This window comes from Lygodium microphyllum, chromosome 17, assembly GCF_053477565.2.
Source record: "Lygodium microphyllum isolate KBCC chromosome 17, Lygodium_microphyllum_v1.1.10, whole genome shotgun sequence".
Classification (NCBI taxonomy): Eukaryota; Viridiplantae; Streptophyta; class Polypodiopsida; order Schizaeales; family Lygodiaceae; genus Lygodium; species Lygodium microphyllum.
Window position 1 is genome coordinate 71,348,738 of NC_141151.1, and position 72,089 is coordinate 71,420,826.

The 72,089-nt window shown below is 40.8% G+C and overlaps 1 protein-coding gene across 8 annotated transcripts; it reads left to right on the forward strand.

Annotated features, from left to right (window-relative positions):
- Window positions 1–4,873: 4,873 nt before the first annotated feature.
- On the forward strand, window positions 4,874–32,020 carry LPXA (bacterial transferase hexapeptide repeat-containing protein). Of its 8 annotated transcripts, none has more exons than XM_087697619.1 (11): window positions 4,874–5,211; window positions 5,566–5,665; window positions 5,779–5,852; window positions 6,071–6,195; window positions 6,310–6,418; window positions 29,346–29,438; window positions 29,518–29,652; window positions 30,803–30,901; window positions 30,999–31,103; window positions 31,178–31,264; window positions 31,434–32,020. In XM_087697619.1, exons 1-11 carry the CDS (start codon window positions 5,143–5,145, stop codon window positions 31,491–31,493), a joined length of 1,056 nt encoding a protein of 351 aa, XP_087553745.1. In that variant the 5' UTR covers window positions 4,874–5,142; the 3' UTR covers window positions 31,494–32,020. The 8 variants fall into 8 exon arrangements, with proteins under 8 accessions (XP_087553745.1, XP_087553746.1, XP_087553741.1 ...); XM_087697615.1 differs by having other exon boundaries at window positions 4,876–5,211; window positions 31,354–32,016; XM_087697616.1 differs by having other exon boundaries at window positions 4,877–5,211; window positions 30,803–30,886; window positions 31,354–32,014.
- Window positions 32,021–72,089: the final 40,069 nt, after the last annotated feature.

Consider the following 72,089-nt stretch of genomic DNA (forward strand, 5'->3'; position numbering starts at 1 on the left):
TTCAATATCAAGACCTCCTTCCCTTATTCCACTCTTTCGTCTCTCAATTCACCAATTTCCTAGATCTTTCTTTCCTTACCAACATCAACCATATTTTCCTCCTCCTTTGTCTCAACACCCCTCCTACATCTTTTTACACAAGCTCCCTCGTCTTTTTTATGACATAAATGTTGATACAAACTATGTGGCTACACTTTGCGCCCTCCTTCTCCTTATGTATTGCCTTAAAGTTCTAGAGGACATGAATGACAACCCACTTCTCCACCTACTTTTGTCTATTCCTCCTTGGTGCACTTATTACTTACTGCCTCACCCTCTACAAGTGTCTCCTTGGCAACAAATTTCTCTTCACCTCTCTTAGACCATCCCTCTTCGCCAATCCCATGCCCCTTAAGCCTTGTTCTTGTACCTATAAATGACCAACATACTAAGAAACAATGACAATCAATATATGCTAAAAAGCAAATATCAAAATTAAAGAAATAAGGAAATGAGAGATAACGTGCACCCTTGTACAACACTCGCACTCATTGCACTAGGGGTCCTTGAGCTTAGGAATGCTCAATTGGCTTAATTGTGTCCTACCCCCTTAGTCCCTGCCCCAATCCCACTCAAGGGAAAGGCACTCCGGAGTTTTCTCGGTAACCTTGACTCCCATCGACTCGCTATTGCATAGCACCCTAACCAAATGCTAAGTGGTTCCTCGAGGGTGGGACATAGTTAGGGAGCTTCAACTCACCTACCATTAGACCCATTCCCCAATTGAACACCCCCCTCCCCCCTCGGTCAATCACTTGCTTAAGTAGGTAGATTCCTTAGGGAGAGCAACCTAGCCATTGAGCTCTTCCATCTACTATTTGTAAATTCCCATGGCAAACGCTAAAGGCCTAAGTGAATAGTGAGGCATTGCACTCAAATGGAGTGGGCCAAAAGGTTAAAATAGAGGGTTGAAACCCTAATAACTATTGCATATAAATTTAAATAGAGATAATGTAGGTTTAGTTTTGTGTGTGCTATCTTGCGCTTTCCATTCTCTTCATTTGTTTCTCTCATCTTTTTCACCATAGCTTGAGCTTGCATGTGGGGAGGGAGTGAGATCGCGAGGCTTCTTTCTCCCCTCTTAGTTGTGAGTGTCGTCCTCTTCTTTTGCTTGTTTGTGTGTGCAAGTGGAATGAATGGAAGGATATGCAGTGAAAGGAGTCATAGACCATGCAAGATTTACAAGAGGTTATCAAAACATCCTTCCACGACCATTCAAACTATAATGGCTAGAGTTGAAGCTTCAATGAGTACTTGCATAACTTTGTGGTCTCCATTTTGTTCTAGCTTTCATTATTGGGATATGGAACAACTTGATTGAATAGATGGTCTATTAAATATCCAATGTTGAGCTTGTTTACCTCAATGTTATTGGTAGGCAAGCAACTTCTTTTGATGAAAGCTATTATCAAACAATGAGTGGGTCACTAGGTGTAGATATTAAGAAAAAATTCATCAATCTCAAGCTCAAAACAAGGCAAAGAATTTGGCATGATTTTGAACTTTGAAGGGTTTATAGATGGTTATCCAAACAAATCACATAAAAATATATTTAGAACAAAATGTGCAACAAATACATCTATGTGATGACGTAATGCTTTGTAAGAGTAGTAATCTAATTTTATATTGAAAAGTGCAATAACTTGTCAGAATCCACACATCAAGAACAATTAAAAATGTTGAGTTAACACCATGCTTGCCATTGCCTATATTAGCAAGGTGGCCTTGAACATAGGAGGAACAACATCCAACTTAGTGTTGCATACATCATTAATAGCACAAACTCTAACTCCACAGGCATACTAGACATACTATCGCATGAATTACAAGAGCTCACAACTGATAATTGTCCACGAACACACCACTTGTGAGTGCCAAATTTTCTTAAAAGTCGTACTCCAATTCAAACATAACCACAATGACCCTTTTGTGCACTTAGACATAATTTTTTAAAGAGACTTCTATGTAGCTAGCTAGTAAAGTCCCATGGATCTTCAAAGTCTTCATTGCCTCCTCTCATTGATTAGCTATAACTACTTGCAAAAATTTAAAAAAGTAAATGCTACTAATCAAGGAAAGCCACGTCACAAGACAATGAATATTCCTTGACTATACTAAGCAAAGTATGCAAAGCTTAACATATAGATTAGATATTGAGTATTTGAATACACCTTAAGTCATATATACAGAGCTAGGGTATATAAATATATGCTAGCTTTTATACTTTTTGCACTTTTGCCTTTCCAAAACCCTCCTCTTTACGAAAATGAGAGTGATATCTATTGATCATTTTCTTGCTCGTGCAATTCTAGAGCTTGTGTGAGAGTGAGGGGTTGTGAGAGAGGCATGAGGTCTCTTCATCTTATTCTCTTGCTTAAAGAGAATATAGGAAGCTCACTTGCATTGGAAATAAACATTGGAGCAATGGATCAAAGGAGTTGAAGCTTTAATACCTTAGTACTTGAAGGCACGAACACTTTGAAGCACATCTTTGAGTTTGCATCGATTCCATGGAAAGGTAGGACAACTCATGGTGAGAGAATAGTTGGTCCATGGTGTTGATTTCCCACTTTTACTATCTAGAGGTTCATCTAGATAAGTCAACCAAAATTCCACATCCTATAAAGCTAGTGGATGACCTTATTGTGCTCGAGTCCACTTCACTCTCTATACTTTCCTCTTCCTTTGTGATTTAATGCATAGTACTCATGTTGTTTCTTCTTCCCCGTTCTTTGTGCTCAACTAACATATTGTAGCCTTGAACTCCTCTTCACCTATGAATGGTAGGTCTAACATCACTAGAATTTGCATCCATAAAACGCGCCCATATCCTTGCATAACAACACCCATGATTGAAAAAACAAACAAAAATAAAGCATATTTATATAAGAGGATGTAAAGTAAATGATGTATTACATCACACATTAAGCCTAGAATCTAGTATGTTGGTGGAGATATGCATAGCTAAACTTTATAGAGCACATACAACATACCACTGTAATATGTGGTTTGGGTTGCCAAGACATTAGAGCAAGAAGCAAACATCAAAATCAAATATATTGTCAGAAATGTGGATTGCACATGAACATCAACCTTGTAGAGACAAAGGAATTCCAAGTGGGGCAAAACCAAAACATCCTCTTTCATAGAAGTTGATTCCCTTCACAGATTGTAATAGCAAGCATAACATAGATAGCTAACCATGCAAGTGGTGTGCTTAGTCGTAGGCATACAACGTTTCATTGATTGGTGTATGTTGCATTATCTTAAGTCCAATGACCCATCCAAATTGTTAATGTTTGAGTAAATATAAAGCATACACATTAAACTTGATAATATCTGAATAACCATGAGAAATGGCACCAAAACAAATGAACGATTGCTTCATCCAACAAACATATTCCTTGTGATTACATCCTTAAGCATAACAAGCTTCAAGTGCACACATAAGATGTATGGACAAACCCAACCTTAATGAACTCATCAATCCTTTACTTGCTATGCTAATGTCACCCTAGATGGATTCTCTTATCATATGACATAAAACGGTCACGAGGCTCCAATAAAACCACATCTAGTTGGTTAATGGCTTAAAATGTGAAGTGACAAAAGCCAAAAATAAATAAATTTTGCACATCTCATGGCAACAACACTACCCTTTAAATTATTGGTGTATATTGGCTACCATCAGGACACTTTGAATCCACACTTGCCACCTTGGATGCATACCTAGGAGAAATACTTAAAGTACACACATAATAATCCTTGCAATTTTGAGCTGACACACTCAATTCCAACAATTGTGCAACCCATTTTAGGGATGACATTGCTATTTCCTCCACAAAACTGGCATTAAACACCATGGCAACAATTTACTATTTTGCACTTGACTATTTTCACACAATATCTCCTACTAGCTTTAGACTGCATTGGTCAGTTACAACTTAGTCACTTTCATTAGCTAGGAGGATCCCTTTGTCAAATGAATCACATAATTACAAAGGTGTCAATATATCAATGGACTTTGTAAAAAATTTCATGAACATTTGTGAAATATTTTTTACAAAATACTAACTATTCAGTACTTGCTTGTATCCATGCATTCATATATACATGTTTTAAGCACACATCTATATTTAACAAACCTTAGATGTACAGCTACAAATATAACACAAAAGTGCAAATATATGTACAATGCACATACATATAAACATAATTTGCATGCATTCATGGATACATATATAGATGTACAATAAGATACATGTATACATATATGTACATGCATACAAACATAAAGAACTATTATTTAAGACATTCATCTACACACACCACTTTGTCTGTATGCTCACATATCTAGCTCATCACTAAATCTCTATTTGCTTAGTCAAATTGATTCTAGCTATATAATCTAATAGGGCAAATGCTAAAGGGCCTAAAATATATGGATTATTTTGGCTAGATTCATTTTTGAAAATTTGTACCAAACCTTAAATTATTATTTCGTGCATAAGTACCCATTATGGTCAAAGAAAAAAGATCCATTTTATTGCTTCTCAGTTATCCTTGCTAAAACTATCCAACTGATTACATCACCTTGTTGATTAAGTTAACATTAAACCTCGATTCTTAAACATTGTTTAGGCCTCTTGAACCTCGATCTTTAGACATTGTTTAGGGCTCTGAGATCGTCACTCTCCTTTAGGCCGCTTAAGCTTCCGTTCTTAAACGTAGTTTTAGGTGTCTTAAACCTTCACTCTCCTCAAAGGCCTCTTAAAGTATAAACCATCACTCTCCTCGAGTCCTCTTAAACCTCAGTTCTTAAAACCTTAGACCTTCACTCTTCTTTAAACCTCTCCTTTAGTCAATAGGTAGGGGGGTCATGGCACCGTCGCTATTTCTCGGTGAATGTTCAGGTAAATACGCATTGAAAAGGCTTGCGAGGACGAATGCAGGTTTGGCTATGGCGCGTTTAGGGATTGCAGGCTGGAGCGAGCCCCTCTCTACCGAGGGCTTGTTTCAAAGGAGGATCAGTGCGGACATGCGGGCTTCATCGTCAGCTGCTGGTGACAAATATGCATGACAGCTTGAGGAGGAAGGGCAGCTATGCGTTTCCAACTGCGGCGTCTGGCTTCGAATGCTGCATCGGTGCTCTCTTGTCCTGCACGAGCTTTGGTATGGTTTCTTTCCCCCGAAACTACGTTGTGGCTAATTGTGTTACTCAGAAGAAATTTTACAAGAAGTACAAGCGCTCAACAGTCTAGCCGGAGCTGTCTGTAAACCAGAAATCACTCATATACACAAGCATTTCGAGCTTTGTTATGTAAAGGTTGCTGTATATCATCCCTGTTAGCACTTTATAACGTAGAAGTAGTTCTGCATTAGAAGAATTGTCAACAAAGGTTACTATGCAGTCAATTCTCTCGACCAGTCTAACAATGGATGTGAAAAATGCACTCACGCCATTTTTGAGTGGTTTTCTAGTTTTACCCATTTCACTGGCTGTGCGTCTTTTCTTGCTTCTGCTAGCATCATACCCCGATTTCTGGGATTTGTTGCACTGCTTTCTTACACAATGATGCAGCCGTGCATGCTAAACACATCAGTCATGGAAATGGCTTTGCAACAGGTGAGTTGGTAACGCCTTAAGAGTTTCATTTCACTATTGCATGCTGAAAATCAACTTTAAAGGCATGACGCTATTCAATATAAAGGCAGATGCTCATAAAATAGTGACTGCAGGTGCCTCCAGATCTGCATCTGCAAATTTCATTGACCCTATGGCAAGCGTTCATCCAAACTCCATGATTTCTGAGGTACTCTTGTCATTCGATGGATAATGAGTTGAAGGGCAAATGCCTACTTTTGCTGCTTAGTGTGAAACTTATGTAATGTCACACAAAATAGCAGAAATTTTATAGCAGTAGTGACAGTGATGCTTTCTCTTCTTCTTCACGGGACAACTGGAACTCTTAGTCTCTCAAGGATTCTCTCAGCATTGCCTATGAACTTGATGTGTGGTCTTGACATGTAGGGTGTAGAAATTGGACCTTTCTGTACAGTTGGACCTGGAGCCAAGCTGGGAAGGGGTTGCATTTTGCAGCCAAATAGCCATGTTTGTGGCGAAACAGAACTGGGTGAAGAGTGCATCCTTCATACGTAAGTTTTCGTGTCCAATTTCTATTGTTCTCAACTAAGCCTATTGAGCCGTTGTCAGACGTATTGTGTGCCTTTATCACGTAGCACCTTTTAGTATTCTATTTTGTTAGACAGTGGCGCGGTGGTAGGTGCTGATATCCCAGGGTACACTATAATTGGCAAGAAAAATTCAATTGGTCACTATGCTGTGGTTGGAGTTAAGTGTCAAGATATGAAATACAAGGTCTTATCTCTCTCCAGGTCTTTGCTTTCTCCAAGTTGTGATGATTAATTTTTCATGTTTATTTTGCATCACTTAATGTGGGTTCTCCTGGAAAACTTTGTCAGGATTTTGATCACAAAGTTAGTCCATTATACACAGGTTCATAATATCCATTAATTGTCTAGTTCAATACTCTTGTAAGGATGTCAAAATTTGATATAGAGTGATGTGCATATGCATAGGTTCAGCACCAAACTTTCTTGGAATTTTCCCTTGTGTGCTGACTTGCAGCCCTTTTAAAAGACACAGTAGGATATCAAATCCTTGACTCCTTCTATAGATCTTAGTAAGGAGGAGGAAGAGAGAAACTAACAAAAGAATAGGGTACTTCCACTTAGGTGCAATAAATAGAAAGATAACCGCCTTTTACTACTAGTTATTACCTCAAACCCAAGATGATTTGTGGCAGTAGTGGGAAACGATGGATGTTGGGGGCTTTCCTTTGGTATCCTCAATACCTATGTTGGTAGTAGGCTCTTGGACTATTGGTGGTGACTTCAAAAAATTGGAGAGTAGAGTAGGGTGAACATGGAGAGGAGAGAGAGAGAGAAAGAGATAGAAGAACAAGAAGATCTGCTGTATAAAGTATGCTGAATACAAAGGAATGCAGATATGTACACGGGCGCAGTCCGTATGTCCGTGTATCTCGACCTTGACAATGTCTCCCTGCTGGACACCTTGAAGTCTCTTGCAATTTGCCTGATTTCTGCCCTGAAATCTGCAACTGCAAGAATGAGAGTGTGCTAGTGTCATGCTATTTATAGCCTCCTGAAAATGCCAAGAAAAATCAGGTCGACTGCATTAAATGCAGCCAACTGTGCAGCAGTCCGGCTGGACTGCCACGTGGCAGTTTGAATGCATCCTGCATGGCTGCGGCTGACGTGGCATTGACAGACGAACAAACCTTCTCCGCACATCGAAACTCTCTCAAATGATTGCATGGCTGGAAAATTGCATATGTATACAGCCTATCTAAGAAAAATGCCTATCCAAGGGATGACAATCTCTAACATAGGGGGCATGGGAAAATTACTCCTTTTGTAGTTGATTTTTCCAGAGATTTTACCTTTTGTGAGAGGGAGGGATGCCTAGTGTTCTTGTGGGGCTATAGATGGTTGGGTGTTGCCTTGTTTGGGAGGGTGGATAGGTTCTATTTTGGTGAGTGGGATGCAAATGGGGTGGGCATATGGACCAATTAGCTGGGATTATTTTGTCATGACATGCTTTAGTCTTGGTATCACTAGGCACCTCTGCTTTTGCCTTAGACCCTTGGAGCTTGTTCTTATAAGACCTTTGATGTGATCAATGAGAGAAGAGGTGTGCAAATAGATGCAGGAGTTTTGGAGCTGGGATTGGGGGCAAGTATGACTTGTAGAGGAGCTAGCTTAGACCATTGATGTGAGTCTAGAAGGATCTAATAGAAGGGGGCTTTTCTAAAGAAATAATAGGGGTTGCAATTAGGCATCAATGCATGTAATTTAATGTTAATCTATGCCTTAATTTTGGTGGCTCACCACAGCTGTCATTGCTCCCCCCCCCCCCCCCCCCCCCCCCCCCTCTCTTTCCCCCCAAAAAAAACAACAAAACAAAAACCCCCAACACCCAAGTTAAAAAAAAAACCCAACAAAAATGTTGGAAAAGGGTCCTAAGAATAAGAAGAAGGAGAAACACACTTCACCTCGTTTTAACTTTAAATTAGTTTTGATAATGTAAAGCAATCCTTTATTCAATTATATGGCATGGGTGTTGATAACAAGGATCATCGGTAGCTAAGATGGAAGTAGAACACAGCCTACCATAACAATTTGAGAGAACTACCTTGAAAAGAAATTGTTGTACCATAGCTCAAAAACTTGAGAGGAGAACAAGAGTCAATGCGATAGATAGTTGAGTGTGCTCGAAACTCGACCATGGGAGAGAAGCCACTAGCTAGGTCTCCATATTAATAAGAATACGAAGGCATGCTTGATCTTGGGCCTTGGGAGAAAGGACCACTATCCTTGTCTCCATGTTGGATGACATGTGAAGGTGCAACCACCAAGGCATGGCTGAAAATCCAAGGCTTTGACCTAGATAAATGCAAATCTGTCCACATTTCATTAGATTGATTTGTTAGCATTCATGATTGTCACGATTTGTCATCTTCTACCTATGAGCCTTAGTTTGAGTCAGATGAGGACTTTATAAGTTTTGATATGTTTGTCCTATTTTTTACGGTGCCCATACTCCCTTCTTTACTCGAAGAAGATTGGCTTGATGGTTCCAACTACTTGCTTTGGTCATGTAAGGCGGAGTGTATCCTTGATACCTTCGATCTTTAGGAGTTTTTTACCATCCTTTTCCTCGTCCAATGGATGATCCTACCGTTGTATCATTCATGGATCGTGTGGCCTTATGGGACCGGCTCAACTCTAGAGCTTAATCTTTCCTCTTTGTGAGCTTACAGGATCCTATTGTAGTACATGTATGCAGGTTGTGGAAGGCAAAAGAAGTATGGACAAAGCTTGCTTCTTTGTACCATCAGAAGACATTTATCCATCAGATTATTCTCGAGAAGAAATTGTGGATGTTCACTATTGATGATTCTTCTTCCATGAAGGATCGTATCAATGAGTTGGAGGATATACTGGACGAGCTTGTATCCCTTGGTAGGATGATCTCTTTAGAGGATATGGCTATCATTCTTTTGACTCAGTTGCCATCTCCTTGGTTTGATGTCTTCTACACCAAGCTTCTTATATCGAGGACCCATGAGAAGCTTCTATGGAAGGAGCTTGCCTTGCTCGTTTTAGAATATGATGAGTGTACTATAGAGGTTACTAGTGGATCCACCTCCACCAAAGCTTTTGTTGCAAGTTCGAGAGGGGTGAAGAAGGAGAAAGGAAAGTCACAGGCTAAGAGACAAGAGAGTTCTGCAAGCTTTGACTCTGAATTAGAGAAGCCTAAATGCCCCCCCTTATCATGGGAAGAGGATATATTCAAAGGAGAAATGTTGGAAGAAATATCCTCACCTTCGTTCGAGAGCAAAGGATGGAGCTAAAACATTCAAGCCTTTGACCTCTACTCCAACGGTTACCGATGAGTTAGTGTTCCTTCGTATTGTTGAGTTGGATGAGCCTTTTTCAGTGATTGCCTTGTCTTCTAAGAGGCCTTGGCTGGTTGATAGTGAAGCTTCTAGTCATATGACTCCACAAGGTGATTTATTGAAGGATCTATGCCATTTTGAGGGTTTAGTCATTGTTGGTGACATTGTATCGGTGTCTATTTTTGGTGTCGACACTTCGCCTTTGTTTCTCGTCTGCATGTTGTTTATAGGCTCTTTATGTTTCGAACTCGGGCTTTTCACTCCTCTCAATTTATGGCCTTACTATATATCACGGGGATGTGAAATTTTGAGATGCTCTAATCTTGTCGGTAACATTTGATTAAGATATTAATAAAATGTGCAAGGTTGTTTAGTACATATGATGCACATGGTAGTTATTTCATGGTAACAGGCTAAGGACCTGGAGGATGCGGTGGATGTCAAAAGGCAAAAGTTGCAATAAGTTATGCATGATAGGTACTAAGTGGTACCCGGTGTTAGATTTTGGCCTAGATCAATTTATTGGCCACTAATGTTAGTGGTGACATTAGAAATTAGGCATTAGTTAATTAATTAATGCGGTCTAAGGGTCAATCATTGCTCAGGGATACTTGGAAGACAAATTGGCCTAGCCAACTTAATTATTGGTTGGTGGAATTAATTTTTTGAGCACTAAATATCTATAAGATTAAATTTCAAAAATAATTTTTAAAATTAATGTAATAAGCTGGATAATGCGAGAAAATGGAATTAGAAGGTTGCCACTTGGGCAAAACTTACCTATGCAAGTGGGAAAAACGTTTTTAGTGGCTGGTGGAGTGTATTTTAGTCGTTGTGAGAGAGAAGGAGATTGTTAGAGAGCAAGGAGAGGTTGCTGATGTGATTTGCAGCCACCATGGATTAGTCCTACAGTATGTGACAGTAGTTTGGAGCCCTCTAAGAGCAGGTGTAGCAGCCCAAGGTCCTTTGGTGCAGATGACAGTATACAAGAGGGGGTAGTAGTCTTTTTTGGTGGTTCCAAGCTGTAAGTGACAGATTTCATGGTTGTTTGAGCAAGGTAGTAGTAGCTTTTTAGCGCTTCTCGCGATTAAACTCTGAAATTTCTCTCTATAGCGTTCTCTCTCATCCCCTAGCCATTTCTCAAGTTATCTAAACATTTTCTAGTAGTTTGAGCCATCAGAGGAAGAGATTTTAGTCAATCTTTGCTATAAACCCTGATTTATAATCGCCTCGGGATACATGCTCAGAATTGAGAGCCTAGGACTTAAATTCTAATAGCTGGATTTGAGGAATTTCAGGGAGATTTAGGAGGCCAGCTAGCCAATATCAGATTTGGAGCTGAATTTGTCTTTCAAGGAGCAAGGTGAAGGCCAATCCCCAAGCAAACCAAGGGGCAAATTGGTTTGGAGACTTGTTGGTCAATGTTGACATTAAAAGACACTTGGATTAGCAGAGAAGATCAAAGGATCTCAGTTGTACTCCTTCCATTTGCAATATAAGATAAAGAAATACCGCAAGGGGTGTCAATTTTAGGGCCAACTGAGTATCCAATGTCCAAGATTAAAGTTGTAAAGTGTGCATTTTCAGTTTATGTGAATTTTATGCTTGTTGTAATTAGTACTTAATTAGGTTATTTACCACCCTATCCGAGGAGGAAGGCTAGTTTCACTACGCTTGGTATCTTGGATGTCTTTACCAAGTAGGCCGTTTGTATTGAGGATTTTTCTATAGGGGTTGTTATCACGGCAGGTTTGCAAGAGAGTTGTCTTTATTGACTTCATTTTCCTTCTCTTATTATTTCCCTTCTCTTATGCAGGGTTCTCTGATGCAGTTGTCTATTGCTACACCCGTTCTCGCTTGTGCAACATCTATTCCATAGGTTCCTTCACATCCCGCACCCTCTCCTTCCGTGGTTCCCTTGTATCCCCCATCTCTTTCAGTGGGGGATGATCTTGGTGTTTCATAGAGGGTTTCCTAGGATCGTAAGAAGCTTCTTCACATTGTCATTCCTCTTGTCACCCTAGGATTTGTTTCTCCCTTGGCCTTTTGCCACATTAGGATCTGAGAGGGGGTGTGAGCATTCATGATTGCCATGCTTTGTCATCTCCTGCCTATGATCATCGGTCTGAGTCAAACGAGGACTTTAGGAGCTTCGACCCTGTTTGCCACTTGTTTTGATGGAGGATGTAGCTCGGGTTATTGCCTTTGAGTCCATTTTCTCCTCTAGTGAAGAATTTATGTCAATTTCTTAAGCAGTTTTTGCATATTTTAGTCCGCCTCACCTGTTGGACATTGTCTATCTTTTCCAAGATTTTTCTGAGCACTTTTGACATTTTACGAGCATTAAATGTTGGTTGGTTGGTCGGCCATATTTTTGACTCGAGATTTCAGTCGGCCGATTTTTTATGGGTGTGCCTATATATTTGGCACTCGTCCCTCTTGGCAAATGCATTGTCCCACATCTTCCTTCGTCCTTGGCAGGTGCACACTCTGACTCTGTCATCTTCCTTTGTCTTTGGTGCTGTCATCATCATTAGCCTAATTTGGTGCCCTCACTAATGTTGTGGGCTGCGTGCAAGGACTGATTAGTCCTCCTTTTGTATTCAATATTTCTTCCTTGTTCAGTGCAGATTTCTTTCTTATTTTCTTGCAATCTCTCTTTGTTCCTTTGTCTTTGTATTCGTGTTCCCTAACGTTGTGCACTCTCACACGATCTTATTCAAATTGGGAAATTTATACAGATATTTAGAATGGTAGATCAATGTCAAAAAGGACGTGGATGGAGTCAACAACTCTCACCATGGTCTACAAATGTTTTTGACGGTGAGGAGAGAGTGTAATGGAATCCTTTGGTGTGAATGGTTGCAATGGATTGTGAGTCATGACACCCTTTGAATCTCCCCTTTGAAGAAAATAGGGAATCCAAGGACTCATGAATGAGACATCCAAAGAATGGAAAGAAGGCACGTTTCCCAAGAGTAGGAAAGAAAGTATTTGAGACTAGGGTAGATGTAAAGCAAGGAGCATGCAACATAACAAGTGGCCTTTCAAGGTTGGATAGTAGAGGGATGGTAGGTACTAGGGAGGGGTATCACAAGTGATTTCCTTGATGCTCATGGTGAAATGTGTCCATGGACTCATATGAGGGAGAACGGATGTGTAGCTTGTGTGGAGCCATGGGTAGCTGACAATCACTCTCTTGTGGGGAGTGGACATTGGAGATAAAGATGGTGAATGGCCAGCGTCTTTGGATGGAGTAGATTGCAAAGCCGAGGGTTGTGGGAGGAGTCATTGAAGATAGGTGGGGGAAACCTTGTTGTAGTCTCAAAGAGGACTTATTTGCTGAGGGGGTCTCTCGGCCTCTTAGTGCTCAAAAGGACTTGGCACATATTATAGGTGCTTTATTGCCTTGAGCAAAGAAAGAACCGGGAGAGGAAACATCCATGACAATTTGTGTTGCCTTGATTTGCTCGGAAGGGCTTAGCATCGTTGGTGTTTTATTACCTTGAGTATAAAGCTCAGATAGCTAATGCAAAATGCCCATAATAATTAGTTGGCACAAGGAGTGCCTTTGGAAAGACACATACTATGATGGTGTGGGGAGCAATGGTCAATGATGACAAGTTGAGGTGGAGTAACCTCTCTTGCTGCAATGGTGCGCCTAGTGGTCCATGTTGTAATCTAAGTAGAAAAGCCATAGCACTGGTGTGGCAAACTTGTAATGGGAGAGTGGGAGGGAGTAAAACATAGTCCTTAATGTTGCAATGGAATAGAGTGAAGGAAGTTGAGTAGACAATGGTCTTGTTGCTCCCTACAACTTGTTATCGTCATGGAGATTGAGGATCTTTAGCTCCAAGTGTACCTTTGCTTTGATAACCATATAAAAGACATCAAGCAAATGGCTTTGATACTAAAGAAACGAGAAGGATTGAAGTGGAGAAAATAGGAGTGTATGACAAACTCTACTGGTAAATGAACTTAGAAACACAGAGAAGGGAATAATGAATCATGATGAATGGAATCAAATGTTGATACAATGGCCTCAGGACTTTGTGTCTCTAGGATTGGGGTTGAGGAGAGTCGATTAATTGGTGATGAGAAAGTAGCTTGAGATGACTACACTGTCGTGGTTGATGAAGGGTGGCATCACTTGTGGAAGGAGTGAAGAGGGAGCGAAATACAATCCTTCGGAAAGTGCGATATTGAAGAAGACATGGATAGATGTGTGTAGTAGTGAAGAGAGTGAAACATAGCCCTTCAAAACAGAGTATGTATGAACATGACTAAAACACAATAACGCAGATAGTAATTTGATAAATGCAAACCCTAAATGCAAAATTCAAAAACTCAAAACACAAACACACAAACACAAATAGACAAGAAAGAGAATTCTAAGTGAATGAATCAATGCCATATATGAATGAGAGAATGTATAGAATGTTTGAGGGCAAAGCTGTCCAACAACCGGTGGCTCTCGTGGGAGTGGGTCGAGGGAGATGTCAATGTGCGTTGTCCATCAGAGATGGAGCCCGAGTGCAATAACCACTAGTCGGAGCAAAGGATGATGAAGAAAAGTGCTGAAAACACAAAAACGACCTCTTGAAGATGATGAGACAACCGATCATTGGCAACAATGGGACGCTAGGTGACAGTGTAGACCATGTAGCAACAGTTGTGGGGGGATAAATAGCTAGTGGAAGAGGGTTGATGGTTGAAACTTTAGAGTTGTGTTCTTTCTATCCATTCTTTTGTTTGTGTTTGAGTTTTGAGTTTTGCATTTAGGGTTTGAGTTTTACTTTCTATGTCTGTGTTTGTCTTCTTGTGCTTCTGTCACGACCATATACTGTGTTTCCTCAGTGTAAACCTTAGAAGCGACTCCATACTCTTCTTCACATGGTATCAGAGTTGGTGCTCTTATAAAGAGTATCCCTCTGATGTTGTGGGGTGCTAGTCCTTGCAGGAGGCACACAATACGACTCGTAATCGAATCACAATGTCACAAACACCTTCTTCTCGTGAGCCCATGATGTCTTATCACGCTTCTCCATCATTGGAGGCCTTGAGGAGGCGTTAAGGACCCGATGAGGAAGATGATACTCCACATTCACCCTCACCATCACCCTCTTATGTTTACTCCTATGCTAGATATTCCAAATTTCATTAACCTCACAGAGGAGTTTGAGGAGTACTTGTTGGGAATAAAGGCCCTTGTGCCTTTAAATATGCTCAGGGTGTGAACAGACCCTTAGCACTTGTACTTACACATATATATATCTATCTAAAAACCTAAAGGTACTCTCTCGTCATTGTACCAAAAATCGTGCACACTCTTTGCTCTGCTCTCTCTTCCTCTCTGTGTCTCTCCGCGCCTAAGAAACAACTGTCTCGATCTTCGTGTTTGACCCGTCACTACAAACTGGTATCAGAGCTGTGGTTGAGGTGTTCGTACCTCTTGGAGTTCAAGCAGGATAGGCGAGCATGTCGTGAGACGATTGATGGGAGTTGTAGCCTGAATAATGTGGCATTCCGTCATAGGCAACAGGTCGTGATCTGCAGAAGGCTCTAGCGTGGAGAGTGTACGCCTGGCCCCCAGCGTGGAGTGGCGGGAACTGTAGCCGTGGATCAGGCGACACTCTTTTGTGCAACGGAATTGGAGACGACGCCTGACGGACAACGCCTACGAAGCATTTGACTCGTGCAAGAAGCGTGATGGGGTAGTTGCAGCTAACAAGCTGCATGACGAAATCATTGGTGGCGGCCTCCACATGTGACTGATCAGCTGGCTAGATTGTCGACACGCGATGCGACAGCAGGTACCGGGCGGCGACTTGCACGACGAGTCCGTTGACCTGTCGTTCAACATTTTTTTCCTTCAAAATTCATTTTTTGAAGTTTCCCTACCAAGGTTCACGCGTGGAGGCACAACACAAATTTCCGTGCAATTCAAGCCCAAAAATTTGGGGCTTTTTCCGATTTTGGGATCTTAACACAGAACTAAACAATCTGACTCAGAAATTGCAAAGTCGGTGCACATTTGCCTGGGAATTTTGGGGCTTTTCACATTTTAGTGAAATTCTTTCAATTTCTCTAAAATTAGTGCACGCAGGACTTGGAAAAGTTGGGGATTTGTCCAGATTTGGTGCGAGAAAGATGCAATAGTGATATCTATCTCAGAAATTGCAGGAATCTGTGAAATTTTGCCTCTGACATTTGGGGCTTTTCATGTACAAGCACAAATTGGGCTGAAATTTACCCAATTTCTCGACATTGATGCACATTGGACCCCATGCAATTTGGGGCTTTTGCAGTTTGGGCAAAATTTGTGCACCATCTGGTCATTCTATGTACATGCAGGTTCAATTCTGCATATGCTATATGGACTCGACTGGAAGAATTGTATGCACAAAAGAGTGCTGCAAGCAAAGTGTATTGGCTGAAAAAGCTTATGGATTTGCGTATGAGAGAGGGTATAGCAATGTCTACTCACTTGAGTGAGTTTAACTCTATTTTCAGCTAGTTGGTTGCCTTGAAGTTCTTGATTGATGAAGAATTTAAGGCTACGTTTTTGCTTTGCACTCTTCTAGAGAGTTGGGATACATTCAGGACTGCTATGAGCAATTCCAATGCGATTCTTTTGTATGTTGATGTAGAGAGTGCTCTACTCATGGAAGAAATGAATCGGCAGAACAATGCATCCAGAAAGTCTTCTAGTGCTTTGCATACTAGGGGCAGATCACAACAGAAAGGCAAATCTGATAGCAAGGGATGCAGTAAATCACGTGGCAAAGATGTTGAATGTCACCATTGTGGTAAGAAGGGTCACTTTAAACGTGATTGCTACAAATGGAAGAAAGAGAAAGGAAAGGGCAAGAAGACAGATGATAGCAAGGAAGAGAAGAAAGAGGGTCAACCCAAGACGAGCAATGTCAAAATTGAAGAGGTGAATGTAGTCACTCATGACAGTGAGGACAGTGGGAATGACGTACTTTTGTTCTCTTAACACTTTGGTGCACATGCTTTACTTGCAGATACAGATGAGGACATGCATACCTGGATTCTCGATTCAGGTGTTTCCTTTCATGTCACTCCTCATTGAGAGTGGTTCTCTGTCTATACAGAGGGTCGACATGGTGTTGTCCATCTTGGCAACAACTATGTTTGTGACATTGCAGGTGTTGGCAGTATGCAGTTGCAGTTTCAGCATGGCTCTATCTTCACACTTGAGCATGTACAACATGTACCTCAGCTCAAGAAAAGCTTGATTAGGACAGGGCAGCTAGATGATGATGGTTTAGGGTCAGATGCCAGGATTATCTTTAGGGGGAAAGAAATATTTTGTCACCTTTGTTGATGATGCTATACGAAAGGTATGGGTTTATCCTATTCGTAGCAAGGATGAAGTGCTTGACAAGTTCAAAAAATTCATGGCATTGATTGAAAATCAAACTGATAAGACACTCAAGTGTCCTCGCTCTGATAATGGTGGGGAATATGTGTCCAAGGCCTTTCAAGCATTTTGTGACAACAAAGGGATAAAGAGGGAGCTCACTGCCTCTCATAATCCACCCCAAAATGGAGTTGCAGAGTGTATGAATTGGACCATACAGGATAAGGTCCGTACGATGCTGTCTCATGCTGCATTACCCCATGGTTTTTGGGCAGAGGCTGTTATGTTAGCAGTACACTTAATTAATCGGTCACCAAACAGGTCTTTGGGAGGGGGGGGGGGGCGGCGAGTTCCCCAAGAAGCGTGGTCGGGCAAGCCACATTCATATGCTCACTTGAAAGTGTTTGGCTGCGAGGCTTTTGTGCACATTTGTAAAGAAAAATGCAACAAACTTGAGCCAAAGTCCCGTGAATGCATTTTTCTAGGATATGGTGACGAGGGTGAAATGGGGTATAGATTGTGGGATCCCGAGAAAAGGAAAGTAGTACGCAGCAACGATGTTATCTTCCGGGAAGATCGCATGCATAAATAGCTTGAAAAGATTGAGGAGGTCGGTAGGGTTGTATTCCCGGAAGAAATACCTTTTGGACAGCAAAATGTACCCGCTGTACAACAGCAAATACCTGCTGTAAATGAACCTGTAAATGCAGAAAATAATGATGGAGATGATCGGCCAGCTATTGCCCATGATAATGAGCCACTACATGTGCAGGAACAGCCAGGACAACAAGTTGTTAATGCTGATTTGCAGGCTGAAATGCCAGGACAGCAAGCTGAAAATGCTCAACAACCAGTCAACAATGATCATTGGGTTAGGAGATCGTCTAGGGCTACTAGACAACCTGACAGATTCATTCTTGGTACAAATTATGTGGCTGATTATGTAATGTTGACAGATTGTCGCGAACCGTCTTGCTTCAAGGAAGCAATGGACAGATAGGGCAACAAGAAATGGTATAAAGCCATGTTGTCAGAGATGAAATCTCTTGAGAAAAATGGCACTTGGGACTTGGTGCAGTTGCCTAAAGGGCAGAAAACACTTTCATGCAAATGGGTTTACAAGATGAAGGTCACTTCTGGTTCCTCACCAAAGTACAAAGCAATGTTGGTTGCAAAGGGGTACAAGCAGAAGCATGGAATTGATTTTGATGAGATTTTCTCTCCTGTAGTCAAGATGACTACATTGAGAACCATTTTGGGCTTAGTTGCAGCTGAAGATATGGAGCTCATACAGATGGATGTAAAGATTGCATTCTTACATGGTGATTTGCATGAAGACATATATATGCAGCAGCCTGAAGGGTTTGTGGAAAAGGGGAAAGAGAAGATGGCATGTAAACTCAAAAGAAGTTTGTATGGGCTGAAACAAGTACCAAGAGAATGGTATCATAAGTTTGATACATTTATGCAATCTCAAGGTTTTCATAGAAGTCAAGTGGATCACTACTTGAACACTGAGAAGGTAGTAGATGACAGCCTGATTATCTTGGTTCTGTATGTTGATGACATGTTGATTGCTGGTATGGGTACTCATGCCTTGGATTTACTGAAGCAAAGTCTTCATGGCAGCTTTGACATGAAGGATCTTGGTGATGCCAATCACATTCTTGGCATGCGAATACTCAGAGATAGGTCAAAAGGATTACTCTATCTATCTTAGCAGGAGTATATCTCCAAAGTTTTGCAGCGTTTCAATATAGAGGGGGGGAAAACAATTGGGGTTCCATTGTCTCCATATGTGAAACTCAGTGTAGAGGACAGCCCTACATCTGATGATGAGAAGGTTGAAATGGCCAAGATACCATATGCTTCAGCTGTTGGCAGTTTGATGTATGCTATGGTTGCTACACATCCTGACATTGCCTTTGCAGTGGGAGTGGTTAGCTGATACATGACAAATCCTAGCAAGAAGCATTGGGATGCAACGAAAGGTATTATGAGATACCTCAAAGACATAAAGGAGTTATGCATCTGCTTTGAAAAGCAAAAGGCATTTGTTGTTGGCTATACGGATGCAGACTATGTTGGTCCCGCGGATTGTAGAAAGTCCACTTCTAGGTATGCGTTTACTTTCATAGGAGGAGCAGTCTCTTGGATCTCCAGGCTACAAAAGTGCGTTGCATTGTCTACTACAGAGGCAGAGTATGTGGTTGCCACTGAGGCATGCAAGGAGGCTTTATGGCTTTCACGTCTGGTGGGAGAGCTTGGCATCATAGAGTTACCTATTTTCCATTGTGATAGTCAGAGTGCTATCATGCTAGCACGGAATCCTGTCTTTCATGCAAAGACAAAGCACATATAGGTAAAGTATCACTTCATTAGAGATGTACTTGATAGCAAGAGCATTGAGCTTGTCAAAGTGTATACAGATGATAATCCTGCAGACCTTCTCGCGAAGGGTTTTCCAGCAGAGCGGTTTGCTCATTGCCGACAGATGATGGGAGTTGGATAGATATACGTATTTCAGCTTTGTACATATCTAGACTTAGTTGATTCTTTTCTCCTCTTAAGGCACATTGCCTTTAGGTGGGAGGTTGTCGGGAATAAAGACCCTTGTGCCTTAATGTGCTCGGGTGTGAACACACCCTTAGCACTTGCACTTATATATCTACCTAAAAACCTAAAGGTACTCTCTCGTCATTGTACTAAAAATCGTGCACACTCTGCTCTGCTCTCTCTCGAAAGCTTAGGTGATGATGAGCAGTCAGAAGGACAGGACTCTGATGACGAGGAGTATGAGGACTGTCGCTCTACGGGAGAGGAGAGTGAAGAAGAGATAGATACAATAGAGTACGACACGGAAGGAAAAGCGATAGAACAAATCAGGGCAGACTCGAGGCCTAGGAGAGGAAGGACTAGTCAGAACGAAAAAGGAGTCATGCGAATGGAGTGTGACAGATCCTGGCTAGAACACATAGGAGCCGTGGATTACGAGCAAGCTGGAGTTGCACGACCACGGGTAATCCCAGTGCTCAAGACGGATGCACCTACTAAACTACGATCTCCTGGGGAAACACCTTCCTCAAGTGAGGGATGCAAGTTTAACTCAGAGTCGGAAGTCAGCACTGAGAGTGATCCCGAGATACCACAATCTTCTAAAGTCAAACGCACCAAGGGAGACTTGCCAGTCCACCTAAGACACAGGAGGCTAAAGGAGGAGGTACTTTCGTTACAACATGGAGAGTCTATGTATATACAATAATGTGGTTTGGTATAAAGAATACCCTAGCTTTTTTCCAAAGGAACATGTAGGAGATATTCGGTCCCTATTTGATTGATTTCATGAGAGTCTTTTTAGATGACTTCAGTGTATTTGGGACACTCATGCTCCACTTGATGCACCTCCAGTTGTGTCTGACAAGATGCCAAGAGGTTAGTTTGAGGTTGAATCCTTTAAAATGTGTATTTGTTACCCCACAAAGGTAGCAACTATCATGTAGGCCACTGTACCAGATTCACTATCCACAGCTCTTTGATTCTTGGGACAAATCCTATGGCATGGATACCACCTACAAATCTTGGCACAATTAGCTATTCCCTTGAATTAGTTGTACCTTTCTAATTGTGGAGGCAATACGACATTTGGGACGATTGGCGATCCATCTTTATCATCTTGGCTAGGCCTTATGCCAGGTTTGTACAACCCTTTTGAGTCGTTCGAATTAAAACGCTCTCTTGTTTTGACTTTTGGTGTGTAGGATCCGGATGGTCAAATGTATTAATAAAATTTTAATAGAGGGGGTTCAAGAAGCAGACATTCATCATCGGGTATACCTACATCTTTTGTTTCATTTAAGCAAGTCAATTACTCTTCTCTCCCTCCCATCCCAGCCTCTTCTTTTGAAGCCATATCACACTCATTTCAAAACCTTGACTTACATTCCACATCTGCCCCTATACATTGGGAGTTGGACCCTTTGTCTCCACTCCTAGTACATTCTCATTTTCTATTCCATATTCACGCTTTCCTACCACATCATACCATAGTGCATCGTTAGGGGGCATCTCACCTCTTAACACTATCACCTACCCTTTCCTACAAGCCACTCCATACTATGGGGCTTCATTACAAGGAATGCCACCCTCTAACACAGTTCCCTCTACCTTTCCTCATGTAGGCACATCTTTTCCAATTGGGATGGCTATGATGGGCATCCCTCTCACTACCCCCAGCTATACAGATATCATGACCTCTCAGATGCATGAATTTTTATCCTCTGCTTTGGATGTGTCATGAGACTTTCCATGGATCACTTCTACGCAGGAATTTCAATCCTCTGCACCATGTGTCCCTATGCCTCCACCATGGGGTACTCATGCGGTGACAATGCCCATGCCTTGTCATTCCATGCAAACATTTGGATCCACCATGCACACTTTTGGTATGTCTAGTGGGCACTCTGGGACCCATTCCCAAGTGTATTTTTTTCCATCACAATATCCACCCTATCCGGCTTATTCAAGCACTGTTGCATCGGTCAAGAATGCCTTCACGGACAAGACATGTTTCAACGGGTCGAATTTCACCACTTGGTCAAACTATGTGCATCAAGTGCTTTCTCTGAACTATGTGCAGCAAGTGCTTTGTAAAAATATTGAGGATGCATGCTTGGGTGGATCATTAATGAGCAAGTAGACAATCATAATGAGACATAAGTAATGACAAAAGATGACAATGGATATTACTTAAGCATAATGCAAGTACAACTGAATGAGAATGATAGATGGAATTGGTGTGGAGATGAGTGTTTTTTATAGGCTTACAGTAGGTGGTATTGGTAGGTGGAAAAAGGTGGAAAGGGACCATGGTATTCACCAACTGTGGTTTTAATAAACCATGCATACATGACCTAGTCTAAGGCTTTATTTGCAGTGTGATCCTTTGCCTTGCTGTTCATTACAAAGGGGCTATAGATTAGGTGTGATTGCATATTTCTCAACACCCCTCCTCAATCACAACCAAGAATAGCACTGAGTATACAAAGGCTATCATGAGTAGAACCTTGCTAAGTGTAGACATGGTAAAAACCGACCATGTAAAGCTAGAGGGTGTCACAAGGCCTCACTAAGTGTGTAGAGACTGTAGTGCAAAGGTTACATGAGGAGTATAAGAGCTTATGGTAAGAATATTAGGCAAATATACATTTAAAATCTAAAAAAATCTATTAGAAAATGAGCTGTAAAAGAGGGACTGGTGAGTCCTATCCTTTTGCTCTTGGGTGTCTTTTTTTTCTTCTTCTCCATTGTTGTCTTCATCTTCTTTGACTGTTGTAAGGTGTGCTCTTTGAGATCTTTGCCTAGCACAACAAAACTTCTCAATATGCCTAGTTCTTTTGCAAAAATCACAAACTATGTCCTTCCCTATGTCCTTCATATAGAGAAGTTGTTGGTCTCCTCTTGGGATGCTTGCTTTTCCTTTGCTCTTGATCTTCTTTTCCTCTTCAAGGAGAGAGACTTTGATATCCACTAGCTTCGGCTTTGGCATGTTGATTAATGTGGTAGACACATTATCATACTCGGGTGAAAGACTCTTAAGGAGTACTCCAACGCAAATGTATTCATCCATCTTTAAGTTGATTCTTGCAAGTTGTGTCAACAAGCTTTCCATGTAATTCAAATAAGTCGCAAGTGAGGTACTACTCTTCATATCAAGCCTAAAGAATTGAATTAGCAAACCATATTTGGAGGATTTAAAATGTGCTCCAAACAGGGTCTCTTATCTTTCCAATGTCTCCTTAGAGGTCTTACACTCATCAACATGATGAATGTAGTTGTCATCAAGCTCTAGCTTGATGATGGCTTGAGCTTTATCGTCATTTTGTTCCCATATTAGTGAGAGTGGAGCTTCCCTTGGCTTCTTTCCTTGACCACACTTGCGATAGACCACAAGTCTTTCTTCATCAGGATCAGTTTGATCCTTGTTTGCCATTTATGGAACTCGTGGAACTTGACACCTTTGAATTGGCATGAGGGTGAATCTTTGCCCATTTTGATGGCAGGAACAACAACAAATAATTGAGAGTAGAGTAGCAAGAGAGTTGAAGTTGAATGTGTCAAAAGACACAAGAAGCACTAGTGCCAAAAAGCATTATGTGAGTATCAAGAGATACTTTGATGTTGGATCTTGATGTTGAATCTCCTCCTTACTGATTTGAAGTGGTAGCTTTGCTGAGGATTGAGTGTAGTAGATCAGAGAGTCAGTGACACGATTGAGCCAAAGGGAGTGAGAAAATGGAGTGAAGTATGAGCTTGGAGTTCAATGGCTATGGTTGCCTTTAGGGTTTCTGACATGCGATTGGTTTTTTCTTCCGTGTAGCTCAACACGACGATTATCGATCAAGATTTTTGGTGAGTAGGTAGCTTAGTGGTATGGCTTTGAATGCCCTATGATTCAGATCAGCATTGTAGAGTGCATGGGTTGCGTGAAGCATACGACCAAGAAACAAGCGAAAATAGGCAGCGGGTGGAAGCGCAATGTTGGAGTGAAGAGAGGTCAATGTCGCCATGTGAAGTAATAGGCAGTTGCGTTTAGAGCAGGAGACGATACCCCCAGAGTAAAGCACAAGCTGAAATGGCTTGGTTGGAGATAACTAGGTCCTCCAAGATAGGCAGGTAGCTATGGAGGTAGGTGAGGAAATCATGGAGAGGAGGGAACCAAAATTCAACCTGTGATGACTTGTTTGACTTAATTGATGACCCTAGTTACTGATTAGCAATGAGACCCGCTATGATACCATGTAATAATATTGACGATGCATGCTAGGGTGGATTACTAATGAGCAAGCGGACAATCATAATGAGACATAAGTAATGGCAAAAGAGAACAATTGATATTACTCAAGCATAATGCAAGTACAACTGAATGAGAATGATAGATAGAATGGGTGTGGGGATGAGTGCCTTATATAGGCTTACAATAGGGGGTATTGGTAGGTGGAAAAAGGTGGAAAGGGACTATGGTATTCACCAACTTCGGTTTTAATAAACTATGCATACACGACCTAGTCTAAGGCTTTATTTACAGTGTAGTGAAGGAATTCTTCATCTTAATACTAGAGGAATTCCTCTCCATTCCCCTAGTCTCACATTCCTCTCCATTCTCTCTCCATTCCCCTAGTCTCACAGAACTCAAGAATCGACGAATTTTTGGGGGCGCAAAAAAAAATTTGCTTCACACTAAAAAAATGAGCTTAAAGCTCTTTTGATCATTCGTTAACTCTAATGATTAAATAACCAATTCGTTTTTCCCATGTTCATACTTTTCAGAAGTGGTTTCGGCCTGAACAGAGGGCCAAACAAGCTCGGAATCGCGATCCGATTGGACAACTGGCTACGTGGCATTGAAATCTATCAACTTGGTCTCCATCACATGCTTTCTAACTTTCAGATCTGGTAGCTGCTTCATAATGCCAAACCTTCTTTGCCTTGCTGTCCATTACAAAGGGGCTATAGAGTGGGTGTCATTGTACATTTCTCAACATGCTTGAATCTCGAGGTCTTTGGGACCTCGTTGTTGGTCTTTAGCCTATGCTCGAATGTCACCTAGTTCACCTTGATTACATCCGTCGATGTCGAGCTGGCAATGCCACGGCCAATGTCGAGCTGATGGAGGATCATTGGGACCTCGTTGTTGGTAAAGTCTGTGCTCGAATGTCACCTAGTTCACCTTGATTACATCCGTCAATGTCGAGCTGGCAATACCACAGCTAATGTCGAGCTGATGGAGGGTTTGCTTCTTGAGTTTCACTGTCAGGTACAACAGTTTCCTCTCGCATCGGAATGTTGGAGTCATCTCTCAGACCCCTATGTGGCCAAAGATCGTACTCGGCATATAAACATTAATTTTGAGCTTTTGGAGTTTTCCATTAAGGAAGGGGATGATTTGAAAGTCAAGTTGGACGAATATCGGCGGTTACTTGCGGAGTTTGTCACTATTGGCTCTCCAAAGTTAGATGACAAGGTCACATTCTTCTTGAACAAGTTGCCTGACAAATACTTCTATTTTATTCAGCACATTATCTCACTATCTAGATTGCCAACCTTCTACAAGTTTTGAGTGTCAATACTGCATTATGCAAGGCTGCATGATCAAGTCCACAAGAAGTTCTCCACATCCATCCATTTAGAGAGGCGAGGATTGATTTACCTTTTCACGGGAGCGAAAACCACAAATTGCAAGAACTCGCAAGATGCGAAGGCAAGCCAAAACAAGGGTGACACCACTTCCTCTAACGGAATAAAGAACCACGACCCCTTTGGCAACAGATTTCTAAGAAAAATATGTTTTGCACACATTGCCAGAGGTGAAGCCATGTGTATGAGGAGTGTTGTACTAAGACCCAAGGTCTTTCTCCTAGAAAACCACATTAGACTACTACGACTATGTAGTTTAGAGGGGCTACATCTCTCGTTGCTCCCCCATCTACTCCTCTTACCCCCATAGTTGTTGGATAGGTGGCACGCGGACAGCCTTAGCGGCCATCTTTCTCTACTTCTGAGGGGTTGGCTGATTGGTTTGCTAGCATTGATCCCATTGCACTATATGCATCCATAGCACATTTGCCTTCATCTAGGACAACCTCACCACCTTGTTAGGAGTTTTACTAGCAGCCTCTTGCTAGCGGGCGTATGTGATGGTGACCATCCTCTTAGCTTTTTTCATTATCGTACTCTTAGGACTTTAGACTATAGCGTTGGGCCCATAGGAGTCTTGTCTTTTTTTCCCTTTTATTTTTAAGTCTTTCGTTGCACACACACACACACATACACAAACATTTGCATTATTGCACTTGTTCCTTCAGTTAATTTTCCATTTCAGTTTTGTTTTTTTTTAAAGAGTATCTCACTACTGATCTCTGCGATTGCAAATCTTGCTCTCTTTTGTAGACTTTTTTTTTAGTGCACGGCCAACATGTAGGTTTGTCTAGTCCTAGTTGGGCTGGAGACATGGGATGCGCACCATTCCATTCATGGTTTCATCTTCCTAGGAGTTTTACTCTTTTGCCAGCATGGAGGCTTTCTCTCTCGAGGCGGATTGTGTAGCATCTCTCTTGATGCTATCATGGTGGTGACTTCTATCTAGCTTTTGCAGTTGGGATGCTTCTTCTCATCATGGTTCTCGGCACCATATGAAGAATGACATTTAGCTCCTCTTCCTTCTTCGGCATAGATATTCAAGTTGAGAGGGGACTCCTACCCTTCTCGGTATTCTACAGTGTTCGGCACTTTGTCTTTGACATCAGTCTTTCCCCCTTGTTGTACCTTCACCCTTTGCATTGCATGATTTCATTATCTTTGTACTAGGGCGCTTGGGCAAGCGAACAATTTCCCAAGGAGGGACATTGTGCAAGTGGCACGTGCCGCATGAGCATTTCATAGCATGTAGCATACTCATTGTGCAGAGCACTACTAGATGGATCCTAAGCTGTTTTCACCGGCCGTTTGTACACCACCCCACCATTACTTCATCACCATTTCCTTGTCATTGACATCCTCAAGTGCATGGGTACCTTGTCTGTTTTGTAATGGGTTGGGCCTAACCATCTCTTCTCATTCTTTCGTTTTCTCCTGATACTCAATCGACTGCAAACCATCTCCCACTTTAACAACCACAAGAACAAAAGTTCATTATAGTTCCATCCGCCTTTGTAGGGCTTGGTAGGCCATTAGGCAGTCAAGGAGCACCTTTTGTTCGATGCCCTATCCTCTTTGCTACTTGGATTGCCTTGGTAATATAACTATCGCCTTTGTAGTCTTGGTAGGCCACTGGGCAGCCACTGTGTACCCTTTGTCCAATTCCCTGGTTGCTTTGGGGCGGGACACCTTGGGCAAAATGGGTTAGCTTCCTTCCTCACCATGTTTTGGGCTTGTGATGGGATGTTGAGTTAAGAAATGCATTCCATGCTGATTAGCCACTTAAACAGCCCCAAAACAAGCTTAATTTAATGAAAACCCTCAAATGGGGTGCGGTTTGAGAGAGTTTAGTGAAATCGTAATTTGGGAGGACCCATCCTCATCTATAAATAGACATGTTGTCCTTGTTCGGCCTCGATCCCTTTTTGTGCATGTTTCTCATCCTTGAGTGCAGATTTCAGCTTTTAGTCCACACACACGTGGCTGTCTAGCCCCATCGATTGCTGGCTGCCACTCCATCTGTTGCTACTCCAGTGCTTGGCGTCCCTTGCTACAGCTGCCACCCATGGAGTGACCCCCTTCTAGGTTGCGTTTGGCATCCATCTGGCATCAACCATCTCCAACATCTTCATCACCTTCTGTAGCTTGCTTTTGGTTCCAAACCAGCTAGGTGACAGTTCCTACACACTCTAGTTGCTTGCGTTTGGTGTCTTTTTCTCGAGGCGATAGGTGCTTGTGCTTCTCCTTATCTTGGTGATATCTTCAGCTTGCATTTATACTCATCTGGGAGCCTCCTTCCCACTTCCACACTTCTCCTGCTTGCGTTTGGTGCTCCAGGCCCTGTTGGCATCATTGTTTTGTAGCATCCTCTTCTTTTCCCACTCCAAGTGGTGTTCACAGACTTGGGATCCGTCTTTGATGGACGTCACTCTCCGACACTACTCTGCCCTTGGGCGCACTGTATACTCTTACATTCATTGACTTCAGAGTTTTCTTTCTATCAATTCTTTTGTTTGTGTTTGAGTTTTGAGTTGTGTTTAGGGTTTGAGTTTTGCTTTCTGTGTCTGTGTTTGTATCCTTGTGCTTCTATCATAGTTGTACACTCTGTGTTTCCTCAGTGCAAACTCTAGCAGTGACTCCACACTCTTCTTCATAGATGGAACCACAATGAATCCTTTATTTTCTTGTTTTTTTTTGGGTTAAGAATAGATATGGTTTGTGGCCTTTCAAGTAATTGTGCCCTATGGGGAGAATGAACAAGGGTGGTTAGATCCAACACACTTGAGGGTGTTGATGACGAGGGAAAGGGTGATGAAGGATAGTGAGATGGTGGTGAGGTCGGAAAGAACCGGGAAGGAGTTATAGATGACCTGCACACTTTGTAGAAGGCTCGAACAATGGAGGAAATCTGTGTTCTTTGTGATAGATCTGCTCCAAACAGCAAGCTGAGTGTGATTTTCTCTTTGTAGATCCTTTGAGTCCTCACTTTGGTGATGATACCATGTGAGAATGTGCAATGAAAGAGGAAACCCAAACACAGAGAGAGAAGGGAAGAGAGAGACTGCAATTGAAGAAGAGAATGGAATAAGAAAATCTGCACTGAACTTTGAAAGAATGCTTAATATAAGGACTGATCAGTCTCTGCATGCAGCCCAAGGTGTCAATGAGGGCACTGGATCAGGCTGATAATGGAAGGCAGCACTTGAAGACAGAGTGAGTCTTGAACGTCGAAACGATCTGCCCCAGACTGGAAGACAGCTATCAATAGCCAAAAGTGGCCAGAACTGGTCAACCAGCCGAATAATATAATAATGCAGTTGGCCAGTCATAAACTGGCCAACCAGCCTGCATGGGGGGCGGAAATGTTGACATCAGCTGGTGAACAGGCTGCCCTGCTCCAATCACAAATATCCAGTCTCAAGACTGCTAGAAAAGCTGGAAACTGTGCACTGCATACTGTGAACACAGCTGACACTCACTGAAAAAGAAATGCATGTTCTAGAAAATAGGCAGGAGATGATTGTGCATGACAAACATGACTGCTAACACAAGTAGGTACTGTATGCAAATCAATTTGTCAAAGGCATTAAATATTTCTACTAGTCAAAACAATTGTATACATCTTGCAATGATAAGCAATAGATTGTACAAAAAATCCTAAAAACAACATTTTGGTGAAAGATTACACTCTTTCTTGTGAAAATGGGGAGAGTAGTAGCGAAGCATTTTTCATGTTCTGCAACATAAAAGGATTTTGTGCGTTCAATTTAGATTTTATTGAAAATAGAATATGTTAAGAGGTGAGTAACCAAATAAAAGTTTAACATTTAGCTGGTAGGTATACAGTTGTTTTGCTTTGAACTTAATTTAAGTCAAGGTTGAAAAAGCCCAATAAAATCTAGGAGGGCAGACGATTTCAACAAGTGAAAAGTAAAATTTGAATCCATAGCAATGCGATGGACCCTATAACTTCATTTGGGCTTTAGGATTCTTCAGGTTTATCAAGCATCTAGGAGTTCTCCTAAGCTACAATACATGGCTTAAAGGCAAATGAAAGCCTTGGGGGTTTAGGAATTCTGTTCCAATAGAGCTTGACGTTTGAGCAGGGAAAGCATGTCTTCTATTTTTAGTTTGACTTGAGCTATGTGTGGTGACAATTCGGTGCTAGTTCTTAAACATCGATTATTAAAGCCTTCTAGTTGTTGAATGTTGAAGTGGTGCAGGAAGGAGATAAATGTGAGTTGTGTATAGGGGATGGTAATGACATCAGAGAGTATGCTAGTATCCACAGGTCTTCCAAGTCCAGTGATAAAACGGTAAATTTGTGTCTTGCAATGTGTAGCTTCAATCATTATCACTCTTGTCATTTGGCTTCATATTTGAAATGAAAAGCAGCATGTTTTGTTTTGTCAGATTATTGGGAATGGAAACCTTATTATGGGTTCCTGCCACATTGCACATGACTGCAAGCTTGGGAATAATAATATATTGGCGAATGGCAGTCTTCTAGGTGGCCATGTGATAATTCAGGCAAGTAAATCCAGAACCCTTGTTCTGAAGTTCTATTATGATACAAGAGGTTAGAGACGTTTGATAGCTGCTGTGCTAGTAAAGTCAGTGGTGCTGTCCAAGTTTTTAACAAACAATGCTAAGCAGTAGGAGTCACTAATGTTTTGTGCAAGACCTTAGTGCAGAGCAGGGCTTTGGGATATTGGGTGGGCTGGGGTCAGGGATGATTGCTGGACTCATTAAATCTGGAGACTTCTTAGACTTCTTAGAGGCTTCAATGTTCACAGGGGGATTGTCTGCTGTTTGTGTGCCTTACTCAAGGTTAGCCTGAGTGTCCAGCAAAATTGCCATGTGACTTGGTGGGTGTGGGCATGGCTGGTCTTTGCTGTACCTCTTCACATCATGGGATTATAAACAGCTGGTCTGCAGTCATGTGGCATGCCATTTTCAAGAACTCAACAGCTGGTTATGTTCGTTAAGTGACCCCTCGACCTTTGAATCATCAAAGCAGAGCTATCCCAATCATTGTGGTAATTTGAAACCATAGTTATCATAGCCGTAGTGACATTGGTTCATGTTTCCCGAAAATGAAGACACATCAGTTGGTTAATCAGAACTGCTTACTAGGGACACTGTTTTCAATGCTTCCGTTGTAGATGGAGCTTCTGATTGCAAAGATGTATCCCCTGGCACACAAAAAGAAGTGCACAATTTGAATTGCCTGTATTTTCCTGATCCACAACCCAAGAAAAGGATATCACCAGTTTGAAAGTGGTGTTATCCAGTAGTCCTCCAGGTGTGCTGTGTAGCTGGATTTGTTCGCTACCAGCTCTAAGAACTAAATTTCCCAACTCTATGTCATCAATATGTACTCGAGATTATGCCTTTCCTTCTAGGCATAGATAAAATCTTATAGTGCTCGACTGCTAAGTCCATGTATGTATCCTATCTGCACATACATTGGCATGGCTCTCGCTCACTCTCATAGCTAATTTGTGGAGGGGGTGTATTTTTAAAAAATAGTAAGCTGAAGGTTTGGCACTGCCAACCCCAAGGTAGAGAGGAACAAGTGTTTGGACTCCTTGTGATATGTATCATGCTTGTTCTTTCATTTTTCAAAGTTAAAAGACAACTGAGTCAATATGTTTTTTTCTGGATTATTTTGTAATAGGATTATGTGCACATGGGAGGAGGTTCTGCAATACATCAAAAGTGCCATGTTGATTCTTATTCCTTTATAGCCGGCAATGCGATGGTGCTTAAAACTAGTGTATTTTCTCCAAAATCACTAAACAAAAATTTTAACAAAAATTCTAAATATATTGTTTTAGTCCAGCCTTCTTCTTACTTTACGTTTGTATATTCAGGTAGTTCATGATGTGCCCATGTACACAATGGTAGCAGGAGACAGAGCAGAACTTCGTGGGTTGAATTTAGAGGGATTAAGACGGCATGGATTTTCCAGTGATGAGGTGTGCATAGTTTGATCTTGCAGTTCAGCTGCGCATCCTTTTTTCTTCTGGTTCATGTTATTACTCAAAATCAGGTTAGAAGCATCAGGTTGGCCTATAGAAAGCTCTTCATGAGGACTGACTCAGATGCAGGACGGATTCAAGAAAGATTGGATTTGCTGGTAAAGTTATTTGCTCTGTGCACCCATGAACATCATATGCTACCCAACAGTTTTACCGATTTCACCCACTTTAATGTTTTGATTTGAAGGAAGCTGATGATAAAATCATGAGCGTGCATGCTGTGGCCCTCTTTATCAACTCTGTAAGGAGTTGTTTGGGTGATGATAGGAGGGGACTTTGCAGTTTCCGAAATTGGGTGCTTGCATAGGAGATTGCATGCCAATTTGATTCTCAAATAGGAGCACCCTGAAACCTGCGTACGGCCATATTCTTTCCAATTCCTCTACTGGTATAGCAGATACAAATTGGTGGACCATACCTGTCCCATGAAGTCATAAAGGCTGTCGAGAGATTTGAAAATCATTAAAACTGCTGCACCAATCACTTTAGTACTGATTTTTGGTGATATATAAGGCAATTGACACTCATTGCTTTGAAAAGCTTGTCAGCTCTTTGAAACACACAAGGCATTGACTGCCGATTTACTTTTCAGATAGAGGGGCACCTAAGAAATGGAGGGTTAAAACCCTATAGCGGTTTTCAATGCAAGATGATCAAGATTAGATAGTTTGATTGTTTCAGAACCAAGTGGAATGTGTATATGAGAGAGAGAGAGAGAGAGAGAGAGAGAGGATTACACACAAAATATAGACAAATGATCGTTGAATCTTTGATGTAATAGTACAAAGCTAGGGCATCAATGCGCAGGCCAAGGAACACACACAAAACTTTGACTTATTAAATGCTTGGTGGTTTAGAATGTGACCTATATACACACTTACACATATGTGTTTACACATGAGTATGATAAATAACTAATTGGGGGTTTACACTTGGAGCCAAAGGTTGTACACAGTAATTTGTCATACTATTGCATCAAGTTAGCAAGGAATGAAGGAGATGGGTAACAGGAAAGGAGGAAGTGGAGAGAGGAGTGAATCATAGTGGAGAGAGAATGAGGGAGGTAGGTGAGGTGGTTGAAAAGGTGCTATGGGTAGGGAAGAGAAGCATGAGTTGGTAAGGAACATAAGTGGTTGTAAAGGTGGTAGGACAAACTATTGATGTTCCAGTAGCATTATTATCCAAATCTCTCCCCCTCCCAACCCAAGCATGAGTTGGTAAGAGGACATAGGTGGTTGTTAAGGTGGTAGTAGCATTATTATCCAAGTTTCTCTCCCCCCACCCCCCACCCCCCTCTCCCCCAAACAAAAAAAAAAAGCAAGTTCGTGTTTGCTGTCTAAGATTCTATATTAGATGGCAAGTTTACTTTTAGATCTAAGTAAGAAAAGTCAAGTACACCTTGGAGAGAGAATTTGATGATTAATTGCTTACTAGGACTCTATGGTATCCACCATCATCATGCTTGTAGGGAAAAAGATATGAGATTAAGAAGGGTAAAGTGGCATGTTCTCAATTGATATGTAGGTTAAACTTGCATTGGAATAGATGTTCTTTAAGGGTAGAAGGAGAGGGAAAGCAGCATAATGGAGTGAAGAAGCATTGAGGGTCATATTCACTAAAATATTATAGCCACATCTTAAACATGGGCCAAAAATTGGTGTTCCCACCCAAAAAGGGTGTATTGGGTTTCCTTCTATTTGCTCCAACAAACTTGGATTTGAAGTCTGACTTGGTTGTCCACATAATGCTTTCCCACAATCAAATGTTAACTTGTGCAACTAAGCTTTACTTACATGAGAATTGGCACTAGCTATTTCTGTTAGTCTAATGCCATTTGCATTGTCCTTAAGAGCAATCACAAAGTGCATTAGGACAAGGACCATTGTGCAAGTGTCGATTGCACCAATGTTTGCATGTGTTATAAAGCTTTGTTTGCACCTATAAACATAAGTAATTGGACATATAGGATTGCAAAAGCTTAGAAAAAGAGAGAGAATGCCTTCATTCCCTAGTTAAAAAGAAGAGTATGGATATTTTCCTACATTTCTAGAATCAAACATAACAAATGATTGAATGACAAGTGAATCAAACATAACAAATGATTGAATGACAAGTAAAGTGTTTGGAAGTGCATGTGATATCGGCACTATTAGAGCGTTAGGAGACATTAAGATGGTGACGCATCTTAAGGTTGCAAATGATATTTGGTATCTCCATGTGAAAATTGTTATTATTGCAATCGAGTTTCTCTACTAATGTTAGATTCTATCAACCCCCCTATTATTTGAAAGTCTAATGGTTGTAACACGGGACTTACCTAGAGAATATCTACACACAAACTCCTAGCATCCGACAATTTACATTATCCAAATTGTTGTATTTGACAATATGAAAACAATAATGCTATATTTTTCAATTGGAGCTTATCTTATTCCTTTTATTGAGCGCATATTTCTTTGCTATAAGTCTAAAATTCATGTCAACACATGCTCTTTAGTCATATAAAGCCAAGTGTAGAGTTCTTTGTTGTAGCATGTGAACATAACACCAACCATAAAGATAGGGCCTATTCATGAAAACCAGAGTAGGAAATTGATTCAAAATATTCCAATATAACATCATCATACCAATACATTGATATACTATCAACAAGCATAGCATATTGATGCATTGAAATATTGCATGTTGCTCAAACTCTGGAGTACATCTTGTTGTTGGGCTAGTTATGTTGAACATGAACTTGATGAGGAAGTGTTGAACTTATTTAAGTAGATGCAACTACATGGCATCCCTCCTATTTTTCCTAAATTTGCAACTTAAGAGCTTGCAATTGCAAGAAGTTATAGAAACATAGAAATCAAAGGGATTGGAAAGGGGATTCAATACTTGTAAATTATTAGTTTTTGATTCCTTTCCTCTCTATTTCCAACTGGGACTAGCTTGATGAATAAATATGCAATCAAGAACTCAATGCTCCTTGAACATACATCATCATAAAGGAGTACGATGGTGTGTAGACATTGTTTTATATAACCATAAAGGAGTACAACTTATGCAAGTAGACTAAGGGATAAATTTTGAATCACGCCATATGTTGTACAATCCTACTATTTGTATAGTATGAGATGACCAATTCATATTAGAATATCTTATGTAAGTAGACCAAGTCCATCTTGAAATCATGCCATTTGGGCAAATCCTCCTACCTAATCCATTAAGAGATGGTAAAGACAAGTCTTAACATGTGATACTTTTCATCTATACACTTGCATACATATGTGCTTTGAAGCATAAATACTTGAAATATGTGTAGAGAAACATGCATAAATAAATTCTCTTGAAATATATGCCAACAAACATGTAAAAATGAATACTTGAAATATGTACATATGTGCTTTGAAGCATAAATACTTGAAATATATGTATATAAACATGTAAAAATAAAGGCTTGCATGCACATCAATTTACAAAATTTTTAAACTTTTTATTCCACTAAGGTTTTCCTACTATTGTCTTGGTCAATTTCTTTAAAGTTTTCTTATGTCAACCAAATTCTTTCAAGTGTTGTATTGGTCCTATAATCTAAACAATCAAAATACCCTTACTTGCATCTATGCAACACAATTGTGTCTCACGTAATGATAACATAACTAACATGACAAAAACTTTGCTCAAAGAACATAGCCTATTTGTTTCCTTCAGTTGCCAACTTGCAACTATATAGTGTTTGGTACCGCTTACCAATAACAAGCATACCACTTTATCAATTTAGTGGTTATAAAAAATGAGATGGTAGATGAAATATCATTGCAAATATGCCCAGGACTCCAAAGCTATAAATTGGAAGTGTCAATTGTCATGCATACTTGCAATATATTTGGGCTATGTATTTAAGAGTACAACCCATGCATGTTTAATGCTTTGTATTTAGAGTTCTCTCTCCAACACACACATTAAAACTAGACATCATCCACACATCTAAGTAGCTTATTGAAGCTCTTATCTCCATATGGCATGCATACGGTGCATATATGTTGCTTTCATTCCCAATCTTGCAAAATCTGACCTTTCTTACAACACATTCTCTAAACTATTAGAAGCCCTTATAAAACCCAAATGAATGTTCACTTCAACATAACCTTTTACTCTTTATTCCACTCTCCCATTTTCATATGGACATGCAAAGAGATAATGTTGCCTAGAAATCTAAGATGATCAGACACAAAAATTGTCACCATGCATAATACATACCTTACTTTCACCATTCCAAATGGACACTTTAGTAGCATCCTTGAGCTCGACTGTTCACAAATAATATTTTTCTCGAGAAAAACTATGTTTGCTACCTTTGAATGGAGACAACATCCAATAAAGTGGAGGATAGGCATAATATCCAAGCAAAAAATACATGCCAAACTTGTTGGCTTGGCTTTGCTCAACTAGTCAACTTTGCTTAATCAACTTCCAATCATGCATTGATACATGCCATCCACAATTACTGACACAATGATTTGAAGAATTACCTGGTGAAATCTTGTCCTATTAGAGTAGTTTGTATAGTTCTCTTTTGTATTGTAATAGGTATGTGGCTACCATCTAGTACATTAGCCCTTAATGAAATATCTTGCATGTTACAATATCATAGTGAGAGTAAGAGAGTGTGTAGAAGAGAAAGAGAGAGCTCAAGTACAAGAATAAGATCTTGCTTAATGAGTTGTTCACAAGTACAATTGGTACACTCTCCCATAATTTGAGAGTGACCTCTTGACTGTTTCAATAGCCTTTGGATGGCTAGGATTAGGGTTTTTCCCTACCCTCCAATTCATTCACACCCAGCTACCCTTATCCACCCTTGCATACATAAGGTTTACATGCCTATCTCTCAACACCCCCCTTCAATGCTAGAGTGGCATTGGACTATAAGACATGTTAATGTGCCCCCTCAAACAAGTGGGATGCCTTTATAAATCAGGCTACAAGAGTGCTTATAAGTAGAGGATTTATAGATTTAGAAAATTCAATGATCAAGTGTTTTGAAGACAAAGTTGGCCTCCAATTCTTTTGGTACTTCAAGAGTGGCAGGACATTTACTGGTAACATGCACTGTCTTCTTACATTTGTTGCACTTCATTTTGTCAGGATATTTTTTCCAATAGTTACTGACAAGATGTCCCTTCTTATTGCAAAAGGAGCATTTGGTGGAGACAGTATGAGCCAAGAGTTGCTCATGGGCTGATGAAGTAGATGCCTGACTGGTGTTGCCTTCTTTATGATTTCTTTTCTCCTCATCTAAATAAGACTGGATGGTGCTTTCCAAGGTTGGATTAGGGATATTTGTAAGAGTAGTTACAAGAGTTGGGAATACCTTCTTTAGAACTTCCAATAGAATTGCAATGACCTCTTCATCATGAATTGGAGCTTGCACTGAGGATAGTTGTGCCATGAGCCCCTTTATGTGAGAGATGAACTTACCTAGGTCTTCTCTTTTCTTATATTCCAAGCTAAATAAATTGATCTTAAGGAAAATTTTAGAGTTCTTTCCTTTAGTGCCATAAAGGTTTTCATGCTCATCCCATTTCTCCTTGGCAATGGAGAGTTGGTTAATGTGATGAATCAAGGATTCATCTAGATGTGAAGCATGATTATGGCTTGAGCTCTTTTATAATCTTCTACATCAAGTGGGTTTGATGGGTCAATAACCTTGGTCCCTTTTTGATGAAGAGCCAGTAGCCCCATTCCATCATTTTATACTTCACTAATACCATGAATGAAAGTCTTTTCCATCAAACTTATGGATTTGAGGTCTAACATCGGCATAGGCCATACAAATGATGCAAAAACTTCTAAAAGACCACATGTGGAAAAATGATGCAAAGCAAAACAAATGTGTTTCTCAAACAAAAGTTTCCTTTCTCCAATTGGTATCTTTGTATTGTAGAAAGTGGGCAAGGCATGCACAATGAAGTTGAAAAGTATCCCTACTAGTTTGCAATCTTGCTCTTGAACATTCCATCTGAGTAACTCCACAAAGACATTCCTCCAAGTTTACCTGACCTTCATTGCCCAACATCACTTGATTTTCATGATGTCAATGACCAATGTGCTCCTTGCAAGTGGGAATAACTCGACCTACCAAATAGCCAAAAAACAGAATTCTAGTTGATTCATCTCATCCACAACGCCTTTGTTCATACAATCTATTAGCTCTACAACAACAATTATGCATCAACGTATTGCTAGTATGAGAAGAGTCAAGGATAACTATTCATCTAACCTAAAATCAACAAAAGGACAAGCTGCACTAAATATTTTCCATGACTTGTGAAACAAGAGATCAATATAGTATTCACTATGAAGGATATATATGAGGCATTATTGAACGTTAAAAGTAACTTGAAGATTATGGAGTAGTACAATGTGATGACAAACAATAATAATTTGAAATTTTGTGTTCTATTATCCTAGCTTATAAGAGAAATCAAGCAACCCAAGCACTATTCTTATAAAATTTCTAGCAAAGTAAGTTTTTGTGACACAATCACTTCGCGATCACCATTCAAATCTTGTTGCTGATTTTTTGGTGGTGGAGCCACTTAAATTGGTTGTTTTTGGAACTTGATGCTTATGTAGCTTTTGTAGCACTTGCATTTTTGGCTTATCCACACGTTTCTTTTTGGGACACATTGTTGGTATTTGAGTTCATGTTTTCTTTAGTTTACTCTAAAATCATAGTCTCTATAGGGTCACCATGATCTATTACCCATCGAACTATGCTAAACTAGAATTATAATTCACCACATTAGCACAAAAGTACATATACTCATCAACAATGTTGAACCAATGGCATGTGGTTCTTCTATCATTCCTTGTGATGTTGTTATAATTCTTGTCCTTTTTGTAGTTGTCATAAGTACGACCCCATCTCTTCCCCTAGCTCTTGTTGTTCTTCTCAAATTTTGGAAAAGGTGATGATGTCGATTGAGTGGCCATTTTAGACCACACATCCATAGCTTACTTCAAGGTCTTTTCAAATCCATCATTCATGGAACCTTGAATGTAGATTATTTGAATGACCCATGAATCCTTCCACATCTCTCTTTTTTAATCCATTTCACATGTCTCTTGCCCAAGTTTCCCTTTTTGCTTTGGCACCCTCTTTCTCTTCTTCCTGATAGTTGGAGTAGTCACTACCTTTGCAAGTTGATCTAATTTAAGAATTATTTATGGATTTGATAGGAGTGCTTTGACATTGTGGTGTAACAAACTCAAGCAATGGTGTTGTGGGTGTTCTTATAAGAGGTTTAAGATCAACTTACTGCAACAAGAGCTAAAAGGGCTATTCATATGGCTTGAATGCATAATGTGAATATGTAACTAAGCTTGGGGATACCATTAGTGGAGAAGATGATGCTATACAAACAAGAGGCACATGAATGTGGCTAGTTGGGGTCTCGAATTGGACCTTGACTTTGTTGCATCTCCATGAAGAAAGCTTGTCAGGAGAATGCATCAAACATTTGCATTAATTTATCATGTGGAAATTGGAGTCCATGATACGATCCTACAACAAACAAAAAATCATGTAAGAAATATAAAAGCCATGTTACAAGAGAATATGTCAAATATGTAAAGCTATCTCTCAAGAACCCAAACCCCACGAGCAAGGATATGTCTAAACAAACATATATTGCAAATACAAATCAACCATTCTAAATAGAAGCTAATTTATAGAACAAAACAATCCTTCATCAACCATTTAAAATAAAGATGAGAAACAACAAAAAAGGAATGCCGGTGGCATAATCAACCAAAGACACAATGCATCATCAAAGAATTGCAAAAAAGACAAATATAGATTGACAAAGCATTAAGAGAACACCCAATGTCTCTTGTTTGCTACACTAAGAGAAACCTTAGTTTTGGTTATGTATAACAATGTGTTGAAAAAAATGAAGGTATTGATTATAAATAACGTGCATTTGACAAAGCAAGGGATTAGTGCAGTGCTCCAATTTGTGAGGCATTGAATGTGTACATAAGAGTAGGTAGTTTTTCCATTCTTTATTGTTTTTATGGCATGAATATAATGCTATTACAACACAAGATGGTCACCTCACACTCTAGTATAACCAAGAAAAAGTTAAGCTAGAGCAATAATTGAAACATTCATCAGTGATGCCTTTTGTTGCAATAAATACCACAATGTCAAGCCAATGTATCACTCAAATTAGAGAAGGGCATATGCACAGACCACAAAGTGCTTTAACCAACTATTACAATAAGCTTGAGAGGACTTTTCATGTAATGACACATTCCTTGACATCTATGGCAATGACATCTTCATCCATGAACAATTAAAAAAAGGAAGTGCACCATTGCACTAGACCTATAAAATCTATTGTATTAATGCAATTAAAAAAATGGTTAGTAAAGATATTCAATCGATTCTTGGACATTTAGCTCAATAGATATTCATCAATTTAAACAATGACGAAATACTCAAAATTCACAAGTATGCACCAAATGAAGTCTTTAGCATTTGGCCAAAAATCTTATTCACTTAATGATAATTATTATAAAAAATAAAAACATTTGAACTTAGGCAAACCTTCTAAGTTTTCATATTGTATGTACATAGAAATGAGGATTTTATTGAGTGACAAAAAGAGAACTTAGTGGCAATGGTCTTCCACAAGTTGGTGTTGGAGAGAAGGTGGTATAAACCAACAACAATCTCATTAGACATTTTACTATAGCACTAAAAACTAATGAGTATAGTGTTTTTTTCTCTTACTTTTTTGTAGCACAAAAATTCAATGCGAAGAACAAATTTTTCTTGTATTATGTTGTTGTTGTAAGCATTAGATAGTTAAAAGAAAGAAGAGTGTTAACCCCAGTGTAGGAACATAAAAAAAAAGAAAAAATAAATCCAAGAAAATTCCAAAATGCGGACCCAAGCCCAAAGGCAACCTCAAAAAAATTCAAAAGACGAAAGGCACATTTTTAAATGAAAGATGCCCCTAAAATTTTGTAAAAGAGCCACAGGCTTCCTTTTGTGCGAATTGTAAAATCTAGACGGGCATAGGTGAAGGGATAAGGTAAATAGAAGGGAATAGGAAAAGAGGACCTTGGCAAGATGCCTGGTCATGTAAAAAAGGGGATGGGTGCCCAAAGGATTTAGGGATTGTATATAAACTCAAAAAGTTAATGAGATTGGTGTGTGGCAAAAGTAGCTCTCTTCCTCTTCTCTTCTCTTTTCTTCTCTTCCTCTTGCTTGTGCTTGTGCTCGAGAGAGGGAGTGCGAGAGTGTGAGGGAGTGAGTGTGTGAGGGTGAGGAACCATGATAGAGAAGCTCTCCATCTTCTCCTCTCTTCTTCTCTTCTCTTCTCTTGTCTTTCTTCTCTTGTCTTGTGTGTGCGGCTATGGTGGATGGAGCTTGAAGGTAGAGGGTTGATCTTGCTTGAGCTCGCATCATGGATTGTGGAGCTACCAGAGTGCTTGAGGGAGGAGGCTACTCATTCGGGCATCAAGGTAAGCTCACTACACTTGTAGGATCGGAAGCGCATCGGCTAGGTGAGAGAGAGCCATTAGAGCTCACTTGAAATGCTTGAAGCAATAAGCGGTCAGTGGGATTTGGTGGTCGAGTGTGATCTCCCACTTCATTTTGGTTCTATTGTCGGGACCAATAGATTCAAGCTTGAGCACTTGCACGCTTCAAATCGAGTATCGAAGAGTAGGGTTTCATTCCCAAACCGGTGCTTGATATAGGTAGGAGGTTTGGGAGTTTAATCTTAGAAACAAGTAAATATTTTGAGTTTTTAATGATTAGGCAAGTAGGATAAATCATTTTTGTACTAGCTTTGATTTTTGTTGCATTTAGAGTAGGATAGGACCAAAAAATCGAAGCAAATCGCTTTAGGGTTGTTGTGAGCGAGCTTCTCAAGAAGCGGCTCATAGACAATACGTCTACAAAAAGAAAAGCGCTAGAGGGTACACTTGACACTGAGCGAGCTTCTCAAGAAGCGGCTCATAGACAATACGTCTACAAAAAGAAAAGTGCAGTAGCCCTAGGAACCTCGTTGCTCGCAAGGTTAGGAGTCACCCATGGCTCCAAGAGCCAGTCAAAAATCCCTCTAGTCACGAAGCAGCTAGATAGTCGGGCATAGTTTCGTAGAGCAGTTAGAGAAAGTCTGTGAGGCTAATGATCTCACAGACCTTGCCCAGTACTAGACAAATACTAGTTGGGCATAGTTTCGTAGAGCAATTAGTAGAGAAAGTCTACGACGCTGATGGCCTCACGGACCTTGCCCAGTGCTCGTAAGCCTTCGGCCTCTCCCTAGGTGACAAGGGTAGGATATGGTACACCAGCTTAGATGCAATAGAGCGCAACAACTTCAACAACCTTAAGAATCTCTTCATCAAGAGGTTCTTTGAGGCTAGATATTTCGACAATCTCATAGTTAGGCTGATGAATGTCAAGTAGAAGGACAAGGAGGACATCGGGGATTACGTTACCCACATGCAGAGTCTCGTTAAGAGAATCTTGACTAATGAATGACCCACTGAGAGAGTGGTCTTCATAGTCTTTGTAAATGGAATTTGTATAGCAAGAAACTCTATAAGGCCTTGGTATGCAATTCGAGCTTGTCGAGAGACATACTAGCTAGGGTCTTCAAAGAGGCCATATGAGTGGATGACTAGCTCAAAGAGAGAAGCTCTAGGAAGTCGAATTGAGACAATGCTAACTTGAGATCCTTAGAGAGAGCCACGACATTTGGCAAACGGTCAGTCTTGAGTATCCAAGATAAATGGAAAAGCATTAACCAAAGTTAAGAGCTAGCATAGATGAAGATGGAGCTAGCAAGGCTACAAGAGATAGTGAGGAGACCTACACACCCACATGTCCAATGCGTGCATTGCGGCCGAAATCACCTTCGAGCAGAATGTCAGGATCCCAGGTCCTGATCTTGCACCAATTGTGGTAGGTTTGGCCATGACGCCATGCATTGCATGCTACCAAGGAGGCTTCCATACTTGCAGCCATGCAACCAGTCATACCTACAGAATAGGCCACCAAACTTCTTTGGAAGGGGAGCCCCATTGGCTCTTCTAGCACCTAATGACATGAAAATGGCCATCCCTAGAATGGAGATTAATCCCATAGGCATCCCTAGGCCACCTGGACCTTTCATAACCCATACACTGAGCGATGTTCTAGTCCATTACGTGGAGGAATTGAATGATGAGGAGGCATAAACCCTTATGTCTTGTACGAAAAGAGGACAACCCCATTCTCATGGACTAGCGGTCAGTGCCAGTGATGGTGTTAGACAGAGGTAAAGGTAGAGGCCTGGGAGGGAAAAATCAAGAGCTAGTTGGACTTGCGATCACCCAGGACACATTTCTTCATGCTGCCCGAGAGGGGGCAAGCCAATAGAGAGAAGACTGACCTTAGATGCCCAGAGTGCGGAATCACTCATCAGTTCGGATTGATTGCCCTAGAAGGAAACCATCCTCTAGTTCAGCAATCATGCCATTAGTGCCATTGGGGCTGTTCAGAGTTGAAACACTCGACAGAGAGGCTATGCCCATCCAATTCTATGTTATGATCTGAGCACAGAAAGCAAGTCGACATATCACTTTCAGGGCCTAGTAACCTAGACGCACCCTCAATAGGAAAGGAAAGCTCGTAAGCGAAGGAAGAGGAGAACTGAGGCAAAGGTCGTGCTTATTAAGATGGAGAGTGCCACGACACTACCCATAGGGAAAAGAGTCACAAATACAGAGGTAGGAACATCCACTCTAAAGATTGTAAGGAAAGGGAGTGCTAAGATTGCGTAGTACCCTAACCCGACGTGTCAGCTTGAAGCCATAGCTAAGGTCAAGGAGTGGGTGAGAGAAGCCCAATAGCACTTAAAGGATGCAGAGCCCATATTAGAAGATGAAATCGATGAGCTCTCTAGTGTGAGCATACCAGTCTCATTGACTCAACTAAAGTAAAGAGATGCATTTGCATCATGAGCAGTACTGCATAGACAAGGCTTAGGTGCCACGGGCCAGCAAACTAACCAAGTTCATTGGCCAAGAAGCACGGAGTTAGGAGAGAAGTAGGGAACTGGCAACCTTCTTACGATGCTAGTGTCAACCCCTGTGACTTTACGCTTAGGAGACCTATTTAGACATCACCCAACGATGTGGCAAGAGTTGAAGTAGTGGGTAGAAGGACCAATTGAGCAGGGGGCAGCTAACTTGCATGACCTCGATGCAGTGACTCAGATACCGAGCTTGACGTTGCACTCAGTACCCAAGTACTTATATGTTAATGCTTTCTGGGAAGGCACTGAGATGCATGCAATCTTGCCTGTCCTGGTGCTAGGAGATGCTACTAGGGAATCGTAGACACGGGGGCAAGAGTCATTATACTTAGCCACAAAGTGCTCCACCAGGCTTGGTGTAACTCGCGTGTCGAGAATGCTAGGTTCAATGCTACACTAACCAATGGGATGAGAGTTAAGCCATTTGGGGTATTGAAGAATTGGTAGTTGAAGATTGCAAGGGTCCAATTTTCAATGGATTTCATCATCATGAAGGGGTTAGACTACAATATTCTACTAGGCCGACCCTGGATTGCGAATGCATGAGTTAGAGAAGATTGTGCCAATGGTCTAATCTTCTTGGGAAATCGAATGAAAGAAATAAGGGTAGAGATGGATACCTGGAAGACCACGCTAGTCGACCTTGATACCATCTCCACCTTGAAGGGTGATACTCAAGTTAGGAAATCTTAAGGGCCATTAATGAAGTATATCTCTTGTCTTGAGGATAAGTGGGGTTGGATGCATGTGCTATAGCCACAATTGATCTGCCATTCTCAGACAGTGAGGAGGAATATGAGCAAGTTGCTAAGGGAGCCGATAAGCCCTTAGTACCTTTATGCATGATGGCTAGAAGCTCTTGTAGCCAGCCCCAACCCCGTCACATTCCACATCCCCGCACAACAAGAGAAAGGCTCCACGAGATCTTAGAGTACTTGAGGGACAAGCTAGGTGGCAACCCAACCGCTAATCTTAAACTCCTCAAGGATCTCATGGACGAACCCAAGTGGAAATGTACCAAGGTACATGATTTGAACTTGATGTACAATTGGGCCTTGGTCACGGATGAGAAGAAAAAGGAGTGTAGAAACTTAGAAGAAAATGAGTAGTCCGATGAGGATAGTTCGGATGATGAGTACGAGGACTACTGTTTCTTCAATGAAAAGGGCTTGACACGATAGAGTATGACACTGATGGACATGAGATTGAGCAAAGACGAGTAGATTCCAAGCTGCATAAAGAGATTACCTTTAGAGTCAAGAGAGGAATCATGCAAACGGAGTGCGATCACACGTGGTTGGAGCACATGGAAGTGATTGACTATGAACGGGTAGGGCTCACCCAATTAAGTGGTGCACCACTACTTAGGACGAGATCACCTTCAGAGCCAGGACCGTCAAGAGAGACTTCCTCTTCCAATGAAGATAGGGAGTTCACCTTTGAATCCAAAGTAAGATTAGATAGCGACCGCCTAAGACTAAATGCACCAAGGGGGACCTGCCAGTTCACCTAAGGCGTAGATGGTTGAAGGAGGAAAGAAAGAGGCAATCTAGGGAGTCGAACGCTAAAGATAAGAAAAAACCACGAGATCTACCAAAGTGATTCACAAAATTTAAGAAAGATGATAGAGTGGTGATCTTGTTGGGTGCCAAGAGGCAAGTGCAAGTGAACAAACCTGTGGAAGGGCCTGCCAAGGTCAAGAATGTCAACCTGGCTGGAGAAGGGAGAAGCCCCAACCTGTCTTCATAGATGATGACCTAACCTGTGGGAAAAAGAAGATCTCTTTGCGTTGCTACGAGAGTACATAGATGTATTCTCTTGGTTCCTCGACGAGCTGAAAGGAGTATATCCGAGTATAGTGACTCATAACATTCCCATGATCTAGACGCAATGCTAGTTAAGAAGTGACTATACCCTATATGAATCCCAAGAATGTTCATGCAGCCAAGGAGAAGATAGACAAGTTGTTAAGAGCAAGATTCATCTATGAAATTGAGCACACAGACTGGTTTTGCCCATTGTGATCGTCCTAAAGAAGAATGGAAAAATCAGTGTGCGTTAATTATAAGAAAGTCAACGCTGCTACAAAGAGAGACAACTATCCACTACCGTACATTAAGCATATGCTCGAGAGAGTGGTTGGAAAAGAAGCCTACATTTTCTTGGATGGCTTCTTAGGTTACAATCAGCTGCAAGTCCACCCCAATGACAAGCATAAGACCGCATTCGCTATCGAATGGGGTGTCTTTGCCTACATAGTCATGCCTTTTGGACTAACAAACACACCAGCCACATTTCAACGGCTCATGTGTGCCATCTTCAAGGACATGCTTAGGAGAGAGTTAGAAGTGTTCGTTGACGATCTGTGTGTTTATTTGAGTTGGAGGGAAACACCTAGATGAACTCCATGCAATCTTTGAATGATGCAGATTGTATCGAAACCCCTCAAGTGCCAATTCTGGGTGAAAGATAGATGCATCCTAGGGCACATGGTGTCTAAGAATGGCATTGCTATTGACTTCTCAAAAGTCAAGGTTATTATCGATCTTCCACTACCAACCAACTACAAGGGAGTTCAATGATTCCTAGGACATATAGGATACTATTGGCGATTTGTATTGAACTATGCATTAATTGCTAGACCACTCTACAAACTGCTGATATTGTTGGAATGAATCAAGGAATGCCAACACTCATACAAAGAGTTGAAAAAGGCTCAGACAATTGCACCCATTCTGCGACCCCCAAAATGGACCATCATCTTCCATGTACACATTGACACCTCAAAGTCTGTTGTGGGAGCCATTTTGTGTCAGCCTGGAGAACACAACTTAGACTATCTTGTGAGTTTTGCTAGCAGACAACTCATGGATATCGAGATGAACTACTCCACGACTGAGAGAGAGGGTTTGACCATGGTGTTTGCTATAAAGGAATGTTTGCATTATCTTCTGTGCCCATGTCATTCACCTTCTTTGTTGACCATCAAGCCTTGCTTTATCTTGTGAATAAGCCTTGTGCTACAGGACGCATTGCTTGATGGTTACTTCTGCTTTTAGAATTTGACTTCTTTGTGGTTGTATACAAAGGGAAGCAACACTACATGGCTGATCACATGTCCCACATACCCACGGGAGAAGCGACTGGATAGGGTGTAGTATATGACTTACCAGATGCATATCTTTTCAACCTGTCTAGTGAAAAGGACATGTTTAGAGCCGACTTGACACCGTACTAGGTGGATGAAATAGTCCAAGTATTAGAGCATGGACTACCCTATCGGTTGATAGCCGATTAGCTCTATAGGTTAGGACAATATGGCTTACTACGATGATGTGTGCGCAAACATGAGATGCATGACATACTTGCGGAGGCACACGACAGAATCATGGGAGGACACTTCAGCAAAGATACGATAGCACACAAGGTGTTGCAGTCTCAACTGTGGTGGCCCACGCTTTTTCCTGATACATCAGAATTTGTGAAGCACTTATGAGTGGCAACAAACCAATGTCCCTATTTTCAAGGACAAGATGGAGCTCAACCCAATCATCGCAAGATAGTCCTTTGAAAAATGGGGGATTGACTTCATTGGGTTGATTAGTTCTATAGCACAATACTCGTAGGCCAAGTACATCATAGTCGCCACCACAGACTATATCACAAAGTGGATAGAAGCACGAGCACTAGGAAAAACAATACTAGGACTATCGCCAAGTTCCTTTTGGAGCAAGTAATCTCATGATTTGGATGTCCCATTGAACTAGTTAGTGATCAAGGCATGCACTTCATCAACGAAGTGATTGCCCACCTCTTGTCTACCTTTCTAATCATCCATAGGCAATCTTCACCCTACTACCCTCAAGCTAATGGCCAAGCTAAATCCACAAATAAGATCTTATTGAATGTCCTTACTAAGGTAGTATCTACTTCTCGCACAACGATTGGGACAAGAAGCTAATGGCAGCTTTATGGGCCTATTGAACAGCCTATAAAATAGCTGTGGGACAGACTCCCTTTAAGTTGACCTATGGAAATGAAGCCATTCTACCGGTAGAATTTTTTGTCCCTAGCTTGAGAGTGGCCATCCAAGAGAGATGGGATGGAAAGGAGGCATGGACGGAACACCTAGTTGAGCTAGAACACCGACTCAGCAACTCATGCATTGATTTGTGAAAGGGCATGACATAAGAGCTGGTTTGACAAGCACGTCAAGTAGCGAGATTTTGACCAAGGCAACCTAGTGTTGTTATATTCGTGAAATGCCATAAATAGAAGATGAAGTTTAGGGGATTAGGGCCTTTCAAAGACTGCACCATTAGAGCCGAACTGGAAATGTAAAGCTCGAGACCCTAGATGGCGAGGGCATTGGCTTCTTCAATGGTAGCCGCATAAAGAAGTACTACCCTCCCAAGCATCCATCACATGAGCCTTTGATGCTAGAGTCCCCTGTGAACATACAAGTTGCCACAATCACAAAGATTGAGGAGACGAAGATGAGGAAGTAGTAGCACCTGCTTACCTACGCATAATGGTCACTGCCCCCAACAAACACATACCTTTGATGCCTTGATCGATGAGGGAGCTAATTTTTAATATCTTAACTCATGATCATTGGACTCTAATTGGTCAATCGCAATTATAACCCATGAATGCTAGACTCAGCTCATTTGGGAGTCAATCATACGGGCTTTTGGGAAAGTGCAAAGTCATAGTCTCTATTGAGTTTGAGAGTATACCCATGGTCCTTTATGTGTTGCCAAACACAAAGGATGCGAGTAAGGAATTGTTGTTAGAATGCACATTTAAGAAGCAAACACATTGCAATGTTGATTACAAGTCACAACACATTCACCTTGCCATCGGCAATGTACACATAGTGACAGCTTTCAGCAAGGGTAGCGTAGCTATACCAAAGCCCACAAAGCCACTGATAGAGAAACCTACAGCTAAGTCTAAGGAGGGGGACAACCCACCCAGCCTCAATGCTAGCACACGACCTAGAGTGCACCCAAAGCCAATGAGCCCAAATTCAAATGGGTACCTAAACACCAAGGACCTCCCCTTAGAAATAAGCAGACATGATCTTGCAATGCTAGAAACTCATACTCAAGACCTAGGAGGCAAAAAAGACACTATAAACATCGATGCACGGTCAAGTTGTGATGGGCTCCCAAAACCCTATTGCAAGCACAAGGCTATTATGAGGGCAATACCTAGATATGGGTGCCTAAAGCCAAGATTTCCAAGGGCGCTACTCAAGTGCAACCCTCGAACTTGTCTCAATAGGACATCACAACAGTTCAGGAGCTGAAGCCACAAAAGACTCAAGGTGCGAAGCCCTTAGATTCCAAACCCACTATGCCTGCAAAACCTCAACAAGTCTATCAAAACCGAACATGCAATTTGTTGCCTCCAAACCGCCTCAACCTAGCACAATTAGCGTGACAATATCCTCACAAGCATCTAGCAGTACAACAACAAAATCGCAAACCACGCTTATCGCACAAGAATCTAAACTGATCTCTTTGGATCCACAGAAACCGCGGACATCAACTGTGCTGTTGCTGAGCTATCTAGTCCAGTCAAACCCCAACCTCTTACTGTAGGTCTTAAACCCTCTTACGAGTGGCAATCTATCCTTACCTTGGCCTTGGAATTAGTTGAGAAAATGGGAGATGACTTGGTTACTTGCATTCGATGCTTAGATGTTATGTTTGCCATGCTTGCTAAAAGCTATGACCAATTAGACTTAGGTCTTTTAGCTGAGCCTTTAGCAACTAAAGTGTGTACACTACCTTGCTTCTAGGAGGAATCTAAATTCATATTTATTAAGGCTCACATGATGGTGGCTGAATAGTCAATCGACAACAAAATCTCTCACGAGCAAGTGTGCAAATGATGACTCATCATATCTTATGATATGTGCACAATCTCTGCCACCACGACCCAGGAAATTGAAATGTTAAAAGCCCTAATCAACATTGAGTCTATATTCTTGCATAAATGGTATGCTCTCTGACTCCAATGGGCATACGAGGGCTGTTGCATCATGACCAACGTTGAGAAAAGTGGTGCAATCAAAACCTCAAAGTATGATCTAACTTATGTGGCTCCTACATCATTCAGAGTCTTGGCATCACTCACAGTCATGGACTTTAGATGATCATGAACTCGCCCATCCCTACCTAGACTGCATCTTGAGTGAGGATGGAACTACATATTGCTAGTTGAATCGCCTTTGGTGACTTTCTAATAGATGTCCTAACATACATAACACACGTCGGCATTTGACCTTTTGACATGGAGTGCCATACCCCCTTGGAATACACCCCGCAATTCTACACTTGGCTTATGCAAAAGTAAAGCACCGTGAATGTGTGCTGACTACCCTTAGCCCTTCACTTTCTAATCCTAGGACAGATTCTTGTCATTTCCAAGGGGCGAGGGGATAAGGTGGAAAAACACACTTTAAGGAAAATTGGAAAAACATACTTTAAGAACATTTTTATGGATTGTGCGGATTGCTTGAAGAAAAATTCTCTTTCTGTACTTAAGCATTTCATGTTTCTATAATCGCACAATCATTCTCTACTCATCTTCATGCAAGGAATTATCTTATGATAGGAATCCACAATGGCAGGTCATAACCCACAATGGCAGGTTAGGAGAAAAGTAGCAAACTTCCATTCTTGGAAGAGGAACAAGCAAAGTACGGGCTATCAGTAGAGACAAGGGCCTTCAATTGGTTCAGGTTTAGTCACATCCTGAACTTGGAAGATGTAGCCATGGAAGAACACACCGTGAAATAGATTTTAAAACAATGTAATCTGCAGAAGTATGTGGAGAAAGTCGAGCAAGTAATGGAGAACAAAAAGTGCATGGAATTCCTTCGAACCTTTAACAGGAACCATGGCATTGTAACTGTGCAACAAGAAGAGGAAACCCGCCAGGTGGAGGTTGAGCTAAGCCCCGAGTTGGTGGAGAGAGCATGGGGCTTAGCCAATAAAGTCGAGAGACGGCCTAAAAGGGATGTGTATAACATGCTAGGAATGGACAAGAATCTCATCCACACCAATGATGGCATCAGCCTCGTCAATATCCTAGATTCGAAAGTCGATTTGCAAGCGAAGATGGTGCATGCCTTATTCTCCGATCATTGACACAATGTGCTAATGAGCCAGATCAACGTATTGATGTTGGAAAGCATTGTAGCCAAGTCCCTAGATGAAGTGAACCTGAATGGCTTCGTGCAAAAAATGATTGAAACCTCAACAAAAACACTAGCCATAAGTGGAAGACCAGCAGGTGTGAAGAGTCCCTGGCCTCGAAGGCAAGAATGAAGTCATCCTCTAAGGCCTCAACAAGATTTGGTGGGGTATTGATGGCCATCATCCAGAAGGTAGTAGGAGAGGTGCAAGGAAAAGTATAGGTGGGAGAGACACTTGACAAGTCATCATTCCATGAGTAAGAACAATCGAGCGAGAGAATCTTGAGTGAGGAAGGAGAGCACGAGACATAGTCTAGCCATGGAGGGGCTAAGAAGAAAAAGAAGAAGACTCCTTAAAATAAGGTTGAAGAAGAGAGAAGGAAGAAAGAAAAAGCCAACTTTCTCAAGGCACAAAAGGAGTCCAAGAACACCGAAGAGGAGAGAAAAAGAAAGGTAGATGAAGAGGCCAAAGAGCCTAGAAGGAAAGAAGATGAGGACATGGCTAGGGTCATCCGCATGTCTGTAGAGCATCGCTCTAGGGAGGAGGAGTTGGCTACCATGAGCCCTTTTAGAGAAGAAGGCCTAAGAACTAGTGCCCAAGTGCAAGGCATCATACCACCCCCGATGCTAGAAGGCAATGGCAAGGGCCTGCTTCGCCCAATCTCACTCGCTCTCATGCTGACTACCCCAACTACCACAACTACCCACCAAAGCACTACACCCAAAGTAGATGCTAGCAATCTCATGGCTTGGGTGTAGTTCCTGGTGGATAAGGCACAGGAGACATCCCTAGATGTGAGTGTAGGAACCCTAGTGATACAACTTAAGAGATGCTAAGTTGAGACATGACCCCAAAAGGCAAAAGATAGAGGCCTCCACCATTTCCATCCCCACCGCCATGCCGCCTTCCATAGACTACAATGAATACATCTAAAAGCTTCTCTCACAACTAGAGAAAGCAAAGGAGGATAAGAAGATGGCAGTAGCCAAGTTGGAGGCTAAGAAGGAGACACTAGCAACCTACCAACTCGAAAGAATACGTGAAGTGGCTGGCTATAAAAAAGAGATAAGTGCCCTGAAGGGAGAGCTCAAGGTGAAAGAAGGAGAAGAAGGTAAGTAGAGAAAAGTGCTTGAGGAAGAGCATCAGGAATTGATTAGCCTATGAAGACAATACAAACTCCTCATTGTGCAAAATGAAGAGTTGATAGGGTGGGTGGAAAAAATCCAAGAAGCCATGGATCGACTCATAGTAGAAGAAGCAACAAAATATCAAGAAGGAGAAGAGTAGCAAAGACATATGGATGAAATGACAGGTAGGCTGCTGATGGAGATGGAAGACCAAGGGAGATTGGAGAGAGAGATCGAATGCTTGAAGAAGAAGAAGGAGAAAATACCCAAAAAGAGGAAAGAGCAAGAACCAACCATAGTGGCCTTAGCTCAAAGATAGAATAAAAGCTTAGAGGAAATGAAACAGTGAGCCAATGAATGGGTGACGAAGAGTGAAAGACCTGGTGAGCTACAGGCCCTTGCAGAGGGGAATAGAGTGTTAGCAAAAAGTAGGGTGACAGAGGCCACACATATAAGATTGGAAGCCTAACAATGTGCCTTCCTTAGCACTATCTTGGACGTCAAGAAATTAGAAGAGGAGGAGGCCGTTGAGACACTAAAGAAAAAGCTGGAGATTACCCAAAGGGCCATAAGGCATGGGCTTTGTGCTCAACTGCAAGGAGAAGGGACCAGCCTAAGCCAACAAGATCAAAGAAATGTAGATGAAATGTGTGCTCAACCACTAGGAGAGAAGATGAAATGTAGATGCCACTTCCAGAAGTAGGGCTAGAATTTGAAATGGGGTAGCCAGACGAGGAGCTAGCCCTACAACCTCCCTCTCCACGATTAGAAATGCAACAAGAGTTGGACACCACTATGGAGAGGAAACCAGGAATCAAGAAGAAGAGAATGAGGATGTTGGAGCAGACAAAGAGAAGATTAAATGCCCACAACCAATAGTAGCCCCAGAAGCACCCATTCCACCACGAGAATACCGTTTCCTAGTATATTGGAATGCGGAGCTCATAGTGTGGGTGCAAAAAGAGAACAACTGCCAATCCTTCGACTTTACCTTCAAATTCACTATGTAGAGTACTATCAACCAAAGTGGTGGAGGAGGTGATAATCATGGGAGGAAGGCTCGGTGATAGGTGGAACCAAGACAGGGAGAATAATCCAATGTAGTGGGGGATGGAAGCACCCAATTACTAGGAAAATAAAGTTATGGAGGTGCCCATGATAGTGAAATGCTAGGAGTCCCAACCAAAGTGGAGGACGAGAATTTGGGACGGCAACATGGACACCTGGATGTCGTTTTGCAACACACTATCCTTCGAGAGAAGCAACCCCACATACATGCCATATCCGAGAAGGGTAGGGGTGGACTTCAATCCTACATCCATATTAGATATTATTTTCTTAAAATATACAATGTAAATGCCACCAAGTCGGAGGATGCCTTGACCTTCTCTGAGAATGACTTACGAGACTTGATTGCCCATTTTCTTAATGAGTTCACTTATTGCGTAGATCTCACCTTTATCACTACTTGTAACTATCTTAGATTACTTAAGGTACTACTTAAACATGATCCCACACCACATGAATACTGCCTCCCACCCCTATTTTTTGATCTTAATGGTAGCATAGATGGCTGTGCCATGGCTAGATTGATGATGTGAGCTACCCTCTTACCATCCTTTTGCATGGCCCTCTTAGAGGACATGAACAACAGCCACTTCACTAGGTGCAACCACCCATTTTTGTCCACGACTCCTTTCCAAGTTAAAATGAACCTAAAGGGATATATGCAAGGAAAAGCCTTCCTTAGCAAGTCCCTTAAGCCCACAAATTTTTCTCATGACCACGACGACGAAGATTAGTTCGTTGTTACTTTCAAGGAAAAAAAGGAAAATGAAAGAAAAGAAAAGAGTAAGAAAACATAGAAGAAAATCACAAAAGAAAGCAAGAAACTCACTACATGAGGGCCACAGTCACTGCACTTAGGGGCCCTCAAGTTAGGTGTGCCCAATGGCCTCAATCAGTCGGCTCCGTCCCTAACCTCCTAGCCCCTTTTTGATTCCCCACTCCATGATTAGGGCACATCAAGGGTAGGACATGCCTTGGGCGATCACACTCGCCTATGGTTAGACTTGTCTCCTTAAGCTTCACCCATCGCACCTCCCTTATGCACAAATTGGATCCTTAAGTGTGGGGCAACACCCATGCTTGTCAACCCAGCTCTCCCAGTTCCACTAGTACGAACACATTACACCTGATGGTAAGGTAGACACACCCCCTATAGGCAGCACACTTTTCTTTTCCTTTCAGGCAAAGATGAAGGTGACCAACCACCGACCTTGGAGGCGCCATCCTTTACTCAACATACCCTCGGCCTCCACCACCTCAATCATTCGATAAGATTCTCTTCCATGACCAATCCCCACAAGGCCCCATCCTTGACCCACATGATCACCCTTCAACTCACTGAGCCCTTACCAATAAAGAATTGCAAGTGTCATGGGACTGGCACTTGACTAGGAGAGGGGTAATGTTAACCCAAGTGCATGACAATTAAAAAAAAGAAAAAATAAATCCAAGAAAATTCCAAAATACGGACTCAATAAAGTCAACAAGAAGGAGAAAAGGCAAAAGGCACAAAGGCAACCTTAGAAAAATGCAAAAGATGGAAGGGACATTTTTAAATGAAAGACGCCCCTAAAATTTTGTAAAAGAGCGCCAGGCTCCCTCAGTGTGAATTGTAAAATCTAGATGGGCATAGGTGAAGGGATAAGGTAAATAGAGGGGAATAGGAAAAGAGGACATTGGCAAGACGCCCGATCATGTAAAAAAGGGGATGGGTGCCCAAAGGATTTAGGTATTGTATATAAACTCAAAAAGTGAATGAGAAGCTCATTCTTGGTGTGTGGCAAAAGTAGCTCTCTTCCTCTTCTCTTCTCTTCTCTTTTTTTCTCTTTCTATTGCTTGTGCTTGTGCTTGAGAGAGGGAGTGTGAGAGTGTGAGGGGAGTGAGTGTGTGAGGGTGAGGGACCGTGGTGGAGAAGCTCTCCATCTTCTCCTCTCTTCTTCTCTTCCTTCTCTCCTGTTCTGTTGTCTCGCATGCACAACTATGATGGATGGAGCTTGAAGGTAGAGGGTTGAGCTTGCTTGAGCTCGCATCACGGATTGTGGAGCTACTAAAGTGCTTGAGGGAGGAGACTACTCATTCGGGTATCAAGGTAAGCTCATTATACTCGTAGGATTGAAATCGCGTTGGCTAAGTGAGAGTAGCTAGTAGAGATCACTTGAAACACTTGAAGCAATAAGCGGTCCATGGGAGCTCTTGCTTCAAAGAGTCATTTACTCTTATGAACATTGAGCTCTGAGAGAGAGAGAGAGAGAGAGAGAGAGAGAGAGAGAGAGAGAGAGAGAGAGAGAGAGAGAGAGAGAGAGAGAGAGAGAGAGAGAGAGAGAGAGAGAGAGAGAACTATGAGGGTTCTTTTGTACAAACAATGTTGTTAGAGCACTTTGTTTTATGGAGAGCACAAAGAGTAATTGTCCACATCTTTGCCTCCATTGGCATTGTAATCAAAATAATGAAGGAAAAACTAGAGGAAATAATTTCATTGATTTTCTTCCCCTACCTGTCATGGACAAGGAAGTAAGGCAACCCAAAAATTTTAAAAGTAAGGGCTTGACATATAGACATATCCAATCCTTTTTTTTGGTTGATCACAAGTACAAATGTAGAGATTCTTGCTCGTTAGATGACATTTAAAAAATTCTGGCTAGTTGGAGTGATTATGCACATTTTAGCACGTTCTAGTCTCTAAGAGGTCATAGAACTCATTTGCAAGGTAGAAACGATTAGTTAAAGGGGATAGGAGTTGAATAAAACTCATTTGCGAGGTACAAAGAGTAGCTAAAGAATATAGGAATAAAAAAGGTGCAAGCCATAAAATTGAAAAAGGTGCAAATTTTGGAATATATTTTAAATTTTGATTTGTGCACTAAGAAGAAATATTGCTTGTATTAAGGCCCCCACCATAGCTTAACTCTTCTTTTTTGGAATTTGAGACGAAAATACAAAGAAATTAAGAAAGGATAAGGCAAGTGAACGCATGATACAAGGTTAGGTATAACCTTCCCCCATGCATTGGGAGGATTCTCAATGAACTTATTTAGTTGATTAGAATAAGTTTTTCCCAAAGATAGCCCCTTAGAAAAATAGAACAAGCTTTTGCTAAATTTTCTTATTTAATCAAGCTAAGGTTCAAGAAGTGTCATAAATAAAATTGAGTTCTATTGCTATAGTCCAATGTTAACATGCCTCATCAATACTAGGCAACGTTGTAAAAATAAATAAATCCATTGGGGTGCTAATAAGTGCTGCAAATGTATCCATCCCTCCACTCTACTAACAAATAGAATGAGTGTAAGGATCATTAACAATATATCATTTTTGTCCAATATCAAACTATAATTTACTAAACAATAGTTGTCACAAAAAATAAATAGTCAAGGAATGCTCAAGGGCACCCAAATATGAAGGATTTAATGCCCATTAGCTAGGGGAATATGGCCTTAAATGGTCCTCCTTAAGGAAAGAGTTGATGTAGACATTTGACCTCTTTAGGCATGATGCTTCCTCTTGTGTACATATGTGATTTCCACTAGATAGGAGTGATTTTGTAATATGAGCATAATAGAATATTAGTGTCTACCATGTGTAAAGACTTATTGTCAATACTCTTTTTCATAATTAGGTATCCTTGGAGTATCCCTTGACTATCTATTTTTGGTGGCAACCATTGTTTAATCATTTATGTTTTTGGTGTTGATGGAAAACTATTCATTGTTAACAATCCTCACACTAATTCTATTTGTTATTAGATTTGGTTGAGGTGTAGTGACAAATGATGGCCATGTGTACAATGTTGGGTTGAGCATTCAACCTATTCTAGATTACCTTTGTTTTATTACCATTTGTTGGTGCCATCTTGATTATTTATTGGAGATGTGTTGATGGATTTCTTTACTTTTACAATGTCACCAATTATTGTTGATAAGGAATTTGAGCATGGACTTTATTTTTATCTAGCCTTAGAATTGTATTATTATTTTTATTTATGAGGGTTGAAAAACCCTAGCTTAGTTAACATGCAAAAGAAGCAAGAGCTTGTTCTATTTTTGTAAATGGCTATTGGAAAAAAGCTATTTTTTCAAAGAGATATGTGCATTGAGGAGAGCCCTCTTAATGCATGTGGAGAGATTGTGCTCAATCTTGTGATGTGCACTCTCTTGTCTCATGCTTCCACACTTTCTTTATGATTTCATCTTAAATTGTGAATTGAAGAGTTAAGCTATGGTGGGAGGGCTTAACACTTGCAAACTTTTCATTATGGCATAAGCAAACCAAAAATCATTACCTTTTTCATTTCTAATCTCAACAAACTCAAATTGATAAAAATAAGCACAGTACAAATATGCTAATACATATATGCATTCTAGTGATCTATAGGCTAAAATATGGTCTCTCATGCACACCTTTTGCAAAGTCACCATATCAACTCAATCATGTAGCGATGGTAGAAAAATAACAAGTTGGGCTAATGGGAATAGAAGAAAAGGCAAACATTTCTTGGCATACAGATATGTAGAATTTGCATAATGATACATTTGATATCATGAAAATATTGAATTCATGGCAAATAGATCCAGGCAAAGAGCTACTTATTTGAGAATGACTTGAGGGAGAGTCTCGATACGAATACCTGCAAAGCCAACAAAAGAGAGAGATCCAATAGTGTAAATACACTACCCTTACCACTAATAGATCTAGGTCACCATCATCCACCATAGTAGATGCCCACATAGACACCTCACCTCCCACTTGGTGTGGAGTAAATACTATGGCATTCCATAAGATGGATACTAGAGGCAAGGACAATCTTATGATGACAAACTTTTAGCCCTTGAGAAAGAGGATCATGCCAATGTGTTTTACTTAGAAATCATGAATTTTCTTCATACACTTACCTTTCACTAGTTTGACACTCTTGAGAGATGTAAGGTACTTTGAGTACTTGCAAAGCGTGCTTGTTTGCCACGTAAGGCAAGGAGTGTGAAATATGTTTAGAGACATTCCCTAGTGGAGCATGTTCTTCATTGGCTCTTGAAGTTGAATTGTGATGCAAACTCTTAAAGTGCAATTGAGGAAGATGAGGTTGAAGGCAAATATGTAGATAATGCTCTTTCTCCCCAATGTGGAGTAACGATGTGTGTGTAATTGGTAATTATAAATAAGACAGCCGACATTAGTCCATGGTATGATGTGCTAATGAAGGAGACCTCTCATATACCCATATGTCTATGCATGTTCGATATAGAATAAAACATGAATGCATTCCAGAGTCCAATTACACACCAACAACCCTAGAAGCACAAAAAGAAAAAGATAGGCTACACATGTGATTGTGTGGAACCTCCATGCTTGGGTTATTTTGTGAGTCCACACTTCTCCCAACATGACACTCCAAACTTGAGACAAAAAATACCATTAGTGTCATTCCATGGAACAAGACAAAAACCCATGTTTATAGGTGTCTTAAACTGTAGTGAAGAAGAAACAAAAACCATTGGAAATGTAAAATCTAGAAATGGAAGGAGTGATAGGGAGACTATCCACCCACATTAGTAAAACAAACACCTTGCATTTAAAGGGGGTCTTATTGACCCAACCCAACATCATTGCAAATGCTCGCCATGTTTTCATTTTTTGGAGACCTCATAAAGAATTACCCTTATCCACCAACCATGCATGCTCCAAATTTAACCTATTCTTAATTTTCCAATGCTACCATAAGGGCTATCCAAGTCTAGATGAGGGAAGGGATACTAAGCATGTGTTGAAAATCAAGCTCATTAGTGGTATTGATAGCGATTGATAGCGACTCTACTTAGTACAGCTGTAGCTAGGTGTTTTAAATAATGTGTGGCATAATAATGAGTTGATTAGAGACTTAACTCAAGTTAGAGATGTTTCATTAGTTAGTGACCTACTTGTATACATTGTAAGTGTGACTTAGACTTAGAATCTTTTGTGTGTTACATAATGAATGAATAATTGAAGAAGAGAGAGTACAATTGCTCTCTATTCATGGCTCCCATTCTTGTTTGTCTCCTCGCCTCCTTTGAACATGGTATCAGAGTTTGGCTTCACAGGAGCTAGAGTTATGGAGCTAGACTTGACCTTTAATTTGTGAACCATCAGTTTGTGAGAAACCTTGCAATAGCCTATATTTTTGCAAAAGCATATCTTGCTGCAAAAGTGGTTTTGGAGAAATGGCTTGTTATCTCTAGCCATTTCAACATGTTTTACAACTTTGCAGAAGAATTTTTTTTCAAATTCTGCACATATTTTGAGATATTCAACATAGAATTGTGTAGACTGGCTATTTACTACAGTGGACAACACTCTCATTTTGGCTTGAGATGTGAGTAAAATGTTTGAAAAATGCTCAAGAATGCTTATGGATGGTAAACATTGATGTATTGGAGAAAATGGGTGATATTTTGCTATTGTACCTCACTGGTTCAGGGCTAAAGACATTGATTTGTGCTTGATAGTGATTGCAAATTTATTCTTTATATGCTCTGAATGCCTCCATATTGCAATGTGTGATCTGATCTGGGTTTTTTACAAACTGGATTTCTACCACAAAATTTGGCCAAAACCGTTATCAAGAGCCTTACCCATAGCTTAAACCCTACATCTTATCACTTCAGGTTTACTCTTTAAGCACTAGGTATGCTACATTGCTTCTCAGTTATGATAACTCTAGCAAGTGAGGAAACAAGTTCTTAGGAGGGATGTCAATGTAAGGGGTAAAAGGGATGGGTTATCTTAGTGAAGGTGGAAATGGATAACACCTAGGGGTTGAGTGAGTGCATAAAGGACTAATTTCCAACTACACTTGGGTTCCACCTGCATCACCAAGATTTGGGATCTATCACCATCATTAGAGGACACCTCACCCTTGTACACAAGTCAATGTCCACATCATGGTGTCATTTGGATCTTACATAAAAGCTTACAAGCATGGATCCCCTCTATCACATGTTTATATGTATATAAGGAATTAAAGTCAAAGTAGCTTTTGGAAGTATTTTTTAATAATTTTAATAAATTCCAATGAAAATTAAATTTCAAGAAAATTCTTGCATGGCCCAATCGGTTTCGACCTGGTCTACAAAGTTGCAGAAGAAACTTTTTCCAGATTCTTCACCACTTTGAAGTTATAAAGGCGTCGACTGCTGAAGACCCCTCATGGAGGCTATATAAGGTGCCCATGGAGATGTAAAGAGAGACAGAATCACAAGCACATGAGCGCACTCTAGATCACCAAGTCCAAAGGGGAGCAACTAAGAGCACATTATGCAACACCCTCACACTAGTCCATCTCTTTGAGGTAAGCTATGAGTGAGTCTCTTTTTTATGTAGCATTCCATGAATACGTAATGGCAAGCTTTCTCTACCTTTTCTCCTCTTTTCTTCCTCTTTTCTAATCTCTCTCCCTCTCTCTCATATTCTCATATGATGTCTAGATTATATGGTGTTTAGATCATATGTACTCTCTTCTAATTCTCCCTTTACATTCATACTTAAACTTATTAAGTAAGACTTGCCATATGCTCTATTGGTGGGGAATGTTTATTTCCTCATGTTATATATATGTTCATGGGAGAAATTAGGAGCCATCACCTCTCTTAACCTTCTATCATCTTCATTTTCCTTAAGATGGGCTACAAATTCTCCCTTGTGAAGTTGTGTTTTGGTTCTTTCCATTCACTTAGGAAAGGGATGTCCTAGCCCATCATCCTTTTGGCTAGATGGTGCCCTTCTTTAGCTCTCTTAGTGAGGATAGGAGGCTGGGTGGGTAAGATGCAACCCACTCATCTTTTCAGGTCTCATTTTGGTGCCCACACTGAGGTCTTCTCAAGCTACACTCTACAATTTCTATGGAAGGAAGAAACATCTAAGGAGTTGTCCTCTTCTTCAATGAGTGTTTATCAAGGGATCACTAAGGAGGAATCTTCATCAAACCCTATTCAAGGGATTGATTGCTCAAGAGTACCACTATGGTCTCCAAAAGAAGCTCAAGAGAAGAAGAATCTTTATCGACAAACGATACTTATGCGGGCGTTTTCAAATTTGGGGATTAACAAGTTTTTGGAGGAGGAGCTACACATCAATGGTGTGCGGTATTGGAGAGAGGCTACATATGGTGATGCGCTTCAACTACTACTAGCAAGAAGGCTTAAAGTAATTGAGAAGGTAGCTATCAAAGCCTATGAACTTTACAAGGCTGATGATGGCCACACCAAAGCTAGGCCAATCACTGGTGAGCAAATCCTTTGGACCTCTCGAATGGTGGGATCTAAGAGGGAGGCCATAGCTTCAACAACACGCTTCATGAAAGTTTCTAGTGAAATTTTGTAGTTAATTCATAAATGAATAATCCTATTTTCTACAACTTTCAATCGGTTTAAAACATTAGGGTGGATGTGTACATTAGTAGGAAGATACATTTTCAGCGGTCTTCTATTTTAGAGCTGAGAGGTTGAGAGAGATCTTGTTGTCCCTTGATCCCATAATAATCTCCTTTAATATGTACATATTCATTCTACTCTAAGTGCATCCTATAAAACATAGAGATTTGTATGGACCTATCCGTCCTCTTGCTAGGCAAACCTGGACATAATAGCTAGCACAAAGCTCAGGTTCTAAAATATCATAAGGGACTTATTGGCCCCTTGTCGTCTTGTTGAGATTAATGCATCTGTGAATCCATTTATTCTACCCTTAATAAGATATGACTTGGGCCTAAACATGTTCATCTTTGTTTTTTATTGAGCTATAGATCAATATCTTCCTATCATGGCTTTTCCAAGCTTTTTTGGGCACAAAGGAGAGAAAGCTCTAGACTTTCTAGATGACTTAGAAATGACCTTCCTAGTCACAGGCCGAGATGATGAAGCAACCAAAGTACCAGCCTTCTCTTAAGTTCTAAAGGGTGATGCTTGAGTGTGGTATCAAGCTCTCCCGGAGGCTACAAGGGATAACTGGGAGGATCTTAAGACCGCATTCTTGCACGAGTACCAAGATACAGAACCTCCTAAAGATCTTTGGAGACAACTCCTAGATCTTCGTCAAACCTTACCAGGGGAGTACCAAGCATATGAATGCATGTTTATAAAATTGTGGGATAAATGGACAGCCTCCTTAGCCGAGGGAGAGAGAGTACCTGATTGCCTTAAGAAAGATTGTTTTTTGGCCGGACTCTACCGTCTACTAAGAGAGAAGGTCAAGGGCAAGTTTCCCACATCCTATGAAGAATCAGTTACTTATGCTAGGGAGAAAGATAGGAAATTGAAGTATCAAGCCCAGGTGAAGGGGGGAGTTGAGCCCATGTAGGTTTTACCAATAGCAGAGGCCCCACCCAAACTAGAGATGCCACAACAAGAGCTCCTACAACGCATTACTAATCAACATGAAAGCCTTTGGTTGAGTTTTGTGCAAGGAGTACGGCCCCCTTCCCTCGCAAATGAAGGCAATCGGGGCCCAAGGAGACAAGAAAGAGAGTATATTTGCTATACTTGTGGGGAGACTGGCCATGGTATGTACTTTTGCCCTCATCCCAGGAGTTTGCCAGGAAATAGGTTCCAACCAAGAAGGAGGGGACAACAGGTGACACCACCTAGGGAGAGGCTTGTTCCACTGAATCCAGGGCCTCCCTCGCCGATTCAAGTTCTCTAGCATCCTTGACCACTTCTAGAGGTGTCGCCCTTGCCTGTCCAGCCACCACCGGAGAATCGTGACGTCAGGATAATCAGTTTGGATGAGAGTGATGTCAAAGGGAAGGCCAAAATAGCTAAGGTTGAAGCAATTTCAGTGAAAAAAGCCCGTAGAATTGAGAGCATGGAGCCTACACCACCAGAGGAGGCTCAAAACATGGAAGAAGAGGTAGAGTCTTCTAAGGCTTCAAAGACATGTGGCAGTAAAAAGAGGAGGGCTCACTCACGCTGACGCATTGAGTTAGATGATTTTTCCTTGGGTAAAGGTACTAGAGCTTATGATTTTCTTGCTGATGTGAGGGATCAAGCGCCAAAAATTTCATGGCCACAATTACTGCATCTATCTCCAACAGTGCGATGATATTGATCAAAGATGGTAAGCATTAGACCCATGAAGAATGGACACGTGAATGCAATCAAGGCTAGAAAGACGAAAGATATTGTGCCTCTAGTGGAAGCCGAAATCAATGGGCAGAGAGTATCAAAGAAATATGTGGATGGAGGTGCATAAATTTGTGTGATGCATCATTTGGGATTAGAGGTAAGTGAAACTACTGAATTTGGGGCCAAAATGGCTAATAATATAGTAGTAAATTGTTTGGGAGTTATAAAGAAAGTCAAGGTAAAGGTGTGTGGAGCGCAATTGGAGCTTGACATGTATGTGATGCCAGTAAAGGGGGATGGCTATCCACTCATTCTTAGGTGACCATGGCTAATGGGAATGAAAGCCAAACAAGATTGGGAGACAAGGGCTTTAGAGCTAAGGCCACAAAAGAGGCTACAGAAAAAATGAAAGAGTACTATCTACAACATGAAGGAGGGCAGATAGGAGGATCCTGTGTTAGAGACCACCGCTGATGAATGGAGTTTCAGCGAGGATTGGTCATCTACGATAGAGGGCGAGTCTTCTAATGAGGAGGAAGAAAGCTCTCTAGAAGTGATGGGGATTACATTGAAAGGGCCTTCTAGTAGTGAAATTCTGCAGCAGCTTCCAAAGGTCGAGAAGGAGGGGTTAGAAAAAATGTTGGCTAAGGATCTATCAGCTGAGGAGAAGGCAACCTACATGGAAATGGTGATAAAACACTCTGCACTTTTTATTTTTGATTATGAACACATCACAGGTGTGACAACAGTACAGCATCACATTAATCTAAAAGATGGAGCAAGGCCAGTGGTGTAACGGCTACGACGATTGGGAGAAGTTTAACAAAATGCTCTACTCATTGAGGTGCAGCAACTTTTGAAGGCAGACCTCATCTATCCAGTAGGGGAATCGGAGTGGGTTTCACTTGTAGTGGTGACACCCAAGAAGAACAGCAAATGGCGGATTTGTGTGGACTACAAGCCGCTAAATGCTGCAACAAAGAGAAATCATTTCCCTCTTCCCTTTTAGGATAAAATACTCAATGAGGTGGCCGAGCATGAGAGATACACTGTTTGTGATGGGTATTTAGGTTATTTCCAGATTTGAATAGCTAAGGAGGATCAACAGAAGACCACCATCTCGCCTTGGGGGTGTTTTGCTTACAAAGTAATGGCATTTGGATTAACAAATGCCCCAGCTACCTTCCAGTGATTCATGAATCACGTCTTTCAGCTATATTTTGGTAAGTCCATGAGAGTTTTTATTTGATGATTTTTGTATTTATAGTTCTAAGGCTCTGCATCTAGGAAAGGTGGATGAAGGTTTCAATCGCCTCGCACAAATGGGGGGGTAGCTAAACCATGAGAAGTGTCGTATTGACGAAAGTAGTGTAACTTTGTTAGGGCATGTCGTAAGTGAGAGGGGCATTGAAGCGGATCTAAAAAAAGTTAAGGCCTTATTGGCGGTGCCATCACTATCTTTTGTGAAGCAACGAACCTCTTTCATTTAGAAGGTGCGATATATGGGGCGGTTCATTCATCTCCTCTCCCAATTAGTGTTTCCACTACAACAGTTGACCCACTCTGAGGAGCTCCTGTGGAGTGACGAAAGTGAAAGGTGCTTTCACGAGGTGAAGAAGGCTCTCAGCACCCTTCCCATAATTTTACAGCCTTGCTGGGATCAAGAGTTTTTTTTCAACCTGAGTTTTGGGGAAGATGCTCTAGGGGCAGCACTAATACAAAATGATGCTAAAATTGGTCTAATGAGGCCGATTTACTTTTCTAGTAGAGTAATAACAACATCAGAATGAGGGTACAAGATGGTGGAGGTGATGGTTTTGTCTCTAATGTTTGATGTAAGAAAGTTTCGTCCTTATCTTCTCCCTAGGCCATTCATAGTGATCACGACAAAAGAGCATTTTCCTTATGCCTTACAACACATGGATGTTTCAGCTAGAATCGCTAAGTGGGTGATACAACTCCAAGAGTTTGACTACACCTTCAAGGTGGAGGACTCTACTCGGGCCTACCTAGCTGATTTGTTGACCCATAGATGCCATCAAAAGAAGGAAAAATAGAAGGGAAAGGTAAAAGGGGAGATACCTCTTCTTGAGGACGCGCCACGGGTGGAGAATGCCCATGTCCTCTACTTTGATGGGGCCTACAAGCGTATTAAAGACAGAGCAACAACATGAATAGTGGTGTTTAGTCCCGAAGGTGACAAACTTTATGGAGAAGGTATCAACCTAGAGGATGTCAATTCTAACAATGAGGCAGAATATCAAGCCTTGCTTTTAGGTTCGAGGTAGTGTCTCTCACATGGTGTCACTCGACTTAATGTTTTTGGGAATTCTATGCTAATTGTTAAGCAAATGAAAGGAATCTGGGCTTGTAAAAATGATAACTTAGTCGTGAAAATGAGAGAAGCTAAAACTCTCATGAGGAAGCTACAGAAAGCCCAAATCTATTTTGTGCCAAGGCGCACAAACGGTGACGTAGATGCTCTATAGCAGCTAAAACATTGAAAGAGGTAATGGTGGGCATCATTGTAGTAAAGCTCCCCTTGTTTTAGGGCAAGTTTCAACTACAAGATGTGCTTTATTTTCTTGAGCATGGTGAGGCACCTATACATATGAATAAGAGTGAGAAAAGGTGGTTGGCTACTAAGGCCACTAAATACCACTTGATAAATGATGTGTTGTATTGCAAAGGAAAGGATGTAGTGCTTAGAAGGGGGCCAACAACAAAGGAGATTATGGATGTAATTAAGAGCTTCAATGAGGGGGTTTGTGGTGGACATTTTGCTCAAGAAATAACAAGTAGAAAGATTCTGCAAGCCAGTTTTGTGTGGCCTAGTTTGCATCAAGATGTGCAACATTGGTGCGACACTTGTGATGCTTGCCAAAAGACCGGACCAAGGAAGCTAGTGCATGAGGAACAATGGCCCATTTGAGAAATGGGAGATTGATGCAATAGGGCCACTCCCACAAACTCAGTCTGGCAAGGAATACATCATGATGGGTGTGGACTACATGACGAGGTGGGCTGAGGCTTCAGCAACTAGTAGGATCACAGCCCAAGAAGTGGAAAAATTTGTGTTTGAAAACATTTGTTGCAGGTTTGGTACAACTTTGGAAATTATCTCTAACCGAGGTCCTAGTTTTAAGGCTAATCTAGTGGGGGAGCTAATGGAAAAGCTAAAAATCAAGCGCAGGCATTCTATTCTCTACTACCCACAATGCAATGGTTTGGTCGAAAAGGTGAATGGGCTAATTTGTAAGATAATTACCAAGCAAGTACACATGCATCCCAAGCACTGGGATAAAAAATTGAATGCAGCTCTTTGGGCCTACAGGACTTCATTCAGAACCTCACTTGGCTATACTCCATTTCACCTCATTTATGGCCAAGAGGCTTTGCTTCCTATAGAAGTAGAACTGGCCAGCTTACGTGTTTTAGTAGCTAGTTGAGAGAAGAATCAAGATAAGAAGTTAGAGAAAAGGATCTTGGATCTAGAGAGGTTGGAGTTAGACAAAGAAGTAGCAGTCCAACACTATTCTATGCAAGTTGAAGAGAGGAGGAAGACATTTAAAAAGAACCTGGCTAGCAAGCACATAAGGGAAGGATCACTTGTGCTACGCTATGATAACCACTTTGATAAGAGAAAGGATGCTAAACTTGTGTTCAAGTGGAAAGGGCCATTCATGGTCATAAGGAGATATCCAAATGGTAGCTATAAGCTAGGTGACATGGATGGGAGGGTTCACAAGACAAGGGTAAATGGATGGCGACTCAAGCCTTATTTTCAAAGAATTAGGGACACTTTAGAGCAGTCATTCGACAAAGAGCTACCAATAAGGGGGTGCAGTCCACCCTGCTCTATTGGACCATCATTAGTAAGCTAGAGGCATGAATGCCTTTAGCCTAAGGGGAGGGCTAATGATCCACATTTTTTACAAACTAGATTTCTACTACAAAATTCGGCCAAACCCTATCAAGAGCCTTACCCATAGCTTAAACCCTACATCTTATCACGTTGGGTTTACTCTTCAAGGACTAGGTATGCTACATTGCTTCTCGGTTATGATAAATCTAGCAAGTGGAGAAAGAAGTTCTTAGGAGGGATGTCAATGTAAAGGGTAAAAGGGATGGGTTATCTTAGTGAAGGTGGAAATGGATTACACCTAGGGGTTGAGTGAGTGCATAGATTTTTTCAAAGGACTAACCTCCAAATACACTTGGGTTCTACCTGCATCACCAAGATTTGGGATCTATCACCATAATTAGAGGACACCTCACCCTTGTACACAAGTCAATGTCCACATCATGGTGTCATTTGGATCTTACACAAAATCTTACAAGCATGGACCCCCTCTATCACATGTTTATATGTATATAAGGAATTAAAGTCAAAACATCTTTTGGAAGTATTTTTTAATAATTTTAATAAATCCCAACGAAAATTGAATTTCAAGAAAATTCTTGCATGGCCCAATCGGTTTCGACCTGGTCTACAAAGTTGCATAAGAAACTTTTTTCCAGATTCTTCACCACTTTGAAGTTATAAAGGCGTTGATTGCTGGATGTTGCATGCAATTTTTTTCTCTCTTTCACCCTTATCACATCAACTTTCCATTTTATCATTCTTATAAATATATTATAATAATGTGCTTTGGGCACCCACCTCTTGTAATCTAGCTCCCTTTCTCTAGCTTGTCTACCACCACCCTTGGCTTCTTGCATGATGACCAAGGTGGAGACTTGTCCCATCCACTATTCTCCATATTATCAAAGATGCCATACATCATCTATGATTATGTTAATCAAGAAGATTAGCTTAATCTAACTCCTCATGGAGGCTATATAAGGTTCCCATGGAGATGTAAAGAGAGATAGAATCACAAGCACATGAGAGCACTTTAGATCACCAAGCACAAAGGGGAGCAACTAAGAGCACATTATGCAACACCCTCACGCTAGTCCATCTCTTTGAGGTAAGCTATGAGTGAGTCTCTTTTTTATGTAACATTCCATGAATACATAATGGCAAGCTTCCTCTACCTCTTCTCCTCTCGTCTTCCTCTTTTCTAATCTCTCTCCCTCTCTCTCATATTCTAATATACTGTCTAGATTATATGGTGTTTAGATCATATGTACTCTCTTCTAATTCTCCCTTTACATTCATACTTAAACTTATTAAGTAAGACTTGCCATATGCTCTATTGGTGGGGAATGCTTATTTCCTCAAGTTATATATATGTTCATGGGAGAAATTAGGAGCCATCACCTCTCTTAACCTTCTATCATCTTTATTTCCCTTAAGATGGGCTACAAATTCTCCCTTGTGAAGTTGTGTTTTGGTTCTTTCCATTCACTTAGGAAAGGGATGTCCTAGCCCATCATCCTTTTGGCTAGGTGGTGCCCTTCTTTAGCTCTCTTAGTGAGGATTGGATGTTCAGATCTTAATGCCTTGAGTATTTTTTGCTCAGTTTAGAGTTGGTTTACTACTGTTGGTTATAGTAGGCCTTATGCTAGTTATTGTTCTTGGCAAGGATTTCCTTCATGTTTGCATGAGTTCTATGTATCTATTAGTGCTTGTATAGACATGTTTGATGTTGGGATGTTGTGGTGATGTTGTGAGATATTTTTGAGCTAATTTGGGCTTATTTAGAGATTAGTTATGCTACTATAAATTTGTTAGATACCAATCAAGTACTTCCAATGGGCGTATCGAATCCTTGGGTATCATGTATATGTATGGAGGTGTTTATTGGAGTTTTTGATCTGTAGATCTAAACGGTATTTGCTATTTTTGGAGCTTGATTACACTACCACGGGCTATAGCAAATACACTTGGTTTATGTCTTGAGCAGTTGATGATAATTTTAGTTACAACTAGTAAATGGTAATATGGTTTTGGAGACTATTTGAAGGCAGTTGCCATATTGAAAAGACATTTCATTGTCTTGAACTAGTAGCATTATGGCTAATGCAACAAGAATTAATAACATCACTCAGATTGTGGGGTAGAAACTAGACAATAAGAACTTTGCTCTATGGAAGTTCAAAATGCAAAACTTCTTGACTGGAAGAGGTTATTGGGATTTATGTCGGCTAATGCAACAAGAATTAATAACATCACTCAGATTGTGGGGTAGAAACTAGACAATAAGAACTTTGCTCTATGGAAGTTCAAAATGCAAAACTTCTTGACTGGAAGAGGTTATTGGGATTTATGTCCTGGAGATGAAGCTGAATCAAGATTGCTCGATAGAAATCCTACTCATGAGCATCAAAGAGCTCATAAGTAGTGGATGGAAAAAGCCAACAAAATTCTACACTAGTTCTCCTTATGCATATGAGATGCAATGGCCATGTAGATCAGACTCCATAGGATGCATGGAAGATTATTATGAAAAATTGTGGCAATCTCACTCATGTATGGAAAATTTAGTTGAAGCAGCAGTTCAATAACATGTCAAGAAATGGTAGAAGCATATATGCTTATACAATAGAAATTAAAACCATTGCAGATTAGCTTACTTCTATTGGATTGAAGGTTGAGGTGATGACATGATTGCAGTTACTTTGAATGGCTTGGATAAGGAATACAAATCCTTTGATACATCAATTTCCGTATGACTAGAACCCCCTGATTGGGATGAATTACTTGCACTACTATTGCATGAAGAATTTAAACTTGCTTTGAATGTAGGTTCAAGTATCTCTCAGAGCAGAGATACTGTCTTTTACTCTAGTTAGGGAGCTAGAGGTGACAGGGGTCGTGGAGCCTCTCAAGGTCATGGTGACACTCGAAATGCTTATGAAGAATAGTAACAAAATGCTTGGTAGAATCAAAATGTACAAGGTAAAAAAGGATTAGGAATTTTTTGAGGCAAGGGGAGATCACCTAGAGCTAGAAGTAGTTCTTGGGAGTCTTGTGATCAATCAAATAGAGACAAAGACTATCATTATTGTGAAAGGTATGGACATATAGCAACAAATTTCATGAAAAGGGCGTTGACATAAAAGCAAAAGGAAAACATCATGGTAACTATGTATCCTCTAGTAATGCTACTAATGATTAGTAAGATAAGCTATTTGCTATGACATATGTATTGAAGGGTATGCCTAAGCAAGGCAAGGCAAATGAAAAGTCGTATATTAGCTTAGGTGCCTCAAATCATATGCCCTGCATGGAGAATGGTTTGATGAGATGACTGCATGCTCTCATGGCTATGTATGTACTGGTGATGATATGCAGCATGACATCAAGCATACATGTGTTATACTACTAGTCATGCATGATGGGAAGTAAAAGAGTCTATATGATGTGTTGGATGTACCGTCTATCACTAAAAATTGATTGTCTATTGGGACAAATGGCAAAGTAGAATTTGCAAGTCAGTCTTAATAGAGATGGTTGTTTTATTGAAGAGTATGAAAATTGTTGCAAGTTGATTGCTAAAGGCAAAAACGATGGCAGGATGTTGACCTTGGATGCTACTATTCTTGAGTTAAAGGTAGCCATGTTTGCTCATGACACTAGAGTAGTTAGAGATGTGAAAATCTGGCATAAGTGCATTGGACATGTAAATATACAACGGTTGAAAACCATGTAGCAGAAGAAGATTGTATTTAGTTTACCAAAATTTAAGTATATGGAGTTAGGACATGTATGCTCTACTTGTGAGTTTGGGAAGCAAGGAAGACTTTTGTTTATCAGACATGTTAGGGATAGTATTAGACCATTGCAATTGGTGCATTTAGATATCTAGGGTCTGTGGCGCATAATGCATCCTTTAGTGGTGCAAGATATCATGTCTCGTTTATTGACGATTTCATCAGATATACTTGGGTGTATATGAAGCACAAGGATGAAGTTCTAAGTGTTTTCAAGGATTTCAAAACACATGTTGAGTTTGGATGTTGTACCTCATACTTGAGATCTGATGGAGATGGTGAGCATGTCTCTCGTAAATTTGATAGGTACTTGGCTAAGTATGGCATTAAAAGATAGCTTACATGTAGTTACACACCACAATAGAATGGTATAGCAGAAAGGAAAAATAAGGTGCTTATAGAAGCTGCAAGAGCCATACTAAATGAGAAGTATTTGTGGAACTATTATTAGATTGAGGTAGTTTGTAACTATAGTATATGTCTTAAACAAAACTCCTACAGCTGGTATTCATGATCTTATACTATATGAGAAATTGTATGGGCACAAACCAGATATCGGCCATCTTAAAGTCTTTGGATGTATTGCTTATGTACATGTGCTAGATGAGAAGAGGAAGAAGTTAGATCTGAAGGTTGCTAAGTGTGTTTTTATTGGCTATGCATAGGATAGAAAAGCTTACAAATGCTACAATTTGACTACTCATGAGACATTGGTTAGCAGGGATGTAGTGTTTGATGAGTTACCTTCATGGTATGGTGGTCCAAATGTGGTTGTTTCTGATGGACTAGCATATAATACTCATACTGAAATTTGTACTATGGATAGTACCACTATTAGTAGGCCTATAGGAGACACATCTTCTACTGTTAGTCAGGTCACTTGCACTGTCATGGTTCTATGTCCATTGACACGAATATGTTAGTGAGGTGGAGATTAGATAAATGCAAAGGGAAGATGTTTGAAGATTTTACTAGGCCACTAACTTCTAGTTATGAGTCACCTGGAAGTAACAGTCTAGATAATGAACTTGGTATATCATTTATTACTATGCTTGGAGTTAGGCAAGGTATATACCACCTCATGAGGAGGAATCGCATAGTGCACAGTAGTTAAGAAGGTTAGAGAGAGTTAGAAAGCTTGTTGATAGGCTGACTTATAGTGGGCATTCAACCAAACACTTTACTTACATGACTAAAGTGATGGGTCACAAAGACCCTACAAAGTTTAGTGAAGTAGTTGGTAATGAGAATTGGTGCGTAACTATGGATGAAGAGTATACTGCATTGGATGAAAATGACACTTGGGATTTGGTCAGGTTGCCTAAAGGAAAAACACCCATTGGCTATAAATGGGTTTACAAATTGAAATGTAAAGCAGATGGATCTTTGGAGAGATACGAAGCATGGCTGGTTGCTAAAGGGTATGTGCAACAGTATGGTCTTGATCATAAGGAGACTTTTAGCCTAGTTGCAAAAATGACAACTTTGGTAGCGTCTAAGGGGGATGGAAGCTTTGGGAAATGGATGTCAAAAATTGAAATGTAAAGCAGATGGATCTTTGGAGAGATACGAAGCATGGCTAGTTGCTAAAGGGTATGTGCAATAGTATGGTCTTGATCATAAGGAGACTTTTAGCCTAGTTGCAAAAATGACAACTTTGGTAGAGTCT

Excerpts from the sequence above, each read along its gene's own strand:
- LPXA (XM_087697615.1), top strand. The coding sequence starts at position 5,143 with ATGCGTTTCCAACTGCGGCGTCTGGCTTCGAATGCTGCATCGGTGCTC. Across the intron at positions 5,212-5,565 it reads CTTGTCCTGCACGAGCTTTG|CATCATACCCCGATTTCTGG; the intron begins GTATGGTTTCTT and ends TGCTTCTGCTAG. Across the intron at positions 31,265-31,353 it reads AAGAAAGATTGGATTTGCTG|GAAGCTGATGATAAAATCAT; the intron begins GTAAAGTTATTT and ends TTTGATTTGAAG.